Source organism: Pistacia vera, unplaced genomic scaffold (genome assembly GCF_008641045.1).
Source record: "Pistacia vera cultivar Batoury unplaced genomic scaffold, PisVer_v2 Contig135, whole genome shotgun sequence".
NCBI classification, from domain to species: Eukaryota; Viridiplantae; Streptophyta; class Magnoliopsida; order Sapindales; family Anacardiaceae; genus Pistacia; species Pistacia vera.
Window position 1 is genome coordinate 35,444 of NW_022195412.1, and position 70,090 is coordinate 105,533.

A 70,090-nucleotide genomic window follows, 5' to 3' on the forward strand; every position below is an offset into this window, starting at 1 on the left:
GCATCTTTGTGTTCACCCGTTGTTTTTATGTTTTATGGACATAGGGGAGGACATGGTCAGATGGACGTCGGCAAACGGGGAGCCTTGGTTGCACGTGTCCACTATTTTTTTTTTTTTTTTTTTTGAGAGTCTTTTTGTACAAATGATGTTGTACTATATAAAGAATGTATATTAAGTAAAAAAAATTTTTGGGCTCAACTATTTTGTAATATACTTGTCTTTTTATTGATATATTTTATAAATATAATAGTAGAAATGTTGTTACAATTTTGAACTCCCGTAAACCTACACAAGTTTACTTTTAGGCTTACGCAAACGTCAATCATCTTTACAACTGAATATTTTAGATTATAATTATACTAAATAATATGTAAATAGGGTGAATATAAAGTTCTTTCTATTGTTTTTTTTTTGGCCGAACGACTTGTGCATACCCAGATTTGCTAAACGACAAGTTGATACCCAAAAGGTTTTGAAACGACAAATAGATACCTTCCTCAATTCTGTTGTGATTTCTGTTTATTAATATTGAAAAGACTAAAATGCCCTTAAAAGTTTGAATTTTAGTTTTTTATAAATTTAAAAATTTCTAAAAAACCCTCTAGGTTAACAAATTTACAAAATACCCCAATATATAAATTTTTGTAAAATACAAAAACACCCCCGCTACCCACAGTGCCGATTCCGGCCACCACCGCCGGAATCTGGCCGAAAAGTTGCGTTACGACACAGACTCATCGATCTGTCGTAACGTGCCGATCTTGCCTTTTCCGGCAAGATCTGCCACAGATCTTGCCGGAAAAGGCCAGATCTGGCTGTCGACGACAGCCAGATCTGGCCTTTTCCGGCCAGATCCGTAGCTGATCTGGCCGGAAAAGGCCAGATCTACGGCAGAATCTAGCCTTCGATGCCGCAGATGGAGTTTTGCGGCGTCGCCGGCCAGATCTAGCCGTAGATCTGGCCTTTTCCAGCCATATCAGCCACGGATCTGGCCGGAAAAGTCAATAGGCGTTACGACACAGATCCGACGGGTCTATGTTGTAATGCAACTTTCCGGCCAGATTCCGGCGGTGGTGGCCAGAATCTGGCAGTGCGGTGCGGGGGTGTTTTTGTTATTTTATAAAAATTTTATATATTGGGTTATTTAGTTAAATTTGTAAACCTAGGGGTTTTTTAGATATTTTTAAATTTATAAAAAACTAAAATTCAAACTTTTAAGGGCATTTTAGTCTTTTCACTATTAATAAACAGAAATCATTAACAGAACATGACGGAAGGTACTTATTTATCGTTTCAAAACCTTTTAGGTACCAATTTGTCGTTATGGCAAACCTTGGGTATGTGTAAGTCATTCTCCCTTATTTTTTAGGATAAAAAAGCTATTGGTTGGTTGCACATGGTGAAAGCAAGTGTCTTATGCATCAACAAGAGGACAAATTGGTAACATCACCGTTGCCATTAATTTAGTGAAGAATATACTTAGTTAGAAAATAGAAGAGTGAAAGAAGGGGGGGTGGTGATCATGGTGGGTCATTCACATCCAAAATGCCCACACTTGTGGCCCCGAATATCAATTTGTTCAAGATTTTATGATATACAAATCTTCTCCCTAAGATCTCACACCCATCACTAGGCTTTAGCCTCTATGCATTTTAGATACGTTGATTGAAATTGATTTCATAAAACATAATTTTTAAGAAACTATTCATAGTTTGGTTATATTAAATATAGAAACATTATTTTAATAATAAAATTATTTTTTTTATTATAAAGAAAATATAAAATGAATTTGTAAATTGTATAGCGGATCATAATTCATAAACACTACACCAAAGAGATTGCATCCTAGGTCTTTTTTTTTTTTTTTTTTTAATGATCAGAAGTGTTCGGACTAACTTATACGTACTTCAACTAATCTCTTGAAACCTTAGAATTATCGGCCGGGTAAAAACTCCGATGATCGATTAGCTAAGATAAGAGTTTCATATTTTCTAATAAATAAAATGAAATTTTGATCAAATCACACATGGATTGGAATATTCTAAACTTTCTAATTTTTTTAAATTTTTTATCTAAAAAATATACGATATAACTAAGAAAAAGTTTCAAATATCACACATCGGTTAACGGTTATCAAGTATCCCATGTACCCCATTTAATATTCTCATATTCTTCATAAAATAATAATTTGTGGTTTTTTTATTATCATAAAAAATATAGTACATAAAAAAAGGATTTTTTTTTTTAAAGCACAATATAGAATATTGTTTAAAAAAAAAAAAAAAGGGTTTTATTTTTGAAAAAGCCGTTATCCATAACATTTAAAGTTGAAAAGTACACAAGAACATAGTGGATTTTGTCTAATGAGAGAGATTTTCATGCTTACTACTTTATAATTATCAAACCAATTAGAAGTTAACAAGAATTAGATGGGAATTGAATAGTGATTAATTAACTCTAAACCAATGTTAAGATTACATTAGTAAGGCCATTAATTAAGACGTCAAATCATGCTTTAGTTTATACTTTATAGCATTGAACTTAACCACCAATAAATTCACATGGGGAAAAGAAAACATTGCCCAAAGTCAATATGATAATCCCTAGATTAAAACCCTCTAAATATTGCAACTCTCTACCTTCTTTTGTCTTTTCATTCTTCGATGTTCTTTTATATTTTAATTTGCATCTCGGAATTTCAATTATGAATTTATAATTAAAAATTATATCCTTATTATTGGTAGTTCAATTTAAAAAAAAAAATAGAATTAAAAGACATTGTTTGATATAATATAATCACAAAATTCTCCAAAGTTTTTTAAATAACCAAATCACTTTTCTATTAAAAATCCATTAAAACTTATACTATTACAATTTAATTAAATATTTATCAAATTACCTTTGAACCATTTATTTTAACACCTAAATTTAATGGTAAAAGAACTTTTATTATTTAGGAAACTCCAATAGTTTTTTATATTTTTTATTATTATTAATTAAACCTCAAGAGAGTTAATGCATTAACTTAAAACAACAACAACAATAACGATAATGATAATAATAAATTAATTGTACATTTATATGAATTAAAACATACATACGGTGTCTTGTAGGGTATTTAAAACTTCATTATTAAAATTTGATTATTATTATTAATTTTTTTTTTTTTTTATGAACCCGGTAATTGTCTCCTCTATGACTTAAATCAAGACATTTAGGTATAATCAATCTCAATCTCAATAGTTAAAGAGTTTGTCATCGGATCAAGATAAAATTTGATTATTTTATGTTTTCTTTTTAAATAATCAGATATTTAGATATGTGGAGTCAAGTAAAATAACCTCATTCTAATCAAATATCTAACTTTATTGCTTTAATAGAAGATTCATGACCAGTGTTGGTAGATTAGGTATTGAAGAAGTTTTAAATGTTTTGATAAAAATTGACCGGCAATCCACTCGGATTCTACTTCTATTGCTTCTTCATTTTCTTGCAAATTTTGGTATCAAAATCATAATTATGCCACAACTGTCCCATCAAAAATAATATCCCTAGGGAAAATGTTTGCCCTAAAATGTTTTCATATTTACTTCAATGAAATTTTATGATAATGTTATTATATTAATATTACAACATGACTTTTGATTTATCTACTTAATCTTGATTCAAGTGCCTAATATTTCCGAAAAAGGTATATGAACAAAATTTCATATGAAAATTAAAATTCCCTGATCAATGTAACAAAATTGATTTCTTTTGCTTTGTAATTAATTAACGAACAAGTATAGTGACAAATCTATAAACTATTTTTTTTATGGGTTTTTATTTTTCAATTTGTATCTATTATAATTATAAAGAATCTTCTTAACAAAACTAATTAATTTATTAAGTTTGTACATAATAAAGGGTGGAATAGGATGTATGATTAAATAAAAAAACTATAACGGATTTTTTAATTTTTTTTTTTTATGGGCTTGTTGGGTTTGCCTTCTGTCAAAGTTTGAGTCCAAACTTAGCTTAGATTTTATGGGTCGGGTCAAAATTGGGTTGGACTCTTATTAAAAGAAGATTGGGCTGAACACAATATTTTTTTGGACTTGTATTTATTTTCTATTACTATCAAAAAGAATTTATAAGGTTGAAACCACGAGAAAATGATCTCAGATATTGTGATTGATAGCCAAATTCATTAATAAATCATCTAAATGAACGATAAGTTGTGTATGTTTTACTAGTATTAGGATTTTAATTTATTGTTTTAGTAGCATTAGGATAGTATGAAAATGAATATCAAATGGTCATTACAAAATTGAGTGATCAGATTTGATAACTTTACTACACTAATCAAATAGATATTAATATATTTCTTAATCATCCAAATGAACAATAAGTCGTGTATACTTTAACTGAAGAAGAAATCATTACTAGAATTAGATAAGAAGAGGAAGAAAATAATTATGAGGATGAATATAGTATGAAAGTATCAAAAGTTTCGCGCCAAGAAGCTCCAAACATGCAGTTAGAAATATTTTGGCTTTAAAAAAGTGTCCATGTTGGCGACTTATTATGTACCCGCAAGATAAAAGATATGATAACAACTCTAAAGCATAAATAATTGTCTCAAACAATTTTAACATAACATACATTTTTTTATAATATGCATATAATTATTACTACATAGAGATAAATTCTTTAAGACAGGATCTAGAAAAATTATAACTTATTATAATGTGAAATTTATTCTTATTTATAATTGGTCTAAATTAAGACCATAATTTTTTATGACTAAGATAAAAGTTATTTCTAAATGAAATATCATTACAGAGGTTCGCTACATGATTAAGAGCACTAATATTTAAAATAAAATTTCCCACACCACGGCCCATGAAACTGAGATCTAAACCTCAAGACGGCATTTTATTCTTCTTTTGTCTGTTTTCTAAACTAAGCTTAGTGACTTCCAAAGATTAGGTTAATTTCGATGCTTTATCCCTCTAATTAATCGCTCATTGTATTGGTACAATCAAAATATATTTGGTTTAAATATAAAATATTATTGCAAATAATAAATTCCCTCAAGTACATTAAAATTTTCAGAATGTTTACATTGAAAAAAAAAATATTTAGATAATGTTATTATATTATCTCTAACATTTCTATTTGCTGATGTTATTCTATGTTCTTATAAAGGGCTCTTCTCTTTGCAACTATGGCTTAACTTCTTAATTTAAATTGCAAAAATTTAGTTTACAGAGATAAATTGAGAGAGATGGAAATGGTGGAGGATGTGGTCATAGTTGGTGCAGGAATTGCAGGGTTGGCAACCGCGGTGGCCTTGAAGAGAGTAGGGGTTCGAGCCATGGTGCTCGAGAGGGCCGACGGGCTACGAGCCACGGGTTCAGCCCTAACCCTCTTTCCAAATGCATGGCTCGCTCTTGATGCCCTTGGCGTCTCTCACAAGCTCACTTCTCTTTATTCTCCTTTCAAAAAGTAATATATAAAGAGTCTAGCTAATTAAGCTTATTTGTTTTTAATTTCTCCTTACTAATATTTCACAAACTTATAATTTAATTTTCTCTTTAATTTAGGGGTCGCACGATAAATATTGATACTGGAATTGATCAGAGGTTCCCTTTGAGGGGAATAATGAATGAGTGAGTTAATTAAATTCATGAATATTTATATTCTTATGAAATTAAGCGTTACTAAATATGATAATTTTAAATAATTGAGCTCATTTTTATATGTAGTCAAGAACATGGACCGAGATCAGTCCATCGGAAAACGTTATTAAAAGCTTTGGCTGATGAATTACCAGCTGAGACGATTCGATTTTGTTCAAAGCTAGCTGCAATTCAAACAGAAGAACAAGAAGGTTCAACCATTGTCATATTGAGAATGGAAGATGGAACCATCATCAAAACAAAGGTTCAAATCGAAATCAATTTCAAAAAAACCATTTTTTATCTAAATTACTGTATTGGATTCTAAACCAAATAGTTGTTTTAGATTTTAATAGGATGTGATGGGGTGCACTCCATGGTGGCGCGGTGGCTAGGGCTTGCAGAAGCAGCCAATTCAGGGCGATCAGCAGCCCGTGGGTTAGCTGTGTTTCCTGAAGGCCATGGACTGGAACCAGAAGTGCAACAATTGAAACATATGGACAAAAGAGGTGGGATTATTCCTATCGACGATAAGGAGGTTTATTGGTATCTCACTTGTACATCTCCACCAAAAGGTGAATTCCTTACCTTTTTGTTCATATATATAGTCCGTTTTTCCTGTAAACAATTAGAAATTGTGAAAAATTATTTTTTAATGTTTAATATATATATATTGCGGATGATATAAAGAATTTTTTGAGTCCTAATGTAAAAAATTTGTGCCACTTTGAGTTTGCATCAATAGCGCTCTTTCGTTGCAGGAGCTGAAATGCCAAGAAATTCGGAACTAATCCTGAAAGAAGTATCTGAGAACTATGCCAGGAACTTCCCTCAACATTACCTAGAAATCATTCAGCATTCTGATCTTTCAACAGTGACATGGGCTCCTTTGATGTTCAGGTATCCGTGGAAAATCATCCTCGGAAACCTGAGTAAAGGAAACATAACGGTAGCTGGAGATGCCATGCACCCCATGACACCTGATTTCGGACAGGGTGGCTGCGCCGCCCTGGAAGATGCTGTCGTGTTGGGACGATTCATCGGCAACTCAATCATTGCCAATAGGAGACTTGTGCCGGAGAATCTGGCTCCAGCCTTGGGGGGATATGCCCAGGAAAGAAGATGGCGTGCGGCTTGGTTGATTACAGGATCATACACATTGTGGTGGGTGCAACAAAGTGAGTTGAAATGGTGGATGAAATTCTTCAGGACTGCAGTTTCTATTTTGATTTCGATTTTGTCTCTTCGTAATGCAAATTTTAATTGTGGGAACCTGCCTACTGGTTCTTGTGATAAATCAGGTGGTAACTCATTGAAGATACATTAATGTTAATAACGTAAGTAGAGTCAGTAGACTTTATATGTATGGGACAAAATAATGATATATTTGAAAGATATGTATTTTGAATAATACTTTGGGTACTAATGGATGAGTACTAATATGTGTACTAACTAAAGCATAGTACCCGTACTATGCGCATAGTACGGGTACTATACTTTAGTTAGTACACATATTAGTACTCATCCATTAGTACCCATAGCATCACTCATGTATTTTATATCCTGTAAAGGCTGAGTACTTTAATGCACAGAGCGAAAATTGTCAGCTAGCTATATTTTTTTTTTGGGTAATTAAGTTTTAAATAAAAAATAAAAAGGAATGTACAAAAAAGTCCATGGTCAACCTACCACTGGGTAAACTCCTGGAATATGATCAAAAACAAAAGTCTAACTAAGACAAAAGAGTTACACAAGACATTATCTCTCAATATATATCATACCAGAGAAAAACCCGGAGTTAAGACGAAAACAAAAGCTTATACAAAACCATCTTCAAAAACAAAAACTTATACAAGACCATCTTCAAAACATACGCAAGACAACCATCACCAAAGCAAATCCAATCAAACACCATTTAAAAATTCACATTAGTAACCCTCAATCCCGAGCAAGACTTCTATTACTAATGGATCTCTTTTATCTTTTTAAGATCTATAGTTCTATCCCTCACAATTAACTTAATCATAGTAATGATTGAAGTTGCATAATTGTACTCTCCACCAAACACTATTGTTTCTTTCCCTCCAAATCCAATTGTCAGCTAGTTATTGATTTAGCAAAATACAAAAATCAAAATCAATGATTGATTACTTACATTTAAATTTTACCTCATAATTTCATGACAATAAGTCAATAACACCTGAAAATTTGTAATTATATATGTAGTAATAAACCAAGAGGAAGGAAGAGCAGACTTTGTACTAAAATTTGGAAGCCAAGTTTGACATTCTTATCAAGAAGAATATTCAATATTTAAGTTCATCGTGATTTCTCCTTCATAATTTCTTGCGTCCACGTTTCATATATCTGTATGTATGTTAATTTAACGTTATTATATCATGCATCGAACAATAAAAAGACACGATTAATAATGTACCATACTGTAAATGATGTTTCATTCAATGAATGTTTTGTGGTTGACGATAAAAATAAAAAAATGGGATTTAGAAGAAGAATAAGACTTGATCCCTGCCTTTTAGTTAAGTTTTTTCATTAAGCTTACTGTTTGATCTTGGTCCAAGGGTTTGACCACGACCTTTTAAACCAATATATAATTATATTTTACTTTTGATCTTGGTCAAAGGGTTGACCATGACATTTGGAATCAATATCCAAAATTTACAAGTAATCTTAAGGTTCCCATGAATAATTTGCATTAATATTTCAATTTTCAACAAAAACTTATTGTTTCAGACAACAATCAAATATTGTTTGGTTATTGCCTGTAAAAGATATTAGCAATTAATTAAGAACTATCGAGTAAACTTCTTCTACATTAAGCATGTGAGCATGATCGTTTAGAAGAGTCAAGATTCCAAAAATAGAAAAGTCCAACATCATGTCATTGCTTACCGTATAATAATATTGAAGAAACTCTCCAACTAATAAAATCTTATTATAATTATCTATCTCTCCAACAATCGTTTTATTTTCTCGTAAAGAGCAGTACTTTTTCCTTCAAATAAATCTCCTTAGTAAGAATTAACTCTTACAAAACTAGCAAAAGTTCAAATCAAGATTTTTGATGCACTGCACTTGCCGTTGAGATAAAGAGAAAGAGAAGAAAGAAATTGATGAAAATGGTGGAGGAAGAGGTGGTGATTCACGGGCGACAGCAGCCGTGGGTTAGCTGTGTTTCCTGAAGGCCATGGACTGGAACCAGAAGTGCAACAATTGAAAACTATGGACAAAAGAGGTGGGATTATTCCTATCGACGATAAGGAGGTTTATTGGTTATCTCACTTGTACATCTCCACCAAAAGGTGAATTCTTACCTTTTTGTTATATTATAGTCCTTTTTCCTGTAACAATTAGAAATTGTGAAAAATTATTTTTATGTTTATATATATATATTGCGGCGGTATTATATTAATATTACAACATGACTTTTGATTTATCTACTTAATCTTGATTCAAGTGCCTAATATTTCCGAAAAAGGTATATGAACAAAATTTCATATGAAAATTAAAATTCCCTGATCAATGTAACAAAATTGATTTCTTTTGCTTTGTAATTAATTAACGAACAAGTATAGTGACAAATCTATAAACTATTTTTTTATGGGTTTTTATTTTTCAATTTGTATCTATTATAATTATAAAGAATCTTCTTAACAAAACTAATTAATTTATTAAGTTTGTATATAATAAAGGGTGGAATAAGATGTATGATTAAATCAAAAAACTATAACGGATTTTTTTATGGGCTTGTTGGGTTTGCCTTCTGTCAAAGTTTGAGTCCAAACTTAGCTTAGATTTTATGGGTCGGGTCAAAATTGGGTTGGACTCGGACTAAAAGAAGATTGGGCTGAACACAACATTTTTTTGGACTTCTATTTATTTTCTATTACTATCGAAACGAATTTATCGGGTTGAAACTACGAGAAAATGGTCTCACATATTGTGATTGATAGCTAAATTCATTAATAAATCATCCAAATGAACAACAAATCGTGTATATTTTAATAGTATTAAAATTTTAATTTATTATTTTAGTAGCATTAGGATAATATAAAAATGAATATCAAATAGTCATTATAAAATTGAGTGATCAGATTCGACAACTTCACAACACTAATTAAATAGATATTAATATATTTCTTAATCATCTAAATGAGCAACAAGTCGTGTATGCTTTAATTGAAGAAGAAATCATTACTAGAATTAGATAAGAAAAGGAAGGAAATAATTATGAGGATGAATATAATATGGAAGTACCAAAAGTTTCGTGCCAAGAACCTCCAAACATGCAATTAGAAATATTTTGGCTTCAAAAAAGGTGTCCATATTGGCGACTTATTATGTACTCGCAAGATAAAAGATATGATAACAACTGTAAAGCATAAATAATTATCTTAAACAATTTTAGATAAATATTTTATTTTATTTTAAATATTTGATGTAACATAACATATTTTTTTTATAATATACATATAATTATTATTATATAAAGACAAATTCCTTAAGACGGGACCTAAAAAAACTATAACTTATTACAATGTGAAATTTATTCTTATTTATAATTGACCCAAATTGGATCCATAATTTTTTATAATTACATGAAAGTTATTTTTATATGAAATATCACTATAGAGAAGTTCTACTGTATAACTAGGAGCACTAATATTTAAAATAAAATTTCCCGCACCAAGGCCCATGAAACTGAGATCTCAACCTCAAGGCGGCATTTTATTCTTCCTTTGTCTGTTTTCTAAACTAAGCTTAGTGACTTCCAAAGATTGGGTTAATTTCGATGCTTTATCCCTCTAATTAATCGCTCATTGTATTGGTACAATCAAAATATATTTGGTTTAAATATAAAATATTATTGCAAATAATAAATTCCCTCAAGTACATTAAAATTTTCAGAATGTTTACATTGAAAAAAAAAATATTTAGATAATGTTATTATATTATCTCACACATTTCTATTTGCTGATGTTATTCTATATTCTTATAAAGGGCTCTTCTCTTTGCAACTATGGCTTAACTTCTTAATTTAAATTGCAAAAATTTAGTTTACAGAGATAAATTGAGAGAGATGGAAATGGTGGAGGATGTGGTCATAGTTGGTGCAGGAATTGCAGGGTTGGCAACCGCGGTGGCCTTGAAGAGAGTAGGGGTTCGAGCCATGGTGCTCGAGAGGGCCGACGGGCTACGAGCCACGGGTTCAGCCCTAACCCTCTTTCCAAATGCATGGCTCGCTCTTGATGCCCTTGGCGTCTCTCACAAGCTCACTTCTCTTTATTCTCCTTTCAAAAAGTAATATATAAAGAGTCTAGCTAATTAAGCTTATTTGTTTTTAATTTCTCCTTACTAATATTTCACAAACTTATAATTTAATTTTCTCTTTAATTTAGGGGTCGCACGATAAATATTGATACTGGAATTGATCAGAGGTTCCCTTTGAGGGGAATAATGAATGAGTGAGTTAATTAAATTCATGAATATTTATATTCTTATGAAATTAAGCGTTACTAAATATGATAATTTTAAATAATTGAGCTCATTTTTATATGTAGTCAAGAACATGGACCGAGATCAGTCCATCGGAAAACGTTATTAAAAGCTTTGGCTGATGAATTACCAGCTGAGACGATTCGATTTTGTTCAAAGCTAGCTGCAATTCAAACAGAAGAACAAGAAGGTTCAACCATTGTCATATTGAGAATGGAAGATGGAACCATCATCAAAACAAAGGTTCAAATCGAAATCAATTTCAAAAAAACCATTTTTTATCTAAATTACTGTATTGGATTCTAAACCAAATAGTTGTTTTAGATTTTAATAGGATGTGATGGGGTGCACTCCATGGTGGCGCGGTGGCTAGGGCTTGCAGAAGCAGCCAATTCAGGGCGATCAGCAGCCCGTGGGTTAGCTGTGTTTCCTGAAGGCCATGGACTGGAACCAGAAGTGCAACAATTGAAACATATGGACAAAAGAGGTGGGATTATTCCTATCGACGATAAGGAGGTTTATTGGTATCTCACTTGTACATCTCCACCAAAAGGTGAATTCCTTACCTTTTTGTTCATATATATAGTCCGTTTTTCCTGTAAACAATTAGAAATTGTGAAAAATTATTTTTTAATGTTTAATATATATATATTGCGGATGATATAAAGAATTTTTTGAGTCCTAATGTAAAAAATTTGTGCCACTTTGAGTTTGCATCAATAGCGCTCTTTCGTTGCAGGAGCTGAAATGCCAAGAAATTCGGAACTAATCCTGAAAGAAGTATCTGAGAACTATGCCAGGAACTTCCCTCAACATTACCTAGAAATCATTCAGCATTCTGATCTTTCAACAGTGACATGGGCTCCTTTGATGTTCAGGTATCCGTGGAAAATCATCCTCGGAAACCTGAGTAAAGGAAACATAACGGTAGCTGGAGATGCCATGCACCCCATGACACCTGATTTCGGACAGGGTGGCTGCGCCGCCCTGGAAGATGCTGTCGTGTTGGGACGATTCATCGGCAACTCAATCATTGCCAATAGGAGACTTGTGCCGGAGAATCTGGCTCCAGCCTTGGGGGGATATGCCCAGGAAAGAAGATGGCGTGCGGCTTGGTTGATTACAGGATCATACACATTGTGGTGGGTGCAACAAAGTGAGTTGAAATGGTGGATGAAATTCTTCAGGACTGCAGTTTCTATTTTGATTTCGATTTTGTCTCTTCGTAATGCAAATTTTAATTGTGGGAACCTGCCTACTGGTTCTTGTGATAAATCAGGTGGTAACTCATTGAAGATACAATAATGTTAATAACGTAAGTAGAGTCAGTAGACTTCATATGTATGGGACAAAATAATGATATATTTGAAAGATATGTATTTTATATCCTGTAAGGCTGAGAACTTTAATGCACAGAGCGAAAATTGTCAGCTAGTTATATATATATTTTTTTTGGGTAATTAAGTTTTAAATAAAAAATTAAAAAGAATGTATAAAAAAGTTCATAAAGGTGGACAACCTACCACAGGGCAAACCCATAAAATATGATCAAAAATAAAAGTCTAAATAAAACAAAAGAGTTACACAAGACATTATCTTTTAATACATATCCTATAAGAAGAAAACCCTAGATTAAGACGAAAATAAAAATTTATATAAGATCATCTTCAAAACATACATAAGACAATTATCACCAAAGCAAAGCCAACCAAACACTATTTAAAAATTCACATTAGTAACCCTCAATCCCGAGCAAGACTCCTATTACTAATGGATCTCTTTATCTTTTTAAGATCTATAGTTTTATCCCTCACAATTAACTTAATCATAGTAATGATTGAAGTTGCATAATTGTACTCTCCACCAAACACTATCGTTTCTTTCCCTCTAAATCCAATTGTCAGCTAGTTATTGATTTAGCAAAATACAAAAAATCAAAATCAATGATTGACTACTTACATTTAAATTTTACCTCATAATTTCATGACAATAAGTCAATAACACCTGAAAATTTGTAATTTTATATGTAGTAATAAACCAAGAGGAAGGAAGAGCAGATTTTGTACTAAAATTTGGAAGCCAAGTTTGACATTCTTATCAAGAAGAATATTCAATATTTAAGTTCATTGTGTTTTCTCCTTCATAATTTCTTGCGTCCACGTTTCATATATATGTGTGTATGTTAATTTAACGTTATTATATCATGCATCGAACAATAAAAAGACACGATTAATAATGTACCATACTGTAAATGATGTTTCATTCAATGAATGTTTTGTGGTTGACGATAAAAATAAAAAAATGGGATTTAGAAGAAGAATAAGACTTGATCCCTGCCTTTTAGTTAAGTTTTTTCATTAAGCTTACTGTTTGATCTTGGTCCAAGGGTTTGACCAGGACCTTTTAAACCAATATATAATTATATTTTACTTTTGATCTTGGTCAAAGGGTTGACCATGACATTTGGAATCAATATCCAAAATTTACAAGTAATCTTAAGGTTCCCATGAATAATTTGCATTAATATTTCAATTTTCAACAAAAACTTATTGTTTCAGACAACAATCAAATATTATTTGGTTATTGCTTGTAAAAGATATTAGCAATTAATTAAGAACTATCGAGTAAACTTCTTCTACATTAAGCATGTGAGCATGATCGTTTAGAAGAGTCAAGATTCCAAAATAGAAAAGTCCAACATCATGTCATTGCTTACCGTATAATAATATTGAAGAAACTCTCCAACTAATAAAATCTTATTATAATTATCTATCTCTCCAACAATCGTTTTATTTTCTAGTAAAGAGCAGTAGTTTTTCCTTCAAATAAATCTCCTTAGTAAGAATTAACTCTTACAAAACTAGCAAAAGTTCAAATCAAGATTTTTGATGCACTGCACTTGCCGTTGAGACAAAGAGAAAGAGAAGAAAGAAATTGATGAAAATGGTGGAGGAAGAGGTGGTGATAGTTGGTGCAGGAATAGCAGGGATGGCCACGGGGGTGGCTCTGCAAAGACTTGGAATTCAAGCCTTGATATTAGAAAAATCTCAAGGCCTCCGAGCCACTGGTGCAGCCTTAACCCTCACCTCAAATGCATGGCTTGCTCTTGATGCTCTTGGGGTTGCTCACAAGCTCTCTTCCCTTTATGCTCCTTTAAAGATGTAACATTAACTCTTCACAACTTTGTTGGTTAATTTATTCATGTAAATAATCGAAAATTAATTAATTATACTGTAATAATATAGGGGATTTGTCACCGATGTTGGAACTGGAGCTACCCAAGCAATCTCCCATGGTGGAGCCACTGGGTAAGTTTAATTAGTTCTCGACCTTACTTTTTTGAAAATACGTGAGGATTCTAGTTAATTAAGTAATTGAGATTTCAATTAAAATCAAATTAAAAGATTTTTGATGTCGATAGCTTTAGAAACTTGCATATAGTTTTACTAGATGAATGAAACAGGATTGAAGAAGGACCAAGAACAGTTCATCGTAAAACCTTATTAGAGGCGTTGGCAGATGAATTGCCGATTGGCGCCATCCGTTTCTCTTCGCATATTGACGTCATTGAAACACAAGTACAGGACGGTTCTCCAATTCCTGTGATACATTTGAGTGATGGTACTGTAATCAAATCCAAGGTAATTAATACTACCATCTCTTTTCATTGTTAATTATGTGATTTAGTTTTAGTTCCGATCATTAATTATTGCTTTGGTAATAGATTTTGATAGGATGTGATGGGGTACACTCGATCGTGGCACGTTGGCTAGGACTTGGATCACCAGTAAATTCAGGGAGATCAGCTGTGCGTGGATTGGCTGTGTTTCCTGATGGCCATGGCTTGAAGCAGGAATCCAGACAATTTGTAGACGTAGGCCTAAGGGCTGGATTTATTCCTCTCAGTGACAAAGATGTCTATTGGGGACTCACTTGTTTATCTTCACCCAAAGGTTCGAATTTTTCCTAGTTTTATTTGTATAAAGATGTCTTATGAGGTGCAGTACAAAATCTTATTTACTGATACATGAGTGTGGCATCTAATATGGTGCTAGGATGCTTGTGTGATAACAATAATTTTGCACTGATAAAGGATTATGTCATAAAATGACACATTTGTCTTGCTTTGTTTTCAGGAGAAATCATGGCAGCAGACCCAGAAGTGATACGAAGAGAAGTCCTGGAGAACTATGTTAAAGACTTCCCTGAAATATTCAAAGATATGATCCAGCATAGCGATCTTTCAACATTGACATGGGCTCCATTGATGTATAGGTATCCATGGGACATCGTTTTTGGCAATTTAAGGAATGGAAATGTCACGTTGGCCGGTGATGCAATGCACCCCATGACACCTGACCTTGGGCAAGGTGGCTGTGCAGCTCTAGAAGATGCAGTGGTACTCGGCCGACACATTGGCAATTCATTAATAAAAAACGGAGGACTTGTTCCAGGGGCAATTGCTCAGGATTTAGATGGTTATGTTCAAGAAAGAAAGTGGCGTGTGACTTGGTTGGTCATAGGTTCATATTTTTCAGGGTGGATTCAACAAGGAGGGTCAAATCGGTGGATGAAATTCCTGAGATATGTCTTTTACAAGTACTTCTTTATGAGGATTTCTAGTGCCGTAGATTATGATTGTGGGAAATTGCCAAGTGTTCCTTTCTCTAGTGAATTGGACAACTCAAAGAAAATAGAATAAGCTTTCATATTATGTTGAAGTTTGAGAATTCTTGAAAGACATATTTATGTACCTTGTAGGAAATGGTTTTGCATCCAATAAATATTATTTATGATTGATATATAAAAGTAAGAAGAAAAATAATTGATCCTTTCCTTTCAGTTAAGTTTTTTGGGTAATATGATAGTATATTACCCTTCAATTATATGTACACCCTACAATGTGTAATTTTATTAACAAAAATAATTTGCATGAATTCCTTACAAAATATGGTTTCAGACAATGGTGGAACTAGCTGTCGACTGACTTGGGCTACAACTGGCACAATTGGTTTTTTAAATTATTAGTCATTTTTTTTTAATAATAAAAAACAAATATTAGAGTAAAGGGAAATATTATATATTAAATTGGGTTATATATAGGATTATTAGATTTCCAAGTAAGCCAATAAAGAATAGTTTAAAATCATCAATATAATAAATCTTAAAGTTTCAAGAACTCATTCATTTAGTAATAAAATTTTCATAATCACCGTATTATAAGAAAAAAATAATTTAGTTCATATTTGTATTTATCTATCATATATTTTAATACTAACCACCACTGGATGATCTGATAGTAAAAGAGTAAAGGAAGATCTAACATGATCTCCCAAGTTCGAGCCCCCTTGATGGTAAAAGGCAAGAGAAAAATGTAACATGGTTCTCGAGTTCAAATCCCCCCAACTACTAATAGGGGTGGTCACTGGAGCTCTTATTCGGTCGGTAGTTCCAGGGTCTAAAAGATTAGTTGAATTGTGCGCAAGCTGATTCGAACTGGACCTGGTTATATATATATATATATATATATATATATATATATATATATATATATATATATATATATATATATATTATATTATATAATATATTATATATATATATATATATATATTCTCCACAACTACTAATAGGGGTGACCACTAAAGCTCTTACTTGGTCGGTAGTTTTAGGGTCCCAGATGATTAGTTGAGGTGTGCGCAAGCTGGTCCGAACCTGGACCTGGTCATTATATATATATATTATTCCTTTAGTTTCTCGCCAACAAAGAAACCACAGTCCATGCATAAAAATAATAGAGCCAAGAAATCAAATGAAAAGGGGTGAAATTCAGAAAGTAATATAATTTAAAATTTTCAACAAAATGATAAATATTAAAATTTTATTTTAATATATTTTTTTTATTCAATATAATTATAATCGTTTTCGACCCATTTTTAGGTTTTGAAAATAATTATATCAATAATTGTTGATACAGAATCCTTGTCGGGATCGGAACCGATGTATGCGTGATTAGTTATAATCAACAATGAATGTTTATGAGTGCAATAAAGTAGAGACAAAAAATGAATTTTAAAGTGGTTTGGCGAGGTTAATAGCCTACGTCCACTATGTTTGTGTTTGCTGTGAGAGCTTACAATGTAGTTTCAATCAAAAATTTGTAACCCCCTTCTCATCGTTCGAGGGGGTTTATATACAAAATTTGTATAAAGGAAATAGCGAAATTAAAGGAATTACAATTGATTTGAATTGTAATTCTTATATTCTCGCGATTAAGCGCTGTGATTGCGCAATAATCACTGTTGATTTGGTTATTCCCGCAATATTTGAGATCTGAAGTAATCCGGAGATGATTGAATGATTGCTTGTATTGTTTGCGACTAGTTTATGCTGGATCGATCAATCATTGTTGTCAGACTCATTATAGGTCGAACTATATCCTACATTGGTCTGAGCTTGGTGGAAAAATCACACACAACAATAATATTAGACACATCAAATATAAGAAATTCGTTTAAAACCACTCGTGAAAAGATCCAACTAAATTGAAGAAAAATTAGGATTTCGTTCCATATTAAAACCATAACTTATAAAGTTTCACAATTTTTTTAAATGGATTGAGTTTAATTAATTTTGTATAATATGACTTTATTCATTATGATCTAGCTATTCCATTTATTTATTGGATTAGGTAATTCCTAGTTTCGCACTTTCAAAACTTTGAACTATTAAATCGAGAAGCAAATATTGTTTGGTTGCATATGGATGATATTAACTTTATAAAAGTCAAATAATCAAGGGTGCGTTTGGTGTAGTATTTTGGATAGGATTTTGAGGATAGTATTGGATTTTTGGATAGGGGAGTATTACGAGGTAAATTTGAAAAATTTATGAAAAAGCCCTTAGGTTTACTAATTTAATTAAAGACCCTATTATATAAAATGACAAAAACACCTCCACCACCTGCAGTGTCAGATTCCGGCCACCACCACCGGAATCTGGCCGGAAAAGGCCAGATCGGTGTAATTCCGGCCATTTATGGTCGGAATTTAGGCCGTTGTACAGATTCCGGCTATCACCGGCGGTGGTTGCCAGAATCTGACAAGTTGGGTTGATTGGGGGGGGGGTTTTGTTAATTTTTTTAAAAAAAAATTTTGGGGGCATTTAGTGAAATTAATAACCTTATGGGGTCTAAAAGTAATTAAAAAAATAGGGTAATATTTCTGGAATAGTGTGCCAAACATTATTTGGAGAATAGGATTGGGAATATGGATAAAAATAGGGAGCCAAACGCACCCCAAATAATCTAGAACTATCATGTCTTTTCTCTTCCAAATTAAGCATGTGATCATTTTCATTTAGAAGAATCAAAGATTCCTGCTCTTCTAAACGCTGACTCTAAGGCGGCTTTTCTTTTACCTTAATAATTTTCTACTTTCTTCTTGTTGAAAAGTCCAACATCATGTGTCATTATCTCCATCTAATAATATTCAGCTCCGGTCAAGTTCAAATCCAGATTTTAGATTTTCACCTCAGAATTATTACATAATTTTATCTATAAATAAAGTTGATGTAGCATATATATATATATATATATATATTGTCGTATGCAAAAGAGGCACTGCACTTGTTGTTAAAAGAAGAGAGAGATATTGATGAAAATGATGGAGGAAGAAGTGGTGATAGTCGGTGCTGGGATAGCAGGGTTGGCCACGGCGGTGGCTCTGCAAAGACTTGGAATTCAAGCCTTGATTTTAGAAAAATCTCCAGGCCTCCGAGCCAGTGGTTCAGCTATAACGCTCTTCCCAAACGCCTTGCTTGCTCTTGATGCTCTTGGTGTTGCTCATAAGCTCACCTCCCTTTATGCTCCTTTTAAGATGTAAATTCTAACTCTTCACAACCCTTTTAGTTAATTAATTATTCATGTAAATAAGTCGAAGACTAATTAATTACTGTATACTGTGATAATACAGGGGATTGGTCACCAATGTTGAAACTGGAGCTACTCAAGAAATCTCCTTGGCTGGAAATGGAGCCACTGGGTAAGTTTGATTGTTCTTGAGCTTTATTTTTCAGAAATATATGAGATTAAGAAAGATTATTGATGTCGAGAGTTTCAGAAAGAACAATAATTTCATTATAGCTAGATGGTCCTGAAACAGGCTTGGAGCTGGACCCCGATACGTTCATCGCAAAACTTTATTAGAGGTGTTGACAGATGAGTTACCGAGTGGCGCAATCCGTTTCTCTTCCCATATTGATGCCATTGAAACACAATCACAAGAAGGTTCTACAATTGCTGTCATGCATTTGAGCGATGGCACTATAATCAAATCTAAGGTAATTAATTATAATTATGATGTTTTCATAGTTATGGTAATGTGATTTAGTTTTAGTTCCTAATAATTATTCGTCTTCGGTTTTAGATTCTGATAGGATGTGAAGGGGTACACTCGATTGTGGCACGTTGGCTAGGACTTGGAGAACCAGTGAATTCAGGAAGATCATGTGTGCTTGGATTGTCTGTGTTTCCTGATGGCCATGGCTTGAAGCAAGAAGTCAGACAATTTGTAGATGTAGGCCTAAGGGCTGGATTTATTCCTATCAATGACAAAGAGGTGTATTGGTTCCTCAACTGTATATCTTCACCGAAAGGTTCGCTGCGTTCGCATTCTTCCCAGTTGTATTTTATATATCACTTTTTATTAGTTTAAAGATGTGAAACGAGTCAGTAATCTGACTAGTGTTGTAGCCAATATGATACTAGAGAGGTTGTGAAGATGATAAAATGATCCATTTGACATGTTTTCTTTGTTTTCAGGAGAAATTATGAGAGCAGATCCAGAAGTGATACAAAGAGAAGTACTAGAGAACTATGTTAAAGACTTCCCTGAAATATACAAAGATATGATCCAGCATTGTGATCTTTCAAAATTGATATGGGTTCCATTGATGTTTAGGTATCCGTGGGGCATCGTTTTTGGCAATTTAAGGAAAGGTAACATCACAGTCGCTGGCGATGCAATGCATCCCATGACACCTGACCTTGGGCACGGCGGCTGTGCAGCTCTAGAAGATGCAGTGGTACTCGGCCGACACATTGGCAATTCATTAATAAAAAATAGAGGACTTGTTCCGAGGGCAATTGCTCAGGATTTAGATGGTTATGTTCAGGAAAGAAAGTGGCGTGTGACTTGGTTGGCTACAGGGTCATATTTATCCGGGTGGATTCAACAAGGAGGATCAAATTGGTGGAAGAAAATCCTGAGAGATGTCTTTTACAAGTTCCTCATTCCCAAGATTCGTAGTGTTATAGATTATGATTGTGGGAAATTGCCTATTGTTCCTTCCTCTAGTCAATTGGACTCGAAGAAAATAGAATAAGTTTTATATTGTATTGAAAGTGTGATAATTCTTGAACAACAATGAAATTAAAATATATGGCCTTGCTGCACAATTAACACTTTTTTAGTGATTTCTCTCTCCTATTTTTTCCCTCAATTTATTATTTGGATTGCATTGGGAAGTGCATTCTGATTTATTTTCCTTTCTTTTATGTTTGATAAGAAAATATGAGTAATCGGCTTTTTTCCCCCCAAAATAATGGTTCAACCATACTTTTTCACTCAAAAGGTTTTAAAATATAATTTTACTATCTAGAGTGTAAATCTGTTTTCGTTGTGAAGGAGGCCAGAATGATTAAAAGTCCGTTATAAGTTAAAAAAATGGTCCATTAACATTATGCATCGAAAATAAAAAAATCGAACAGTTGGTGGGCGTCTTTCAAAGACAGGTGGATTGGCGGCCGACGGTGGGGAAATTGGTACAATCCATCCACGACAATAAAGGACTCCAAATACAATCAAAATCCTTCGAAAACAACTCCAAAAAAAAACCTCTAATCGGCTTTCAATCGTGACTGTTTTGCGCAACAACCAAAAGGGCAGTGGACGGCGTTCGGCGAACGACCAGCCGCTGGGGGTTTTGTTAAGGGGGTGATGGTGACGCATGGGGTTTTTTGGCCATCGGAATCAGCCGTGGTGGTGGTTCGCGATTTGGCTGGTTCCGTAAACTTCAAACTTCCGTCAGCAAAACCTGACCCAAACACACCACCAAAAACTTGAATTCTTTCTCAACACACAACAGTGATGAATCAATAAAAATCATATAAAAAAGCAATCAAACAATCAAGTCTTCTCTCGGTCAACTCGGCTTTGAGAGAAAAACAAAGCCACTGCCAGAGAGAGGAAAGATATCAAACCACTTTTTTATTTTTATCTTTGAGTGGTGTTATGATTACAACATTTTTTTACAATTTTTTTTTCATAATTCTCGTTTAAAATTGATCTATTATAATTTATTAATTAGGATCTATTATAAATTGAATAATTACGAACCACAGTTGGAAAAAAGTCTGTGAAAAATAATTATAAACATAGATTATTGGTTATCTTTATAGCAGCGGCCCATACTCTCGTTACTACGATGAGGTGTGTAATAGTAGGAGTAAACTTATCTTTATGGCAGAGGCCCATGCTCTCGCTTTCCCTAATGAGCTGTGTAATATTAAGAGGAGTAAACTTCAAGATTATGAGGGTAATACTTTCGGGCCTCTGCCAGCATTTAACATTTTAAATTTATTAAACGAGAAGCAAATATTGTTTGGTTGCATGTGGATGAAATTAACAATTAATATAACTTTATAAAAGTAAATCTCATACTCAAGCACTATCCTGTCTGCTTCTTCTCAAGCATGTGATCATGTTCGTTTGCTGTCAACCTTGACCGACACTATGACGGCTTTACTAAACAATTTTTGCTTCCTCCTTCCCAAAACTCCAAGAATAGAAAAGTCATTGCTCACATCAAAATATCTGAAGAAACTCTTCAACAATGGGACGAAATTTTTTTAATGCCAACAATTGCATATAATTTGTCTATAAATAAAGTTGTTGAGAAAGACAGAAGAGAGAGATATTGATGAAAATGGTGGAGGAAGATGTGGTGATAGTTGGTGCAGGGATAGCAGGATTGGCCACAGGGGTGGCTCTGCAAAGACTTGGAATTCGAGCATTAATATTAGAAAGATCTCCAGAACTCCGAGCCGCTGGTGCCGCCTTAACCCTCTTCCCAAACGCTTGGCTTGCTCTTGATGCTCTTGGTGTTGCTCATAAGCTCTCTCCCCTTTATTCTCCTTTAAAGACGTAACTTAAACTCTTCACAACATCTTTTTGTGTGTGTGTGTGTGTGTGTGTGTGTGTGTGTGTGTGTGTGTGTATGTATGTGTAAATAATCCAATACTGATTGATTACATTGTGATAAATACAGGGGAGTTGTCACCGATGTCGGAACTGGAGCTACTCAGGCAATCTCCTATGCTGGAACTACAGAGAGCGGGTGAGCTTAATTTTTTGAAAATATTTAATTAAGAAAGATTCTAGATGTCGAGAGTTTAAAAAGAAATACCAGTTTCCTTTATTCTTATAACTAGATAGCCATGAAACAGGCTTGGAGCTGGACCCAGATCAGTTCATCGGAAAACCTTATTAGAGGCCTTGGCAGAAGAGTTGCCGGTTGGTGCAATCCGTTTCTCTTCCCATATTGATGCCATTGAGACACAATCACAGGAAGATTCTTCCATTGCTGTCATACATTTGAGGGATGGTACTATAATCAAATCCAAGGTAATTAACTACCATCTTTTCGTTGTTAATTATGTGATTTAGTTTTAGTTCCTCATAATAATTGTTGCTTCGGTTTTAGATTCTGATAGGATGTGATGGTGTACATTCGATTGTGGCACGCTGGCTAGGACTTGGAACACCAGTCGATTCAGGAAGATCAGCTGTGCGTGGACTAGCTGTGTTTCCTGATGGCCACGGCTTGAAGCAAGAGGTAAAACAATTTTTAGATGTAGGCGTAAGAGCTGGATTAGTTCCTCTGAATGACAAAGAGGTCTATTGGTTCCTCACTTGTCAATTTTCACCCAAAGGTTCGCTTTCTTCCCAGCTCCATTTTATACATCATTTGCTATTAGTTTAAATGTGTAAAGTATCAAGAATCTCTGATTGCCATTAAGTGACGAAATGACCCATTTGATATGTCTATCTTTGTTTCAGAAGAAATCATGGCAGGAGATCCAGAATCAATACAAAGAGAAGTACTTGAGAGCTATGTGAAGGACTTCCCTGAAGTATACAAAGATATGGTCAGACATTGCGATCTTTCAACATTGACATGGGCTCCATTGATGTTTAGGTATCCATGGGGCATCGTTTTCGGCAAGTTAAGCAAGGGAAACATCACGGTGGCCGGCGATGCAATGCACCCCATGACACCTGACCTTGGGCAAGGTGGCTGTTCAGCTCTAGAAGATGCAGTGGTACTCGGCCGACACATTGGCAATTCATTAATAAAAAACGGAGGACTTGTTCCAGGGGAAATTGCTCAGGATTTAAATGGTTATGTTCAGGAAAGAAAGTGGCGCGTAACTTGGTTGGTCATAGGTGCATATTTTTCAGGGTGGATTCAACAAGGTGGGACAAATTGGTGGATGAAATTCTTGAGAGATGTCTTTTACAAGATACTCTTTAGCAAGATCTTTAGTGCTGTAGATCATGATTGTGGGAAATTGCCTAATGTTCCTTTCTCAAGTGAATTGGGCAACCCAAAGAAAACAGAATAAGCTTCGTTATTTTTGAAAAACTCATTTATTTACTGTATAATAAAATATAGTTTGGATCAAAAGAACAAAATAATTAAGCTGATCCTTACCTATTGTTGGAATAATATTTGAAATAAAATGGATTCTTAAATAGTAGATATTATGTTAAATTTGTTGGAAGAAAAATACCCTTGTGATAAACATGCTTGAAAATGACAATCTAATTAACCTTTATAAATACAACGATAGTTGGTTCTACATATAAATGTCATGTGCACTCCAATATACAAAATCTCTCTGCTGTTTTTATGGAACATAATTTACTAAAAATCAAAAGTTTAGAGGGAACTCAACCAAGGAATTGACACCTTCATTTATACTAAAAATTATGTTGGTTAGTCGTTATTAGATGTCATAAAGTCAATCATAAAATATTATAAATACAATAAAACTCCCAAATTATTATGTACAATAAAAAAACTTCCATTGTATTACATTTTTAGTAGAATCATCGTCATTGTATTTTGAAATAATTAATAATAATAAAAAACGCAATACCTTTCAATTAAGTTTTTACGAGTAAAGATACTCATAGTATTACATCCCACAATATATAGTTTTAATAAAAAAAATATTTGCATGAATTTCATACAATATATAATTTCAAACAATGGTGAAACTAGCTATTGATTGACCCGGCTACAAGTGACTATTTTTTTTTTTTTTTTTTTTTTTTTTTAAATTAGTCAGCCTTTTCTTAAAAATAGGGTTATACATCTTATGGATTCTTACAATTTTCAGTTTTATAAAACTTAATAGATTTCCAAATTGTAAAAGATTTATATTCCAACATTCATATAAAAGTTCATAATACAATCAATTATAAACATGTAAAATACTCATGGAATATTGCAGAAGTAATTTACAAACCTCCTACCATAGCAATTGTTGTTTTAGTCTTCTTGCTTCCGTCACTTCAGATTACAGAGTCTTCCACTGATTGCAATTTTTCAGAGTGATGGTTTTAGGGAATCAAAAGAATTAACTGCATCAAATGGGGACCTGTAAAATCTCCTTTATAAATGCAGTTGTCTTTTCATCAAAGACAACTGCCCAAAAGAAACAACTGCATGTTCTTAGCAGCTACCCATTCACTTTGTATTAAAAGTGTAGGACCAATCCAATTAAAGAATTCTAATATAATTAAAATTCTAACATTCTCTCACTTGGTCCAAACTTTTATTATATAATCCACAACATAGGAGTTGTAGATTCTGTATGTTTAATCAGAAAAAAAAAAAATTACATGAATCACAGTGGTAAGTCCCTTTTAAACAAGTATTACCTTCTATGTATTACTATGCAATTTTTCTCTTTCTAAATAAATACTTAAATGTGGAATATTACTTTATGAACAAACCTCAAATGTTTGTTCCAGGTCCTCCAGAATGTTTGTTTGTCTCCAACCAAAATGTATACAACTTAAAAGAGAAAACAAACTAAATTACAAAGTTTCAGAGAATGAAAGTATTACCTCTCATAGTGACAAAGCGGGACGTAGTCCCATTTGAACTATATGATCCCAGAACGTCTTTAGTGGCATGCCTTTTTTTTAGAGGATCAGCAATCATCTGCTCGGTATGTATGTATTCAATGAGCACTTCTTTGGCTTTAATGTGCTCCCTTATTGCTAAGTACTTAATGTCGATGTGTTTACTTCAACTTCCACTCTTATTATTCTTAGCAAAGAATACAGCAGCTGAATTGTCACAATATAACCTTATTGGCCTAGAGATAGACTCAACAACTCCAAGCCCAGAAATGAAACTTCTCAACCAAATACCCTATGTAGTGGCCTCAAAACTAGAAACAAACACAGCTTCCATGGTAGAAGTGGTAACCAAAGATTGTTTGGCACTTCTACAAGATATAGCACCTCTAACTAGCATAAAAACATATCCGGATGTTGATTTCCGAGAATCAACACTGCCAGCGAAGTCTAAGTCTGAATATCTGACGACTTCTAAAATGTTGGACCGTCTATAAGTAAGCATGAAACCTTTAGTTCCTTGAAGATACCTCATGACCTTCTTTGCAACTCTCAAATGGTCCAAACCTGGATTACTTTGATATCTTCCTAACATGTCAACTACAAAAGCAATGTCAAGTCTAGTAAAGACTTGAGCATACATTAGGCTTCCAACAGTTGAAGCATAAGGAATAGTTTTCATTTGTTCCTTTTCAATCTCAAGTGTAGGACCTTGTTTCAGATTGAACCTATCACCCTTAACAATGGGTGAAACACTGGGTGAACAATCCTTTATTCTAAATCTCTCAAGAATTTTATTAATATAGGCTTCCTGAGATAGTCCCAAAACATGTTGAGATCTATCCCTATGAATCTTAATGCCAGTAACATAAGTCGCCTCACCCATATCCTTCATACTAAAATGTTGAGAGAGAAATTGTTTCACCTCATGCAGCAAACCCGAATCATTGGTTGCAAATAGAATATCATCTACATATAAACAAAGAAAGATGATTTTACTCCCACTGACCTTATGGTATATACACTGATCCATGACATTCTCTACAAAACCAAATGAAGAGATAACAGTGTGAAATCTTAAATACCACTGTCGGGAGGCTTGTTTAAGTCCATAAATAGACTTCTTATGCTTGCAAAACAAATGCCCACCATCACTTGAATTGAACCCATCAGGTTGTTTCATATAAACCTCTTCCTCCAAATCTCCATTGAGGAAAGTTGTTTTCACATCCATTTGATGTAAATCTAAATCAAAATGGGCAACTAATGCCATTATGATGCGAAAGGAATCATTTTTAGAAACTGGAAAAACATTTCTTTATATTCTATCCCTTCCCTTTGCGTGAAACCCTTGCCAACAAGCCTAGCCTTGTATCTCTCAATGTTGCCTAATGAATCCCTTTTGCTTTTAGATACCCATTTACAACCAATATGTTTCTTTCCAGTAGGCAACTCAACAAGGTCCCAAACTTTATTATCCGCCATAGAACTCATTTCGTCAATGATGACATTATACCACAACTCAGATTTACTACTGTCCATAGCTTGTAAAAACATGCTTGGGTCATCCTCAACACTTATGTCACAGTCAGACTCTTGCATGTACACTTCATAATCAGTAGGAATTGTTGATTTCTTTGTTCTGGTAGATCTCCTTAATGTTATATCAACAATCTCTTGTTGAGACTATTGCACAATTGGTTGTTCCTTTGTAGCAGAGGTTGTTCAAAATGATCTTCTAAAACAATCTTATCATAACGTAGAATTTGATTGATTGGTTCCTCATTGTTCACTCTGTTTGGATGAACAACTAATCTTTTACTTGATGTATGAGCATTATCTGAAACATCAATTTTCTCAAGGACTAAGTCTCTGATTTGATCACTCCCACTGACCACATCATTTTCAAGAAATTTGACATTTCTTGATTCAACAATTCTACTGGAATGGTTCAGACAATAAAACTAATATCCCTTGGATGTTCCCGCATATCCAATAAAATATGCACTAATAGTCCTAGGATCTAACTTCCGTTCTTGTGGATTATAAACTTTAACTTTAACTGGGCAACCCTAGATGCGTAAATGACTTAAACTTGGTTCCAACATTTCCATAACTCGAATGGCGTTTTGGGAACTACCTTAGTTGGAACTCGGTTTAATATATACGCTGCAGTTTTGAGAGCTTCAATCCACAAAGAATGAGGAAGTTTGGAGTTACTCAGCATACTCCGTACCATATCCATTAATGTTCTATTTCTCTATTCTACTACACCATTCTGAGATGGAGTGTCAGGCAAGGCGTATTGAGCCACAATACCTTACGCTTAATGAAATTTAGCAAATGGACCAAGTGCTTGTCCTGTACCAATGTATCTACCATAATATTCACCACCTCTATCAGATCTCACGATCTTAATTTGTTTTCCACATTGTTTTTCTACTTCTGCTTTATATATTTTGAAAGCATCCAACGTTTCATCCTTGTGATAAAGCAAATAGAGATACATATATCGTGAGTGATCATCAATAAATGTGATAAAATATTTCTGACCACTAGAGCTCATGTCAGGGTAACAAATATCTGTGTGTATGATCTCTAAAATTTTAGAACTCTTCTTGGCACCCTTCTTGGATTTATTAGTCCGCTTTCCCTTAATGTAGTCTACACAAGTATCAAAGTTAGTAAAGTCAAGAGTTTCAAGAACTCCAGTATTTACCAACCTTTTAATCCTATCAATGGAGATGTGTCCTAATCTCCTATGCCACAAAAAATAAGAGTTTTCATTCATAACAGTATGTTTAATACCTGTACTAGCATGTGAAGTCATAAGACTATAAGGAACAGTATCACGTAAATGAATTTTAAATAAACCATCAACCATAGTATAATTTCCAACAATAGATGAGTTATTAATTAAATTTAAAAAAACTACCATAAAAGTTGAAAGAGTATCCACAAGGTACAAGTTTTGAAACTGAAATTAAATCCCTAGAAAAACTAGGAATATAAAAGGTTCGTTCCAAATCCAAAATATAATTAGTGCTTAAAATAAATCTAAATGTTCCAAGAGCTTCAACACGTGAAGACATCCTGTTTCTCAAATAGATGCTGCATTCACTTCCTAACGGTTTCCTTTGATCCAGAAAACCCTGTATGATATTAGAAACATGGATTGTAGAACCAAAATCAATCCACCAATCATTATGTGAAACACAAATCATATTAGATTCATAACATATAAGAGATGTGAGGTTACCTTTCTTGTCAGGCTAGACCTTTCTCTTAGGACAATCCTTCTTCATGTGTTCCTTCTTTTTACAGAAAAAACACTTGATGTTGTCCTTATTTCCTTTGCTAGTAATCTCATGAAATGAGTCAGTAATCTATGATACTAGAGAGGTTGTGAAGATGATAAAATGAACCATTTGACATGTTTTCTTTGTTTTCAGGAGAAATTATGAGAGCACATCCAGAAGTGATACAAAGAGAAGTACTAGAGAACTATGTTAAAGACTTCCCCGAAATATACAAAGATATGATCCGGCATTGTGATCTTTCAAAATTGATATGGGTTCCATTGATGTTTAGGTATCTGTGGGGCATCATTTTTGACAATTTAAGGAAAGGTAACATCACAGTCGTCGGCAATGCAATGCATCCCATGACACCTGACCTTGGGCACGACGGCTGTGCAGCTCTAGAAGATGCAGTGGTACTCGGCCGACACATTGGCAATTCATTAATAAAAAATGGAGGACTTGTTCTGATGGCAATTGCTCAGGATTTAGATGGTTATGTTCAGGAAAGAAAGTGGCGTGTGACTTGGTTGGCTATAGGGTCATATTTATCCGGGTGGATTCAGCAAGGAGGATCAAATTGGTGGAAGAAAATCCTGAGAGATGTCTTTTACAAGTTCCTCATTCCCAAGACTCGCAGTGTTACAGATTATGATTGTGGGAAATTGCCTATTTTTCCTTCCTCTAGTCAATTGGACTCAAAGAAAATAGAATAAGTTTCATATTGTATTGAAGGTGTGATAATTCTTGAAGAACAATAAAATAAAATATATGGCCTTGTTGCACAATTTATATTCACTTTTTACTGATTTCTCCTTCCTAATTTTCCCCTCAATTTATTATTTGGATTGCCATTGGGAAGTGCATTCTTATTTCTTTTCCTTTCTTTTATGTTTGATAAGAAAATATGAGTAATCGACTTTTTTGCCCCCCAAAAAATGGTTTAATCATACTTTTTCACTCAAAAGTTTTCAAAATACAATTTTATTATCTAGAGTATAAATCTGTTTTCGTTGTGAAGAAGGCCAAAATGATTAAAAGTCCGTTATAAGTAAAAAAAGACGGTCCATTAACATTATGCATCGAAAATAAAAAAAAATCAAACAGTTGGTGGGTGTCTTTCAAAGACAGGTGGATTGGTGGCCGACGGTGGAGAAATTGCCCGGGAAATTGGTACAATCCATCCACGACAATAAAGGACTCCAAATACAATCAAATCCTTTGAAAACAACTCCAAAAAAATCGGCTCTCAATCATGACTATTTTGCGCAACAACCAAAAGCGCAGTGGACGGCGTTCGGCGAGCGACCAGACGCCAGGGGTTTTGTTAAGGGGTTGATGGTGAGGCTAGGGGTGGTGACGCGTGGCCTTTTTTGGCCACCGAAATCAGTCGTGGTGGTGGTTCGCGATTTGGCTGGTTCAACAAACTTCAAACTTCTGTGAGCAAAACCTGACCCAAACACACCACCAAACTTGAATTCTTTCTCAACACAATCACCACAACACACAACGGTGATGAATCAATAAAAATCATAACAATAGTGATGAATCAATAAAAATCATATCAAAAAAAAAAATCAAACAATCGAGTCTTCTCTCGGTCAACTCGGATTTGAGAGAAAAAACAAAGGGAAGCAGCAACAGCCACTGCCAGAGAGAGGAAAGATATGAAAAGAAGAAATTGGGCCAATAAACAAGAAGTAAACTTGACAGAGAAGGAAATACTTACTGGGCATGCATTATTCTTTATATATGTACTAGCTAGGGTTGCAATATTGCCTACAAGTGGCTTCTTGTTGTTGCAACACGTGTCCCTCCCTAACGATTAGGACAAGACCACAAAATATTATCCCATAATTTTAAAGTGTCAAACCACTTTTTAATTTTTATCTTTGAGTAATGTTTAAACTCACAAATCTCCTTTTGCAACTTTTTTTTCATAATTATGATATGGTAACTTATAATTACAATTGGTCATTCACAATTTATCAAGTGAGATTTATTATAATATGAACAATTGTAAGCTATTATGTTAGATTATGAGAAAAAAGATCATAAACATTTGAGAATATACTTTTAAGTTTTTAGAATAAAATAGGATAATAATAGCGCACCAAAGACCCGTGGATTTCGTTGATTATTGTTTATCTTTATGGAGAGGCCCATGCTTTCCTTTACCACGATGAGGTGTGTAATATTAGGAGTAAACTTATCTTTATGGCAAAGGCCCATGCTCTCGCTTTCTACAATGAAGTGTGTAATATTAAAAGGAGTAAACTCCAAGATTACGAGGGTAATACAAGGAATCTATGTGGTCTTTCTCAATTGATAAAATATTTTATTACCATCAATATTTATGTTATGCCTAGGAGAACAAGGGCTGACGTGGAAAGTCACGTGAAGCAGTGTGACCTGCTCCTGTCAGAACGGTAAGTACACGTCAGGCCTGCCAAACGCGTTGGAGCTCCCACGTGTCTATTTCCCTGCAATGAATCGCGTGAAATCAGCTTGGGAAGTGGGTAATGGGACGTAAAGCCGGATTATGTCCTGACACTCATACCAACCCATGGATTTAATGATGATTACACGCCCTCATCTGGTTATAAAAGGGAGAAGACCCCTTCATTAAGGGGATTCGGCCATTTTTACACTTAAACTCTCTCTCTTGCAAACTTTGTAATTTACTTTTCCTAATCATTTGTAAGTCAGTCCGCTGTTGCGACCTGACCCACCATACTAATACAAATCAGTGGACGTAGGACTTGCTACCTTAGCATCCGAACAACTTTAAAAAGCTCCCATAGCATTTATTTCACATAATTCCTTTCCATAATCATGTGTATCTCTTGATCAATCAACATTACGCACGTGTCGATTAGTTGGTGTTAGAATCACGCATCAATAGTTTGGCGCTAGAAGGAAGGCTGATTTGGTGTTCATCCTTCATCAGGAGAATCTTCAACCTACTGGTCCTACAGCAGCAAATGGCCCGCCAATCTGAACCTGAGCAAGCTAACCAGCGCGCTGAAGGAGTCCCCTTGACCCAAGGGGATACCCCCTCCAGGGTACTTCCAGTTTCACAAAATGCTAAGGGGATATCCCGGCAACTTCGCAGCTTGACCCCGCCATTAGAAGCTACCTAGAGAGGTTCGATAATACTCTCAAGACGGTCAACCAGAGGCTGGACCGTTTGGATCAAGGAATGTCATCTACAATAGCTGGGGCGGTGCAACCGCCAAAAACACCTGTAGGCCACGCGAAAGTGCGACAAAGGGAAATAGCCCGTGCCGCGAGCACTGCAGAGCGTAGACGTAAGGGTAAGCAAGTGGCAAAAAGTAAGCCTACGGGCTCCTAAGGACCAGCAAACACAAACTGTGCCCCGAGCAGGGTGCCGGCAAAGCTGAGACTCGGCAAAAAAGTGAATCTCGAGCTGTCCCATGCCACGTCGCAGGTGAACCCAAGCAAAGGTGCCGGGCACGACGATTCCTGTCACCGCCAGCAGAACGATCCTGATCGCTATCATGCGGGTGGTCCCTACACCTCGCGGGGCGGTTCGTACCACCGTGAGGGTTGTGAAAATGCCCCACACAATCCTTCGCCTTCACACGCCTCTAGTCAGCGTGTGTCGAGTGCAGCCGAAAATGCCGGCCGAGGCGAAGAGGAGTCCGATCTTCGGACTTTCCTGAACTGTAATCGCGAAGGCCGGACTCGCATGGGTGAAAGCAATCCCCAATTGGCTCCGTTACCACAAATTGAGGAGCTACAGTGAGTTCTGGACAGGTTAAGGGAGCAGCAAAACGAACAGGCCTAGGTCGCCTCTACATCCCCTTTCTCCCCCGAAGTGCTAGCTGCTCCACTCCCATCGGGGTTCAGAATGCCTGACATGCGACCGTTTGATGGGAACCATGACCCACAGGATCATTTGTATGAGTTCAACGACCTGATGGAGCTCCACCAGGTTTCGGACCTTGCAAAATGCCGTTGTTTGGCTGTGACGCTGACTTCTCACGCCAAGCAGTGGTTAAGGTCGCTCCTAGTGGGATCTATCAGTTCGTGGCCTCAGATGAGCGCGACGTTCCTACGACATTTCCAAGCTAATCGGAAGTTTTCGATGCCTTTGAGCTACCTCAGCAACATAAGGCAAGAAAGAGACGAATCCCTGCAATCTTATATCGATCGTTTCCATAGGGAACTTAACAAGGTGGCTCATGCCCCAGAAGAATCCATCCGAACGCTTATAATAGTTGGAGTTCGCCCGTAAACCGACCTGTGGAAAGAACTGCAGGCTGAGGACGATGTTTCCCTCAGCAGATTTTACAACCTTGCAAAAAAATATCTTTGAATAGAGAATTCATTGACAGCACTCCGCCGCCGCAATCACGGCACTTCAAGCAGTATGTCTGGTCGGGGAGAAAATAGGAGAGCTGATCGCAAAGGAGACATTGATGATCAGCGAAAAGGGAAGAAACCCTACTACGAGCACAAGAAGTCTTATGCTCCTGTTCCTCGTCGTGACCGGGACAGAGCTCAATACACTCCACTGAACGTGTCCATATCTGCAATCCTTGACAAATCCGAGGAGGCCAGCCTGCTCGGTGAACCGGAACCCATGAAAACCCCTGCTACGGCTAGAAACAGCAAAAAATACTGCAGTTTCCATCGGGATAACGGGCATCACACTGATGAATGCTGAGCTCTAAAGCAGGCAATCGAGGAGCTCATCAAGAAAGGGCACTTCAAAGAGTATATTGATGACTCTCCAAAAGAGAACCAAGGGGAGCAGAAGAAAAAGCGTCGTGATCGCAGCAGATACAGTAGTGTTAACATAATCTTCGGAGGCCCGCACCTCGCGGGAAACACGCGAGGTACGCAGGAAAGGTACGCTCGCGAAGCTTATCACGACCCGATCAGGGTAATGAACACTTCGCAGCAACCGCAAAAGGCTCGAAAGGAGGAGCCGATCACCTTTTGCGAAAAGGAAGTAGCTTGCTTGCACCATCCTCATGAGGACGCTCTGGTGATCACGCCCCTGATAGGGTGCCATAATGTCTACAAAATGCTTGTGGACAACGGAAGCGCTGTGAACATCCTATTCAAGACCGCTTTCGATAGAATGAACCTAGAATAGGCCGACCTGAAGCCCGCCTCGATGCCCCTTTATGGTTTTACAGGGGATTACCTGATCCCCAAAGGAACAATCCAGCTACCAGTCACGCTTGGCGACTACGACGAGGTGACTAGGGTTACCGAATTTTTGGTTGTGGACTGCCCATCGGCCTTTAATGGAATCTTGGGGCGACCTCTATTGAGAAGCTTCAAGGCAGTCACTTCGATATATCACCTCAAGATGAAGTTCCCCACTCCAACGGGGATAGGGGAAGTGAGCGGATCGCAAAGCGCATCTCGCGAATGCTACGTAAAAGCGGTATAGATGACAGGCAAGGGAAAGGGCATTTCGCGATGTGTGCCTTGTCAAGCAATGGCGATCAGCCGGATCGAGCCACAGCCCGGTCCAGCTGAGGATAACATAGATCCGTAAATCCAGGAAATCCCTCCTAACGGCCCGGTTGAGGATCTATCCAAAATTTTGGTTGATCCAAAAGAGCCAAGCCGAGTGTTAAGGATTGGAAGCTGTCTCAACCCTCAGCTTGCTTCCGAACTGATAAGCTTCTTAAAGGAAAACATTGACGTGTTTGCCTGGTCGCATGCAGATATGGTCGGGATCAGCCCGGACATTATCTGTCACTCATTAAACGTCAGCAGTGAAGCCAAACCGGTTCGCCAGAAAAGAAGAGCGATGGATCCGGAGTGGTACGCCGCACTGAAATCAGAAGTGGAAAACCTTCTCCGAAATGGGTCTATTCGAGAAGCTCTCTACCCGACCTGGGTTGCCAACCCGGTCCTGGTAAAGAAGCCAAACGGTAAGTGACGGACCTGCGTTGACTTCAGCGACCTCAACAAAGCCTGCCCGAAAGACAGCTTCCCTCTACCGAGAATCGACTAGCTCGTTGATGCCACCTCAGGGCACGAGCTGTTAAGCTTCATGGATGCATACTCAGGATACAATCAAATCCCGATGTATGGGCCAGACGAGGAGCATACGTCCTTCATTACGGACCGAGGGCTGTACTGTTACAAAGTTATGCCTTTCGGCCTCAAGAATGCAGGCGCGACCTATCAGAGGTTGGTTAACTGAATGTTCTCTGACCAGATCGGAAGGACAATGGAGGTCTATGTGGACGACATGCTGGTCAAATCCCAGGCCGCCTCAGAACACATTGCACATCTCGCTGAGATGTTTGACATCCTCCGATTGTACAGAATGAAGCTAAACCCTCTCAAGTGTTCGTTCGGGGTATCGTTAGGAAAGTTCCTGGGGTATATGGTTAATCAGCGGGGCATAGAAATAAACCCCGAAAAGATCCAAGCTCTACTCGATATGGAGAGCCCGACCAGTAAGAAACAGTTCATGAGTCTAAATGGGCGAATAGTGGCACTTAGTCGCTTCATATCAAGGCTAACAGACCGCTGCTTGCCATTTTTCAATGTTCTGAAGGCCAATAAGAAATTCGAATGGACTCCCAAATGCGAACAGGAATTCCAGAGTATAAAAGAACACTTAGGGAATCCACCTCTCCTCTCTAAGCCTCTTCCACAGGAAATCCTGCTCATCTACCTGTCCGTCTCTTAGTTCGCGGTCAGCGCAACTCTAGTACGGGAAGAGGAAAAGGCGCAATGGTCAGTGTACTATGCAAGCAAGCACCTGTTGGATGCCAAAATGCGGTATCCGAAAATGGAGCAACTAGCCTTTGCTCTGTTGATCGCATCAAGAAAGCTGCGACCTTACTTCCACGCCCATACGATCCACGTAATGACTAATTACCCCCTAAGGCAAGTCCTCTAGAAACCAGAAGCCTCGGGTAAACTGCTCAAATGGGCCATGGAATTAAGCCAGTTCGACTTGAAGTGCAAGCCCAGGTCGACCATTAAAGGGCAGGCTGTTGCAGATTTCATCTCAGAATTTTCCTATCTCCCAAGTGAGCAACAGCCTAGCAAAGTCATGCAGGAAAGTATTCAAAACCTGTCGACCTGGAACCTCTACGTCGATGGGTCATCGAACAGGAAAAGAGCCGATGCGGGTCTTCTCCTTGTAAGCCCCGAGGGGGCTCGAATTCATGGTATTCTCTGGTTCGGGTTTAAAGCGACCAACAATGAGGCTGAGTATGAAGCCCTACTTGCCGGGTTGCGACTTGCCAAAGAAATGGGTGTAACCGCGATCAGCATTTACAGCTACTCCATGCTGGTCGTCAACCAAATTCTAGGGGAATACCAAGCCAAGGAAGAGAACATGGTCCATTACCTGAAAGATGCTAAGACCGCTCTCGGGTCGTTCAAGCACTTCAAAATCACTCAGATCCCCAGAGATAGCAATTCTATAGCAGACGTCCTAGCAAAGATAGCCTCGTCATTGGATTCAGAGGCTCCAGATAACATTCCTGTTCGTTTCGTCGATGCTCCAACTATCAGCTCAACCGAACAGGCCGTAAATGTGACTCAACCGGATTCCTAGATGACTCCCATTGTTCAATACCTCAAGGATGGGACCTTGCCAGACGACAAGGTCGAGGCAAGGGTCCTGCGAGCAAGATCTGCTCGTTACACACTTATCGGGGACCAGCTGTACAGGAGAGGATTCAGTGCCCCTCTCTTCCAATGTGTAACCAGTGAAGAAGCAGACTACGTTATAAGGGAAATTCACGAAGGGATCTGCGGAAATCACACAGTTGCTCGATCTCTTGCGAACAAGGTTGTTCGTCAGGGATATTATTGGCCCCGAATCTAAGAAGATGCGCACAATTTTGTCAAAAAATGTGGCAAGTACCAGCGGTTTGCGAACATTCCGCGAGCCACCTCGCACGAGCTGATAACGATGTCTAGCCCCTGGCCATTTTCCATGTGGGGGATCAACCTTATCGGTCCCATGCCAGTTGGAAAGGGAGGGGTCAAATATGCCATGGTCGCGGTAGATTATTTCACAAAATGGGTGGAAGCTGAACCGCTAGCCGCGATCACGACCAGAAAGCTGAAAGACTTCGTTTTCAAGAACATAGTGTGCCGCTACGGAATTCTCCACACCCTCATCTCGGATAATGGAAAGCAATTCGATAATGAGGAGTTCAAGCAATTCTGCGACGAGTTGGGCATCCATAAAAAATTCGCCTCAGTCGCTAGACCGCAAGCGAATGGCCAAGTTGAAGCTATCAACAAGACCATCAAGCACACTCTGAAGGCCAAGCTTGGGGCAGCCAAAGAAAATTGGGCTGACGATCTCCCCGAGGTCTTATGGGCGTACAGGACAACTCCAAGAACCTCCACCTCAGAAACCCCCTTTTCGCTAGCATATGGCTGCGAAGCAATGATTCCTGTAGAGGTGGGAACTGGTTCTCTTTGGAGGGACTTGTACAATAAGGTCAAAAACGAAGCACTTATGAGGGCAAGTTTGGATCTCGTTGAAGAGCACCGCAACAAGGCTTCGCTAAGGATAGCAGCCTACCAGCAGCGTGGAAAGAGGTTTTTCGATTCAAAGGTCAAGCGAAGAGACTTTCAGGTCAGAGACCTTGTGCTAAAGGAAGTTCTCCTTGGGACCAGAGAGCCAAGTGCGGGGGTACTAGGACCTAACTGGGAAGGACCGTACCGGGTTGACAAGGTGATCAGACCGGGGACTTATCATCTCAAAAGATTGAACGGTTCCACAGTACCCCAAGCTTGGAATGCCGAGCACCTCCGACCATACTATCAGTAATCCCAAACTCAGCTCTCATTATAGATCAGTTTTTTATTTTGTTAGTTCCCCCTTTGTTGTAAAGTATTATTCTGTTCGCTTAAATTGTTCGTGTTTATTCTGTTCGCTTGAGCAGTTCACATTTATTCTGTTCGCTTGTAACGATTCACATGTAATATTGCCCATGTAAAACTGAATTGTAAACTGCACTTATGTATGAAAAAGCGAACAGCAATTGAAAGCAAAATGTATTTTCATTTATTTACAACGAAAATAAAGACCCTATTTCAATGGAGTCAGACTCGTTACACTATGGCTGGTCGAGGGGATCCTTCGAAGCAGGACCAGAACCCTTTGGCTGGTCGGATCGTCGGGTGGCCGCTGCTGCTTGATCATCTTCCTCCGCCAGAACCCGCAAGGTCTCTCGCCACCCCTCTGGGAGGTCTGAAATATCCAAATCTGTGTTCTTTGGTCGCAGGGAATAAATGGACCCGATTGCCCAGTCGGCGGCCTTATCCTCGATCTCCTCTGACTGGATCCGCATTTCTTCAGTCAGTGAAGCGATTTTTTCCCGACTCTCCTGGAGTTCGGCCTCAAGAGCTTGCCTTTCCTTTTCGGAGACCTCCCTTTCTAGTTCAGCTTGCTGAGCCCACATGGAGGTCGTCTGGAGCTCCTGATCCTTTTCTCCGACCTCCTTGGAGAGCCTAGCAGTTGTCCTCTGAAGCTCCTTTACTTCCTCCACACGTCGTTCAAGCTTCGCCTTTTGGAAGTCCACTATTCCCAGAGCGGCGTCCTTTTGGTTCAGGTACCTGTTCGCCGCTTCGAATGCTTGAGTTCTTTCCGCTTCGACGGACTCCAGGTTCTGTTTGAGTTTTGCGACCTCCTCCTTTAGGTCGCTTGCCCCCTTTGCGGCCCCCAGCCGAGTCTTCTCCATAGACATCCTCATCACAAGCAAAGCCTGCGAGCAAGAAGTGAATTAGAATGAAAACAGCGGACAAACTTTAAGAGCAGTTTGTTTACCTTGCTTAGATGCTGAAACGACATGGTCATCAGGTCATCGCCTATATCGGCGAACTCATCATATGACTCCGATAGCCCACACTCGAGCAGAGAATAGACTATCGGCTGCAGGTATTCAGGCAGGCTCCCCAACGAGTCCAGCACTAGCGTGCCCTTCGCCTTGTCGGCAGCGATCATCTCGTCCACGAGTTCCTTGCCCGACCTCCTCCTTGAGTCATGTCGCGACCTCAAGGGTTCTTCCTCAGATTCGGTCTCTGACTCGTCGACCTGAATCTGCTTCCTCTTCTTCGACCTCTGGGCCGGAGCCTTCCACCTTGGGCGAGCAGGTGGCGTCTGAGTGACCTGTTTTGTCCTGGTCGCTTCTTGCACAGGACGGGGCTGGGGAGGCACAGCTGTTCGCACCGGTTGTGCTATAATGGGACGAGCTGCTTCGGTCGCTCTCTCTCTCCTCGATTGAGGGAAGACAAACGGTGCTCGGCGAGGCTGCTCGGACTCTTTCGGAGGCATAGTCGCTGCATGCAAGTACATTAGTAAACAAAAGTTATTCTACGACCAGAAGGGAATCAGTGCAACTTACCTTCTAGGGGCTCCAAAGACGCGTTGTTACTAATGAAACCATACTTCCATAAGTTCGCGGTTGTCACGAGCTTCCTCGAGTCCCGGCTTTCCTCGGGAAGGACTCCAAAAGACACAAGCCTGTCCGGGTCGTCAAGCAGGTCTTGCCTGGTCGTCTTATTAACTGCAAAAGAAGGCAGGTCATTATGATGAAGCAGGCGAACAGATAATGAACCTAGCGAAGAAGAACCTACTTGGTTTCTGAAAGCGGCAGTGACCGTCATAGCAGAAAAAGAAGAATTTTGTCTCGTAGGCCCCCGCGTTGCTGGGATAGCTATGTATCCCTTCGGCGATGGTAGGTTGCCGGGACAAGTAATAGGAATCATTGTCCTTACTTTTTTTGAGATAGTAGGCGATACCAAGCTCCACTGCCGTTGGCTCGCCCAAGCCACTCTCGCGGCACGCGATGTACATCGTGACGGCGATGACATACGCGTTTGGCGTCAACTACATCGGTGCGATCCTGAAGTGATCCAGGACCGACCTGATGAAAGGATGGAAGGGAATCATCCCTCCACCCTTGAAGATCTCTTCGGAGATCGCAGCAAGGCCATCGGAGGGATGCCGTGACGACCGGGTGTTGCCGAGGAACACCTCTACACGGACGTCGAATTGTCTTTTTATCCTATCAAACTCTTCTCGGGTGAGAACCGAGAAGACGTCAAGGGATGCGTCCGCGGGAACGTCCCGCGAGGATGAGCTGGCTCGGGTCTGGATGTTGATGGTTCCATTCCAGAGTCTGCAACACCGACAGACAGGTCATTTTAGCCATCGCATGTTGTCCCGCACGACGGCATGGGACAAATCCCTTAAACCCTAACAGTAACTCGAGCCGCCATCCACGGCTCGAATCCGACAACGGCGTCACGTCTCTGGTGAAACAGCGGGAGACCCAACACCATTGCCCACCAACCAAACACAAAAGAAAGGAAGAAGAAAAAGGACCTTACCTTCTGGGGCGCGTGACCAAGGACGAATCTTGTTTCAGATGTCTGAGAGGCACCGATCGGAAAAGAAGAACTTCCGGTTTGCAAAAACTTGTCACTCGAGGCAAAAGGGATTTTGGTGGCATCATCTGAAAAATTTGGGCTTTTATATGGACTGCGAATCGACGGTTACCACCTCTCGGAATCGAAACGACAACTCTCTCTCTCTCCGCATTAAATGCGCCCCACGTCGCATTCAATGCTATGATGAGGGTCGTCGTTTCAAATGTGTTGTGCAATTAATGCTGTCAAAACAACACCGGGTCAGCACACAACGCATTTAATGCACCTGCCAGACGTTTTAACACGTGCAGAGCACCTGACAGCGCGGAAACACGTTCATTGAATCTTCAACCCTAAGGCATGGTAAGGAACATCTGACGAATCCAGGTCGCTAGGATGATGGTTGTCAGGTCGTTTGGATGAAAAGTTGTGCGAGGTCGTGTTCGCAAAAGGCCCTGCCCCGAGCTTCTTCCATTCAGGTCAAAATTACCAGAACCTCCAATCGCGGCATGACTTAGTTTCCAAGGTTCGATCCTCAAACCTTAAAAACTAGAGGACTTCTGTTATGCCTGGGAGAATAAGGGCTGACATGGAAAGTCACGTGAAGCAGTGTGACCTGCCCCCGTCAGAACGGTAAGTACACGTCAAGCCTGCCAAATGCGTTGGAGCTCCCACGTGTCCATTTCCCTGCAATGAATCGCGTGAAATCAGCTTGGGAAGTGGGTAATGGGACGTAAAGCCGGATTATGTCCTGACACTCACACCAACTCATGGATTTAATGATGATTACACGCCCTCATCTGGTTATAAAAGGGAGAAGACCCCTTCATTAAGGGGATTCGGCCATTTTTACACTTAAATTCTCTCTCTTGCAAACTTTGTAATTTACTTTTCCTAATCATTTGTAAGTCGGTGCGCTGTTGCGACCTGACCCACCATACTAATACAAATCAGTAGACGTAAGACTTGCTACCTTAGCATCCGAACTACTTTAAAAAGCTCTCATAGCATTTATTTCACATAATTCCTTTCCATAATCATGTGTGTCTCTTGATCAATCAACGTTACGCACGTGTCGATTAGTTGGTGTTAGAATCGTGCATCAACCATTTATATAAAGAAATCATACATAAATTAGTATTGTTTCGAAGATACTTTCGGGCCTCTGCCAGCATTTAACATTTTAAATTTTATTAAACGAGAAGCAAATATTGTTTGGTTGGATGTGGATTAAATTAACAATTAATATAACTTTATAAAAGTAAATCTCATACTCAAGCGCTATCCTGGCGGCTTCTTTTCAAGCATGTGATCATGTTCGTTTGCAGTCAACCTTCACCGACACTATGACGGCTTACTAAACAATTTTTGCTTCCTCCTTCCCAGAACTCCGAGAATAGAAAAGTCATTGCTCACATCAAAATATGTGAAGAAACTCTTCAACAATGGGACGAAATTTTTTTAATGCCAACAATTGCATATAGTTTGTCTATAAATAAAGTTGTTGAGAAAGACAGAAGAAAGAGATATTGATGAAAATGGTGGAGGAAGATGTGGTGATAGTTGGTGCAGGGATAGCAGGATTGGCCACAGGGGTGGCTCTGCAAAGACTTGGAATTCGAGCCTTGATTTTAGAAAAATCTCAAGGCCTTCGAGCCACTGGTGCAGCCTTAACCCTCTCGCCAAATGCATGGTTTGCTCTTGATGCTCTTGGTGTTGCTCAGAAGCTCTCTTCTCTATATACTCCTTTAAAGACGTAACTTAAACTCTACACAACTTTGTTGGTTAATTATTTTATTTATGTATGTATATCAAACTGATTAATTATATTGTGATAATACAGGGGATTTGTCACAGATGTTGGAACTGGAGCTACTCAAGCAGTCTCCTATGCTGCAACTGGAGCCACCGGGTGAGCTTAATTAGTTTCTTAAGCTTAATTTTTTAAACATATATTTGATTTAGAAAGTTTTGTGATGTCTGAAAGTTTCAGAAAGAATAATAATTTATTGGCGTCTTATCTTATTTAAACAGGTTTCGAGCAGGACCAAGACCAGTTCATCGCAAAACCTTATTAGAGGCGTTGGCAGATGAGTTGCCGATTGGCGCAATTCGTTTCTCTTCCAATATTAACGCTATTGAAACACAATCACCGGACGGTTCTCCAATTCCTATCATACATTTGAGTGATGGTACTGTAATCAAATCCAAGGTAATTAACTACCAACTTTTCGTTGTTAATTATGTGATTTAATTTTAGTTCCTAATTAATATTTATCGCTTTGATATTAGATTCTGATAGGATGTGATGGGGTACACTCCGTCGTGGCACGTTCGCTCGGACTCGGAGCACCAGTCGATTCAGGTAGATCAGCTGTGCGTGGACTGGCTGTGTTTCCTGATGGCCATGGCTTGAAGCAAGAAGCCAGCCAATTTCTAGATGTAGGCATAAGGGCTGGATTTGTTCCTCTCAATGAAAAGGAAGCTTATTGGTTCCTCGCTTGTAAATCTTCACCCAAAGGTTCGCATTCTTCCAGTTTCATTTTGTACATCACTTGCTATGACAAAAACACCCATTTGACATGTCTTTCTTTGTTTTCAGGAGAAATGATGGAAAGAGATCCAGAATTGGTACAAACAGAAGTACTCGAGAATTATGCCAAGGATTTCCCTGAAATATACAAAGATATGGTCCGTCACTCCGATCTTTCAACATTGACATGGGCTCCATTGATGTTCAGGTATCCATGGGACATTGTGTTTGGCTATTTAAGGAAGGGAAGCATCACAGTGGCCGGCGATGCAATGCACCCCATGACACCTGACCTTGGACAAGGTGGCTGTGCAGCTTTAGAAGATGCAGTGGTACTGGGTCGACACATTGGCAATTCACTGATAAAAAATGGAGGACTTTTTCTAGGGGCAGTTGCTCAGGATTTAGATGGTTATGTTCAGGAAAGAAAATGGCGTGTGTCTTGGATAGTTGTAGGGTCATACTTTTCAGGGTGGATTCAACAAGCAGGGTCAAATTGGTGGATGAAATTCCTGAGAGCTATCTTCTACAAGTTTCTCATAACCAAGATCATTAGGATTGCAGATTATGATTGTGGGAAACTGCCTAAAGTTTCTTTCTCTAGTGAATTGGGAAATTCAAAGAAAATAGAATAAGCTTTCATATTGTAGTGAAGTGTGATGATTCTTGAAGAACAATCAAATCAAATAAGTTTCTTTAATGTTTTATAAGAAAATATTTATAGCAACAGCGAGGGGCTGGTGGCACACGTGTTAAATGGGGTTGGGCTGAGCTGAAATGAAGTGAATAAGAAATTGGGCTAATTACAAACCGAAGAGCCCAAGCCTTACACTCTTTCGTTGCTTAGGGGTGGCTAGGGGTGAAAATCGAGTCAAGTAGCTCGCGAGCTACTCGAACTCGACTTGGTATTGGCTCGAACTCGACTCGATATTAGTCGAGTCGAGTTCGAATTCAAGTAATCAATCGAGTCGAGTTCAATCATAGTAGAACTCGACTCGATATGTTCACGAGTATTTCTAAGTTCAATGGTTAAGCTAATAGTTTTTAGAGTAATAGGGGTCATAGTAATTTAAAAATTTGAAAATTTGAAAATCCACTCCTGTTAGATGAGCTCAAAATTGAGTTTGAACTCGAACTTAATTAAAACTCAACTAAAACTTGATTAAAACTCGAAAAAAACTCGATTATACGAACTTGAATTCGAACTTGATTTCCAACTTCAAGTACCGAGTTCAAATTCAAACTTGATTTGTTAGGCTCAATCAGGCTCGAATTCGGTACTGCAACAATTGAGTCGAGTTTGATTTACCAGATACTCGACTCGACTCGACTCGACTCGATTACACCCCTTTTTGTGGCTAGTGATGATTGTTTAATTTAATTTTTGTATTTTTCCGTTGAATTTTAAGAATTATTATTAAAAAGTTTACAAGTTATCTGTATAGAACAAAAATACCCTTACATCATTTAGTAGAATGTAACCGATTTTGTCTCACAAGGATTGAAGTGGCTTTTCTAATTTTACTGGACCTAATTGATTCTTGAGTAGACGACTTTTTCCCACCCAAGGTTTGCCTTAATGACCTTTTCCACCCAAATTTTGTATTTCGTTTACTACCTATAATATACTTTTTGATTCAACGGCGAACGAAGAGAAAAATTGGTCTAGGCTATTGGGGCTTTTGAAGAGGGGATGTTGTAACACCCACATTGAGGTAAGTTATTTATGCTTTTATGCCTTAAATTCCTTGAGTTTTGCTTGTTTTAAGATGGAAGATTGAAAATTTGGGAAGTGCAGACTTCGCCGCTACGAAGGATCTTTGTCGCCGCGGCAACAAACTCTCTGCCCAAACCGTGTTCTAAAATTTGCAGGCTTCACTACGGCAAAGAATAAATTTTGTTGCGGCGACATATGCTCTGGAATGCTTTGCCGAGGCAAAGAAAAAGTTTTGCCGGGGCCAAGAACCGATTGGAAATCTTGAGAAAATTTCCTTAAGGGAAAAATGACCATTCTACCCCTAATTAGTTGAAAATGTGGGGAGTGAAAAGTAAGGAAATTTCATGGAGAATGCAATGGTGATGAGGGCATTTTTGTAATTGACTAAAGGGCAAAGATGGAATCTCTAAGAAAGTGTAGGGGGAGAATGGGAAAGTATGCATATTAATATGAGATATTAAGGATTCAAGCATACAAACTCTATCACTTTTTACACCTCACACGCCACCTCCACTCTCAAATTCTCTCTATTTGCTACACCAATTTTCAAGGTATTTTAGAGGACTTTTGGTTGGATTTTTGGTAGAGATTCAATCCTAAGCATCCAAAGGATTTTAGAGAAAGAGGAAGTCTACCAAAGAGAAAGAGATTCTAGTGGAAGCACTCAAGTTCAAGGTAAGTAAATCCAACCCTAGCCCTTGAGTTAAGCAATTCTTGAGTAGAGAATTTCCCTATATGTATTTTATATACTTGAGTGTTGAGTTTTGTTGATGGAATTGATGATGAAACTGATGTTGAGTGTTGGTTTGAACTCCACCATGAGAAGTAGTGTATAGTATGAGATGAATTGGTGGAAGTTTGAAGAAATTATGAAGAAGTTGAAATAGAATTTTGAAGTGTGAATTTCTTGGCCAGGTTTGAGGTTAATTGTAGATAATTGTGCTCCAAATTTGGTAGCTAGAAAAAGAGATAGAGGAGTAGCTAATCTAGCACTTGTTTGTGCATACCACTTGCTTGATGAAATTCCAAAGTGAAGTGCATGTATAGTTATGATAGTATAATAATTTGAAATGAGTTTGTAGATGGTAGAAAAAGTAGAGAATGACATGTTTACATGCCATATTGCATGTGTGCATTTAATTAAGAATTGAGAAAGAATACTAAGAAGAATCCATCTACATGCATACAATCACACTAAAGAACAAAGAGAAAGAAAGAAAAGCACTAAAGAACAAAAAGAAAGAAAGAAAGTGCTAAAGAAAAGAAAAGAAAGGTTGTTGCGATGGGGAACCCGTGGGTAATAAGAAGAAGAATATTCCCACATGCATGCCGCCTTCAATGAATGACCTAAGAATAAGAAGAAGAATTTGTACGGCCCGTAAGAGTGCATGTGGATGAGGGTTGTACCCAGAAGAATATACCTACATACACGCCACCTTTAATGAGTGGCCTAAGAAGAAAAAGAATTCATACAATCCGTAAGAGTGCATGTAGATGAGGACTATACTCACTCACACGGCCAGGGTTCCAAATCCATGCATCAACCGAATCCGATCGGCAAAAAAAAAAAAAGAATAGAAAAGAAAAGGAAAAGAAGCAAAAAAAAAAAACAAAAAAAAAAAAAAAAAAAAAAAGAGAAGAAGAAAAGAAAGAAGAGAAGAGAAGAGAAAAGAAAAGAAAGAAAGAAAGAATAGAACAGAAAGAAGAAACATAGAAAAGAGAAAGAAAATACAATAAGAAACAAAAAAGTAGAAAGTAAATGCATCTCTATGCATTTGTGCATTTGCATCATACTTATGCATGATACCATGATTTCTATCATGAGCAGCGAGAAATTAGAACAAAGAAAGAACAGAGAGAACTAGAAAGAAAGAACAAAGAAAGTTAGAATGAAAGAACAATGAGAACTAGAAATAGTGAAAGAATAGAAAAAGAACAAAGAAAGAATCGAGAAGAAGAAAAAGAGTAATGTAAGGAAAGAAATTCGGAACCTAAACAATGGAAAGAGAGGAGTAGATTAGTGGGTTTACTTACTGAGCAACTAGTGCTCACCCCGTTGTTTCTAAATGTTTTTGCAGGAAATAGGTGAGAAGCGGTCGGATGGACGTCGAGAAGCGGAGAGAAATAGCACTACTATCCACTGTTTTTAAGTTATTGTATATAATATTTTTGTTATGTACAAAATTTAATATATAAAGTAAAAAAAAAAAAATTCAAGCGCATTATCTTTCACTTATATGCTTATGTGTTTTATTATATTATATTTCCCAAGTATACTAGCTAGAAAGAGGTACTACAGATGCTGGTGAGTCTTTTTGTGGTAGTAGGTTGGATTTTGGTGGCCAAGCTTGGTTGAAATCTGACTTGGGAGGGGCAGTTGCGTGTTCCATAAATTGCTCAATTTTCGGAGATTGACGGGGTTAACGGGAGCAAGGTTTGAGGGGTTTTGGTGAGTGATAATCAAGGAAAAGAATGGTGGTGGTGTGAGGTTGTAATGATGACAGAATCGACCGGCGATTGGTCAGAATATAAACTTTGGGTAATAAATTGGTATTTTGAAACTTTTTGGATGGAAAATTTTATTAAGGCAAACCTTGGGTAGGAAAAAGACGTCTACTCTTGATTCTTTCATCAAACCTTAGGGACCAAAATGTCATTAACTCTTAATAAACTATGCCTATTTCAAAGTAAAAAATAAGTATTTACATAAAACGAATGCATAATTTTGATACTTATTTTAAAACTATGAGGACACTTGGCCTCGAAACTCAGAAGTCTACACTTTAAAATTTATTTATCCAAGAAATGGCGGTGGAAGATGTGGTGGTGGTAGGTGCAGGGATAGCCGAGCTGGCCACATCAATGGTTTTGAAGAGAGCAGGAATTCGGGCCTTGGTTTTGGAAAAATCTAAGGAGCTTCAAGTCGCCGTTGTAGCCTTAACCCTCTAACCCAATGGTTGGCTTGCCCTTGATGCTCTTGGTGTTTTCTACAAGTTCACTTTCAGTGAATCTCCTTCTAAGAGGTGATTCATTTCTTCTAATTAATTTCTCTAATTTTCCTTTGATTTCTGATTTAATTTGTGTTTATTGAATAATATTTATTGTCTCAATGATGTAGGACTTCATATTAAAAATATTTCCATGTTAATGTTGTTCTTATTAGTAAGATTAAGTATCATAATCGGAGATGTATCGTAATATTATCTTTATTAGTAAAATTAATTGGTTTTTTTTTATAGTAATAATCTATTCTACTATAACCCAATTATTGGGATACTGTGACTTGATTTCCTAATTGTTTCCTTGCAAAATTGTATTCTCAACTATATACTTAATTCTGATAATTATTTAGGGCAATAATAACTGATCTTGGAACTGGAGCTGAGAAAGAAATCAAGTTCACTACAGCCAACAAGTAAATTTGTTTACATTAACGATCCGTTAGCTATATTTTGTTCTCTTTTTTTCACTTAATTGTTGAGACATGTAAGTTGTAACTCGAAGTGCAATGAAGATCATTGTTTTTGTTTTGTTTTAACTAATTTATCAGGATTGTAAGTGAACCTAGAACAATAAAACAGAAAACCTTGTTAGAAGAGTTGGCAGATGAACTATCCATTGAATCTATTCGCTTCTCTTCCAAGGTTGCTGCCATTGAAACACAAACACAAGAAGGTTCCTCCATTGTCATCCCTTATTTGGATGACGGTACCATTATCAAAACTAAGGTAAAATTAGTTGATTTAGCAACAAGTAGTTAGGTCCATACAATTAGCTAGAAACAAATTTCATAGCATTATATTAAATTGGCAACCTCATCATTTACACATTAGAGTCACTAGCAATACTTATGTGAGACGTCTTACCATATCACTTTACTGGTTTGATAAGATTGTATTATTAATTTATGGAGTGTTCAGGTTTTGATAGGGTGTGGTGGGGTGCATTCAATGGTGGCACAATGGTTAGGGCTTGGAGCAGCAGTAAGTGCAGGACGATCAGCAGTGAGAGATTTGAGTGTGTTCCTTGAGGGCCATGGGAGCCTCAAATTCCAGCAATATGTAGATGTGAGCATAAGGGCTGGATTTATTTCTTTCAGTGATAAAGAGGTCTATTGGTTCTTCACTTGTACTCAATCTATTTCTAAAGGTAATTGGCATTAGGTTTTCTCACCATTGATTTAATTTACTAGGAAAATCTTCATTCATTAGAAAATTTTCCATTTTCTACTGTCTATGAAGATAAACATAGTACAAGATTAGATTAGATTACAATTCTTTAAAGGTATCGGTGTCTTTTTTATAGGTCATCGTTGATGTTACAAGTTTGTCGCTAATTAATTTTCAATCAAATTTATGTTTTAGTCCAAATGTCAACAAGCATGCCAACACTATTTACTATTACAAGTCCATCTCAAAAAGTTAATATTCACACTTTTTCATTATGATTTCATCATACAATCTTGCAAAATTCTTCTTTTATTTTACGAGAAAACATGCCAGGAAATCCAAAACTAATACAAAGAGAAGTAATTGAGAAGTATGCCAAGAACTTCCCTCCATTGTACCTAGAAATCATCCGGTGAACCAATCTTTCAACATTGACATGGGCTCCATTGATGTTTAGGTACCCATGGAACATAATATTAGGGCATCTAAACAAACTAAACATAACAGTGGCAGGCAATGTCTTGCATGCCATGACACCTGAACTAGCTCAAGGTGGAGCTATAGCTCTAGAAGATATAATAGAAGCAAAAATGAGGAAGAAGAAGGAATTTGGCCGCTTATATTTTCATTCAACATCATAGGTTTATATACAAGTGTAAAAGATAAGAGATAAGAGATAAGAGATTCAAAAACCAAATACAAATTCAAAAGAAGATCAAATACAAATTTAAAACAAAGATCATTGACTACTTCTTCTGTTGACTGATTCTCTCTTGACTACGTCTTCTCTAATATGCCCCCTCAAGACGGAGCTCGACTAAAGAGGCAAATCTTGGTGCGCAGAGAAAGAAACCTAGACCTGAGGAGTGGTTTGGTAAGGGCATCTGCAAGCTGTTTTGCACTAGAAACATGAGCCACACGTAGAGAGCCATTTTGAACTTGATCACAAATAAAATGGAAATCAATAATGACATGTTTCATTCGTAAATGAAAAACTGGATTCGAGCACAGATGAGTGGTCCCAACATTATCACAATAAATCACAGGACAATGAGGAATAACAATACCAAGTTTAGTCATAAAAGAACACACCCAACTGAGCTCAACAGTCGTAGAAGCAACAACTCTATATTTAGCCTCGGTAGAGGATCTAGCAACCGTGCATTGCTTCTTTGAACTCGAAGATATTGGATTGTGATCAAGATAAACAACATAAGTGCTGGTAGAAGAAAAATCATCTTTGTTGCCAGCCTAATCAGCATCAAATAAGGCATGTACTGAAAGTGGAGAATGACGGTAAAACTAAATGTCATCATTAGAGGAACTTCAAAGATAACGCAAGAAGCATTTGACAAGAACCCAATGTTTGGCAGTTGGTCTATGCATGAATTGATAAAGTTTGTTGACAACAAAAGCTATATCTGGCCATGTGATTAGTAGATATTGTAAGCTCCTAACAATAGTTCTATATTCTGTAGGATCCGAGAGTGTGGTACCTGACTGTAGTGTAATAGGAGGACTAGTGGGAAGGGGAGTGAGTACCGGCTTAGCATCTATCATGTTTGTTCAAGCAAGAAGATCCATAATATAACATCTCTGAGAGAGCAAGATGCCACTAACATTTTGAATAACCTCTATACCAAGAAAATAAGATAGCTCTCCAAGATCCTTAAGTGAAAATTGGTGAGAAAGTAAATGCAAAAACTGTTGAACCAGATCATCATTATCACCAGTAACAATAATGTCATCAACATAAACCAAAAGATACAGAATATGACCTCTAGTTTTGAGAACAAAAAGAGAGCTGTCAACATGAGAGTTTTGAAATCCCGTAGCAATAAGAAATTTGTGAAGCTCATAGTACCATGCTCGTGGGGCTTGTTTAAGTCCATTAATAGCTTTTCGAAGCTTGCAAACATAAGTAGGATAGTCAAGATTAACAAAACTGGGAGGTTTGGAGATGTAAACATTTTCAGAGAGATGGCCTTGCAAAACGCATTGTTGACATTAAGTTGTCGTAGAGACCACCCATGGCTAACAGCATGGCTAAGAACAATACGAACTATAGTGGACTTGACCACAAGGCTAAATGTGTCATAATAGTCAGCTCCTAGACGTTGATGAAAGCCTTTTGCAACTAAGGGTGCTTTGTGCCTATCAATAGAACCACCAGAACTACGTTTAATGCGAAAAATCCACTTGCAACCAACTATATTATGACTAGAAATAGAAGGTACAAGTTCCTAAGTCTCATTTCGAACAAGAGCATCATATTTTTCAGACATGGCTTGACGCCATTTTGGATCTTTGAGTGCTTGAGTCGCGGTGGTTGGTTTAACATCACAAGCTTAGTTGAGGTGAGTGGAAAGGTTAAGTTTTTGGATTGGTTTTCGAATATTGTTTTTGGCTCTAGTAACCATAGTGTGTATGGGTGGTGGTTGTGAGGAATCGGTAAGGGCAATGTGGTTGAGGTTCGGTAGAAGGCTTAGAGGTGGTTGGCAGGGATTGAGATTCCTATAGTATTAGTGATATGGGTAGCGACAGTGAAGTGACAGTAGAGACTAATTGATCATTGCACAAAGGCCACCCTTGAGGTGGAACTGCATATAAGGTGGAGAATGGCGTTGAAGAAGCAGGACTTGTTGGAATTATTATCTTAGGAGGAATCTAAGTGGAGATAGTGTCGGGTTGTGGACAAGGAGATGGAGTGGAAAAAGTTAGAAAAGAAAAGACTGGCTCAACAAACTTGACATGGCGAGAGACAAACATTCTTGATGTAGAAGGATGATAGCCTAAATAGACACTTTGAGTGAGAGAGTACCTAAGAAAGATACAAGGTTTGGACCTAGTTTTAAGTTTGTGAGTGGAGTAAAGACGAAGCCAAGGGTAGCACAGACAACCAAAAAATGCGAAGCTTCGAGTAGTTTGGTGTAGAACCAAAAATTGTTTTATAAGGAGATGAAAAGTGTAACGTGGGAATGGGCATACGATTAATTAAGTAAACCGCAGTGGCAAAAACATGAGACCAAAAGTTTAGAGGAAGTGATGCATGGGAGAGTAGAGTGAGACTTGTTTCAACAATGTTGTCTTTTAGAATAGCCATTGTGTTCAGGTGTGTGGGGAGGAGTGGTAAGATGAGAAATGCCATGAGTTGCAAAGAAATGAGCAAGAGCCATGTATTCACCACCATTATCAGAATAAATTGTTTGAATTTCATTTTTAAAGTATTTTTCCACAATTGCTTTAAAATATAAAAATACATCTTTGACTTCAGATTTTTGCTTAAGAGGATAAAACCAGATATGTTTACTAAAGTGATCAACAAATATGAAATAATATTTAAAACCATTATGTGAAATAAAAGGTGAGGTTCATACATTGGAGAAAATAATTTCAAGGGGCTGAGAAGAAATAAGAGAGGAGGTGGAAAAAGGTAATTTATGACTTTTATTGCAGTGACAAGCATTACAAACAAAATCAGATGACAAAGAGGAAGACAAATCTAATTGATAATAAGAAACAATATGTTTAACAATGGGAATCCGGGATGACGTAATCTATGATGTCATTCAGATGAAGTAGTTTTATTACTAGAGAAAGCGAATAACGAAGAGGAGATTGGAGAGGAAGCCGACCATTCATACACACCATCCTTCATTTGCCTCTTCAAAAGGATTGCCCCTTTGTGAAGGTCCTTCACAAGAAAAGAAGAGGGTAAGAATTTCACAGAGACATTATTAGATGTGCAAAGGTTTGAAATAGATATGAGATTTTTTTTTTCATGCTAGGTACACATGGGACATTATCTAGATGAAATGTAGGAGAAGAAGTAGTAAGTGATGTAGAACCAGTGTGGGTAATAGGAAGACCCGAACCATCACCAATCATAATGTCGTCGGAACCGGTGTAGGGTGCATGAAAAGATAAATTGTTTAGATCGGCAGTGACATGATGAGAAGCCCCATTGTTAAGTAGCCACTGTGGAGTGTGAGAAGCGATGTTTGCAGTGAAGTGAGCCCGGAGCTACCATGGGGTTGGAGAGTTTGTTGGTGCATTTGGATTAGTGGAGGGCTAAATTTGTATAAGGCGAAATGAGGGACATTTCTTAGCCGTATGTCCCTGTATTCCACAAACTTGGCAATAGCCAAGATAAGGGCGTGAACGAGGTCAATCACTTCGTGAGGGGTTTGGCCCAACATAGGGAGACGCGGGGGAGCAGTTGTTGTTTGAAGCCGACACTGTTTCCAAGATTCTATGGTAGACGCCAATTGAAGTTTTTGGTGCCTGAGTTGGTTGGAGGACGCCAACCCATGTTGTTGCCACTTGCAGGATTTGTTGAGGCTGGGAAGTGCAGTGGTTCTGACTTTTTTTTCTTGCAGACACTTCAAAATTTAAGAGATTTTCATGTAGTTCATCAAAGGTGATCGACATGTCTCAAGCTTGAATAGCACGCACAAGTTCTTTGTAATCATCACCAAGGCCATCAAGGATCTTCTCTGTGAGATCATCCTCATCAAGTGATGCTCCAAGAATGGCAAGCTCATCAACCTGTGATTTCACAATTTGAAGAAAGTTAGTGATAATTTGTGAACCTTTAGAGAGTTTCTTGAGATGTCTCTTTACTTGTTTGATGCATCCTCGCGATGGTTTTGCATAGGTGTTAGCAAGGATTGTCCAAGCTTCTTTGGAGGTTTTGGCGCAAGCAATAAACGAGATAATAGTGGGAGAAAAAGATCCAACAAATGCATTGAGAATCAACTGATCTTGTCAAATCCATATTGTATGAGCTGGGTCTAGTACAGTGGTGTCATTTATAGTGATAGTAGGGGCTGGACATGGTTTCGATCCATTGATATAACCAAGGAGATCATATCCGATAAAAAGGGTGTGAAATTGGAGTGCCCACAGAATTTAGTTATTGGTGCCGGTGAGTTCGAGTGGTGCTTGGGCAGAGATATTGATGGTGATTAACATGTTGTTGGGGTCATTGGTGTTTGTGGCCATTTTGTTAATGGCTGGAGAGGTGACAGTAGCAACAACAATAATAATAATAATAATAATGAGCTTTAAAGGGTTGATAAGGCCTGCTGTTGACAATGATAGATATACAACCATGAAAGAACAAAAATAGAGATGAAGAAACAATGAAGCTAAAAAGCGAAGATCATTGAACACAGTAACGAGAACATAAAACAAACAAAGAGAAAAAAAAATATGTATATATATGAGAAAAACAAGCAGACTTTATGAGGATCAAGTAGTGAAAAATGAGATAAAAGATTATTGAGCTTTGAAGGGTTGATGAGGCTTGCTGTGGACAAGTAGGGTCGAGTTGATGTTGCTGTGGACAAGTGCTATTTTTTGCTGGTGTGTTTGCTGGTTATGACAAGCTGAAACTGGAAAATGAAAAAAAAAAAATAAATTTGGCAGAAGTGAGCAATGAGAATGAATGCTCTGATACCATATAATAGAAGCAAAAATGAGCAAGAAGAAGGAATTTAGCTGCTTGTATTTTCATTCAACATCACAGGTTTATATACAAGTGAACAATATAAGAGATCAGAGATTCAAAAACCAAATACAAATTCAAAAGAATATCAAATACAAATTTAAAACAAAGATCATTGACTACTTCTTCTCTTGACTGCATCTTCTCTAATAGAAAATGTGGTGGTACTTGGCAGACACATTGCCAATTCTTTAATAAAAAAATAATGGAAGATTTGTTACAACAAGTATAGCTGAAGCCATTGATGGATATGTTAAAGAAAGAAGGTGGCGTGTGTTTTGGCTTGTCATAGGCTCGTATTTATCAGGATGGGTGCAACAGAATGGTTCAAATTGGTGGATGAAATTGCTGAGAGATGCCACTTTCTATAGGTTCCTCTTTCCTAAGATTGTTAGTGCTATGGATTTCAATTGTGGGACAATTCCTAGTGTTTCCTTCCCTAGTGACACTATAAGAAAATAGGTTTATTGTTGTTAAAAAAGTAATACTACACATACAATATTTATCATACAACATTATGTGACAAAATATGATTGGTTGATTTTAAATTAAAATTAAATTTTCACCCAATCATTTTTTACCACATAATATTGTATGAGAAATATTGTATGTGTAGTATTATTCTTGTTAAAATAATCATTGGGTTATGATTGGATGATAAGACTTTAGTCATTTAGGTGAGTTACCCAGAGATCGAACTTTTAGGATGGTCAATGAATCTTGGAGAATAAACCCTGGTCATAAGATAAAAAAAATCTGTCGGTTGAAATCCTTTCAGAACAAGCGCCTACAAAAATAATAATTAAAAAAGGCAGATTTATGGAGAGTTTGAAGTGTTTTACACTTTTACTCCATTTCTATGTGGCAAGTGCTGAAGTACTATTTCAAATTCTCCTTCCAAATTATGCATCTTAATGAGGTATACTGAACAAATAATTAAAGATATTAACATACTATTATTTACTTTAAAATTATTAATCTTGTAATATTACAAACTAAATTTATAAAGCTAAACATTATAAATATTACATATTTCAATGTCAATTTTGCGAAGTTTCAAATTTAATTTTCCATAAATACAACATGCTATATAAAGTTTTAGCCTAGTGGGTTTTTGCCCATGACATTGGGCCATAATACCAGGCAAGAGCAACACCGTAGCTTGGGTTGGGCTTGAAAGCGGCCGTGCTAGACCCATTAATTTGGGATAAAAGTGATTAGCAAGTACTATTAAGTTATTTAAGGATGATGATCATTAGCCCATCTTGCATTTAATGAAGGATAAAATTGTCATCTTATTTTTTTTATTATTATTATCATACTTTTAAAAGAGTGATGCTATTGCCTCACACATTTTATCTTCTAAGACCCCATTTCTCAATTTATCACTCTAAAATGTTTTTGTAAAGCCCTTCTATTTATGCTTCCAATATTTTTTATGCTTTTTGTTCGGAATGTAATGTTCAGAGATAGAAAATTCATTCATATGTGTTTTACTTCAAAGATTGTAAGAATAATAATTAAAAAATTTGAGTTAATTAAACTAACTAATAAATTAGAGAAGTGTGGAAGAAAAAAAAGTAAAAGAAAATAACAAAGCAAAGAATTTAATACTGGGTATTTTTTTAAATACTAGTTTCATTTCCATCGAATCAAATATCACAAATTTTCTTAATAAGAATTTTAATACTTTGTATTTTGTCTAATGGAAACGAAACCAGATTTTTCTTCTATCAAGATGAGATTTAAAATTAATTACTTAATTATAAGAGTTTTGAGATCTAGGTATGGCAAATTTCTTCTATGAGAGTTTGTGGTATTGGGTATTTTGTTTTTAATGAAATAAAATAAGATTTCTCTTTTATCAAGATAGATTTAAAATTGATTACTTAATCGTAAGAGTTTTGAGATTGTAATTCCATAAACAAATTAATCTATAATTTTTATAATAATGATATTAATTGATTAGGTCTCATATTAATTTTAATTGATTTAAATTTACTTTTGATATCTTATAATTGTATATACAAAGCTATGAAGTAAAAATATGGAGGAAGAAGGTGAATAATTTTTTTTTATGACAATTATGTCCTCACTTAAACTTGAAGATGGGGGCTAAATAGGAAAATAGTGGGGTTTAAAATCACTTCCCTAATAATAAGGATGGGACTCTAGTTTCCAACTCAAGCTTAGGAAAATGATGGGCTGTTGGCATACACCTTCTATAATTTAAAAAAAATAAAAAATATCTTTAAATCTTATTTAATACAAAAAATGATCCTTTAAGGTTAATTAGGTTTATTTTTCCCAATTTCAAACTTAATTATATATTTTTTTGTTTTACACCATTTTTCTCAAATCAAACTTAATTAAGTTTTTTCTTTACACTTTTTTGTCCCCTAATTTCCTGATTTCAACTTATTTTCTTTTCTTCATATTCAAATTTGTCCCATTTTTTTTTTTCCATAGTTTTAGTATTATCTTTTTATCAAACAAACAAATATTTAAAATAAAACAGAAGGTTTCAACTATTATGGAAATTTAAGGTTAGGTTATGAAAATTTAGGGTTAGGGTTTATGTAAGATTAAATGTTAAATATTAAAACAAAAATATAAAATAGAGTATAAGTATGTTTAGAAATTATAAAATTATTTTTAGTAATTTAAATTAAAGTTAAATTTGTCAAACGAAAAAATAAATTTAAAAGTAAGGACTAAGGATGAATTAGGTGAGCGGCTAAAAATCACTTTCCGAAAAAGTAATGTTATATGCATTTAAAGGTGGAAAAGTAACCCGCTCGGCCCAACCCGGCCCGGCCCGCGGCGGGTTACATTCTTTGGCGGGCCGGGCCTAACCCGCCCGCCATTTTTGAGAAAATGGCTGGCCCGACCCGGCCCGCCAACCCTAACCCGCTGGGTTAGGCGCGGTACTGGCCGGTTTAGCCCGATTTTTTTTTTTTGTTTTTTAATTTAACTTTTCAAATAAATAATTATAAATATAATGTTTTAGTTAACTTTTCAAATATCAATAATTCAATTCAATCATTTTTTTTTTTTGTTAACATTTCAAATATTAATTCAATTTTAATATAATAAAATTGTAGTATAAGAAAAATTAGACTTATTCATTTATCAAAAATAAAATAAGAAATTACACAATTATTGCCTCGTTAATACCTCACCAAGAAAAACCCAATGGGAGAAAAAACTTGGTAAGAAAAAAGAGTGCAATAATTGACAATAATTAAAAATTACATTTTACAAAAATTAATTTGGGGGTGGTTCACTAGGACCTCCCTCATCTGTATCATCTATATTACAAATTGAAATGATTCTACTAAAGTATTGTCGATAAACATATTGATCTTGATGGCGCAACGTTCCCAATCTCGAAGACATGTGAGGACTTCAATCATTTTGAAGCAAGTTTAGTCTCCTTTCATTAAAATCCTTCCACTTGCACTAAATGTTTGTTTGGATGAGACGGTTGAGACCGGAAACAACGAAAACATCCAAGGCAAGTCTTGAAATAACCGAAAAAAATACATTTTCTGGCTCTCAAATACTCTAAGATATCAAAGTGACCGTTGAAAACATTTCCAGAGTTGCCAATATTGTTGAAGTTCAGTACTCTGCGACTCCATGGAGGACGTATATTAGTGTTGTTGTTGGTGGTGGTGGCTTCTGAAGAGGAGGCTTTGGCTGTGCTTCAGATTTGGGTCCTCTTCGGCTATTCAGTGCATTCAAGAGTATAAGTCTTCATTTGTGTTTCTTCTGCTACAACTTCTCTGGATATTTCGTCTCTTTGCGAATGGGGTTCTCATACCGTTTTCATATTGGAAATATACTCGAAAAGACTATTTTTTACCTCTCCTATTTGATTGACAAATGATTTGGTTTGTAAATTTTCACTTAAATTGTCAAAACCATTTTCTAAACGTGTAATTTAATTCTGGATCAAATATAGCACCTAACAATAAAAGAAAGGAATGGGTTCCACATATTTCAAAAAAAAAATTCATTGCCTTGTATTGGTGCATGTAAAATTCATTGTCTCTGTTTTTTGTAAAAAACTCGAAAGTTTTTATAATTGTACGTATTACCAATGGACTAGTAGGATAATACACACCAGAAAGTTGTAAAGTGGATTGGTAAAAACATTTGAGAAAGAAATGAAATACTTTAGCTATCTTCCAACATTTTCAACCAAATAATGAGGACCTCTATATTGCTACAAAATAACTAATTATATTAGCATAAGGTAAACATGAATCAAGCATTAAATAAGTACTATTCCATTAACAGGCATATCTAATGCAAAAGTTTAGGAGACATATGTTGATTTACAAGCTTCTTGAAATTCAGCATTTATTTATTACTACCAGTAATCCAAGCTAAAGATTCCCTAATTCTATCAATAATTTTTTTAATTGTTTCATATACTTTTCACAATTAAATAATAAACATGACATGCACCCCTTGGTGAAAAAACTTCAAATTGTATATAAAGGATAATTGTTTGAAAAATCTATAGCTTTACTATAGAACTTGCATTATCTAAAGTTAAACTTATCACTTTATCATAATATTATAATCTTCTAAAACTTCAACATTTATTATAGATTTCTAAACCACTATGATCCACAACCATTATCTAAATCTAATAAAGAATTTAATTTAAATTCATTACAAATAATGACTAGTCACACAAATATAATCTTGTTTAGCTCTACCACTCAAATATCGGCAGTTAGAGCCACACTAATATGACAAGTATGAAATTTATTTTTTAATTCTAATTCATTTTTAAACAATTTATTAAATCATTTCTAGTTGCAGTTTTAGAATAAATTTTTAAATCCTGGAAAAAATGAATTTTGAATACTTTTAAAATATTATCTTCAGCCATATTAATAGGGTTGATCAGCTGCAGCATATATAAAGCTATCTGTTCCCTATATACATCAGAATATAACGCCAAGTAGTACCCATATTAGTTATTGAGTTTGATTGCTTTCTATTTCCATGTTGATTAATATATTTATTAGCATGCTTTAAAGTACTGTATTTTACGAATCAGCTTTATAAACATTTGCACATATTTGCATCTTGCTTTCTTGACTGAATGCCATTTTCTGTCTCATAAAACTTGTCGAAATGCCCCAAACATCTGATGTGTGTTATCTTCGCTTTCGACGGCAGTGATGTCCCGCTCAGCTGAGATGAGTTGGACGAGGACGACGATTACGAGGACGACTCTAGAACCACGGGAGCTGTTGGAATTGACGGCATATTTAAGGTGTATCGGATTCGAGACTGGGATTGGGACAAGCGGGACATTTGAATCTCCTGCATTCATAGTAAAATCAGCGGGGCTAGGACTAGGATAGTAGTTTTCTCATCATTAAAATTGAGGGGAGAGAAAATAATATCCATTGTAGTTGAAAAAAAAATGATGTAGAAGAAATAAAAATTAAAGAAAGAGAATTGGAATATGGAAATTGGAATTTGGAAAATTGGACATATGAATTGAACATTGCAAAAAATAATAAAAATTAAAATAAGAGCAAATTGATAATAAAAAGATTAAGAGAATAAATGAATAATTGAGAGAATAGAGATTAGAGAATATGAGAGAATGAGAGAATTTGAGTTGTGAGAAAAATATGAGAGTTTAAGGCCAATTTATAGAAAAAAATGGGGAAAGAAAATGACGAAAAAGACCCCTCCAACGGCTATAAAACGGTTATATTTCAAGGGTAAAAGTGTAATTTAAAAAAATAAATAAATTTTACATTTTTTTTTAATTTTTTTTTGGCCAACCCGGCGGGTTGGCACACCCAACCCGCCTGCAACCTGCTGGGTTGCAGTCCTCCTGCAGAGAGGACAAAATAGCAACCCGCGGGCCGGCGGGTTGCCATTTTGCAACCCGGCCCGCCCGGGGGTTGCTGGCGGGTTGAACCCTCTTTATTACGGGCCGGGTTAGGGTTGACACGCCTAACCCGACCCATTTTTTCCACCTCTATATGCATTCCATCCATCGTCTTACTAGCCCCCACCTTTAAATATATCTAAGTTAATTCCAATATTAACCTTTTTATTTTTTATGATTTGGTGTTTCTTTATTGATTTTTTTTTTTTCAATATTCACTTTAACAAAAAAAAATTTGGCAATTTCATCAAGAGTTCCAGTCTTTTACTCTCTTTTTAAGGCTTGGAGTAATTTTCCAAAATTCTCATTTCAAATTATGTATTTTCATAAGATACTAAACCTCATTGGAGATATTATAATAATAATATTATGCAATATAAAAGTATCAGTCTTGTATTATTATAAACAAAATTTTAAAAATAAAATATTATAAACATAACAAATTTAAAGAAGCCTCACTTCTTAAAGACAACCTATTTCGAAGTTTTAAAATTAATTTTTTTTCTTATGGCATTCCATAAATTTCATAAATGTACTACATTCCACTTTTTTATATTTTAAAAGAGTTAATATTTCATTCCCCTTACTTATGCTATATACCCCTATTATCATTATTTCTAAAATAAAATTTTAGATAATTAAATTGAAAGTTCAGAAAAAATAAAGCTAAAAAAATCATTACAAATAATCTGAAGAACATAATAATAATTTTATATGTGAAGCAATAGAAGCTTACAATTTTGTATTGCTTGTAATACGATATATCCTATTACAAATCTGTTTCCTCTATTAAACTATCTTTCTATTCTAAACTGATTTAAATAGCATAAAATTTTTTTAGGTTTTATGAGATAATAGTGAGGTGTAAAAAGTATTTGTTATGAATGAGAAATTAAAGTTAATTTTAATAATTTAATATATAAATAAATTCATCATTATAAAATTTATTAAAATGTCAATTTGAAATAAATAGAACATGGGCTTAATTAGAGTGTTTTAATCTAGTATACCCAGTGGGTCTTTGCCCATAAAATTGGGCCATGCAGAGCAGACCACTGCCGACAAATCAATTATATGATTTAAAATGAAGGTACTAAATGTTGGGTGGAGAGGTGTAAATGCACTGAGACATTAAGGAGATTTTTTTGGTTTATGGTCCAAGATTGTTGGATCAATTGAATGATAAAATAGGGATATATTTGACTTTTCATAAGGTGATCTATATATAAAAAGACTTATTTATCTTTGTTGAATTAAAAAGTAAAAAAATGATTTAATAGTGAGAGAGATAATGATTTCAAATTTTATTTAATTCTCTCTCTCATCATTAAGTCTGAAAATCAAATTTCAATGATATATTTTCATAACATTGGATTTGTTATTTGATTTGTTACTAAGAACAAATCCAATATTTTAATTTAATTATATGATAAAAGTTATTATAAACTTGATTCATGTCAACAATTATAAGTTTAATTATAATCAAGGCATTTGTGATAAAAATTCAATTTCAAACAATATCTTTATTGTTGTCGAAAATTGTTTCTAATACCGTGTTTCGCTCTCCTGATTTCATAGTTTCCTTTCAAATCAAATAATGAATAATGTTTTTCTTCTAACATGAAAATTAGCACTTATTAATAAACAAAACCATACCAAACGAAACATGAACACTTGGATTACAATGGTTGGCTTAATCGAATTTTAAGTTGTCTATGCATAGATAAAAAAATCTTTTTGTACAAAATCTATGAACATTCTCTGAATAGAGATTGAAAAATATATGAACACTTAATGCAGTGGTAGAGCAACGCATAGCCCGCAGCCCACCATTCATTGCCTAGATACCCTTCGACTATCTATGCAAAATGATGCGTCGCATTCTCTGAATAGAGATCAATAAATATATCAATATTTTCGTTCATTTTTAAAATTAATACAATCTAATTTTATTAAACAAATACAGAGATAATGACTTTTATCATAATGACTTAGTATACTCATTATATATGAGATTTTATATTTGATTACCTGTATAATATATTAAAACATTCTATACGAGACTTTACACATATAATATTGTGTATAATATATATATATATATATATATAATTGTGTATAATATAATTATATATATATAATATATATATATATATACTATATATAATATATATATATATAGATATATATATATATAATATATGATATATATATATATATTATATTATATAGAGTAAAATCTCTCTAAATCATAATGGTTGAATCAACTAATTTTATTACTATGAGAGATTATAACTTAATAGAGGTATAGTTACAAAAACTATTGTTTTGATTTCTTATTTTATAAGTTAGTTTAGTAATACAGTATTAGGATTTCAATTCAACGTTTCAATTGCCTATTTTGAAATAGATAGAAGATCATATTTGGAATCAGCAAAGATAAGTGTCATCGATGGAAGAATTGCAAATTAAGACCCACGAATCGAGTGCGATGAATTGCAAGTACAAAGAAGTGAATGAGGAGAAGAAAAGAGTCATTACAGAATGAGTGATCAGATTTGACAACTTCATACACTAACGAATGGATATTAATTTCTTCCTCGATCATCCAAATGACCAATAACTCATGTATGTTTTAATTGAAGAAGAAACTATTGTTACAATAGACAAAAAGAGAAAGGAAATAATATGAGGATGATAGTATGGAAATACAAAAAGTTTCGTGTCATGAGGTTCTAAACATGCTTGAGAAGCTAAAAATACTTGACTTCAACAAGAAGATGTCCATGCTAGCAAATTATTATGTACTCAAAAGTTAAAATATGTGATAACAACTCTAAAGCATAAATCATTGTCTTAAACAAACTTTAGATAAATATTTATTCATTTTTAAACCTTTAATGTAACATAAAATATATTTTGTGTAATATATATATAATATTACTATGTAAGGCAATTTCCTTAAGACGAAAATTAGAAAAATTTATAACTTATTACAATGTAGAGTTTATGTCTATTATAACTATCCCAAATTTAGACTATAATTTTTTATGACTATACAGAGTTTATTCCTATATAGAGTATCACTATAGAGAAGTTTTACTATTATATATATATTATATGTATATATATATATAATATATATATATATATATATATAGATATATATAACCATGATTAAGGTGATTAAGAGTATTTAAGAAAAAAATATTTTGTTATCAAGATTCAGAATACATTATACATAAAACATTAATATAGGAGAAACTTTTTTTTTACAGCTCTCTCTATTTTATCCACACAACATTCAGATCAATTACAAAAAACATTTTTTTATCCATCTTTCTCCTTTTTACCACACAACATTCAAATTAATATACATAAAACATTTTTATCCACCTCTATTTATTTTATCGCACAATATTCAGATCAACTACAAAAACATTTTTATACCAACATCTATTTTATCACAATATGAACTAACATATTCATTTGTTTGCAAAAATGAGATATGAATGAAAATGTGTTGAAATCATGTATTACAAACGGTTCTTATACTTGCAATAAGAGATACACTTACAACTTGGGTGATAAAGGTCCGACACATTGGCAATCATTAATATAAAAAATGGAGGACTTGTTCCAAGGGCAATTGCTCAGGATTTAGATGGTTAGTCAGGAAAGAAAGTGGCGTGTGACTGGTTGGCTACAGGGTATATTATCGGGTGGATATCAACAAGGAGATCAAATTGGGGGAGGAAAATCCTGAGAGATGTCCTTTACAAGTTCCTCATTCCCAAGATTCGTAGTGTTATAGATTGATAGTGGGAAATTGCCTATTGTTCCTTCCTCTAGTCAATTGGACTCAAAAGAAATAGAATAAGTTTTCATATTGTATTGAAGGTGTGATAATTCTTGAAGAACAAAAAATAAAATAAATAAAAATAAAATTATGGCCTTGTTGACAATATTATTACTTTTTTACTGATTTCTCCTTCCTATTTTCCCCTCAATAATTTTTATTTGGATTGCATTGGGAAGTGCATCCTTATTTCTTTTCCTTTCTTTGATGTTTGATAAGAAAATTGAGTAATCGGCCTTTTTCCCCCCAAATAATTGTTTAACCAAACTTTTTCACTCAAAAGTTTTTTTAAATACAATTTTATATTTAGACTATACAGCTGTTTTCGTGTGTGAAGAAGGTCAGAATGTTAAAAGTCGTTATAAGTAAAAAAAAATGGTCCATTCATTACTGCATCGAATAAAAAATCAAACAGTGGGTGGGCGTATTTCAAAGACAAGTGAATTGGTGGCCGACGGGGGGAATTGGCCGGGAAAATGGTACATCCATCCACAACAATAAGGGACTCCAAATACAATCAAAATCCTTTGAAAACAACTACAAAAAAAAAAAAAAAAAAAAAAACTCTAATCGGCTCTCAATCATGACTGTTTTGGCACAACCCAAAGGGCAATGGACGACGTTTGGTGAACGACCAGACGCGGGGGTTTTGTTAAGGGGGTGATGGTGACGCATGGGGTTTTTTGGCCATGGAATCAGTCGTGGGGGTGGTTCGCGATTTGGCTGGTTCAGCAAACTCAAACTTCCGTGAGCAAAACCTGCCAAACCACACGCCAAACTTCTCTTTCAACACAATCACACAAACACCACATAGTGATGAATAAAAAAATCATGACAACAGTGAAGATCAATAAAAATCATATAAAAAAAGCAATCAAACATCGAGTCTTCCCTCGGTCAACTTTGAGAGAAAAAAATCATATATGCATTATTCCTATATATTTACTAGCTAGGGTTGCAATATACCTACAAGTGGCTTCTTGTTGTTGCAACACGTGTCCCTCCCTCTATGATTAGGACAAGACCACAAAATATTATCCCATAATTTTAAAGTGTCAAACCACTTTTTAATTTTATCTTTGAGTAATGTTTGAACTCACAATCACTTTTCATCATTGTTTCATATATCAGGCAGCTCAAAATGGTTATTCAATTATCAAGTGAGATTTATTATAATATGAATAATTAGAGTTATCACGTTAGATTGTAAGAAAAAATTCGTGAAAAAAGATCATAAACATTTGATACTCTTTAAAATAATATTAAAAAAATAAAATTGAGTTAAATTGGATTATCAAAGATAATTATTAGTATTAAGAATTGAATAAAGTAGAATTAAATTTTAAAAATATTGAAATAAATATATTAAGTTTATGAATAAATAATAGAATAGGATGATAATAATAGGGCAAACGACCGGTAGATTATTGTTATCTTTATGGCAGAGGCCATGCTCTCGTTTTAACAATGGTGTGTAATATTAAAAGGAGTAAACTTGAAGATTATGAGGGTAATACAAGGAACTTTGTGGTTTTCTCAATTGATAAATATTTATTTCCTCATAATTTATATAAAGAAATCATACATAAATTATTTCGAGATACTTTCGGCCTCGCCAGCATTAAAATTTAAAATTTATTAAACGAGAAGCAAATATTGTTTGGTTGCTGCGGATAAAATTAACAATTAAATAACAAAAAATTAACAAGTAAATCTCATACTCAAGCACCTCGTCGGCTTCTTCTCAAGCATGTGATCAGTTCGTTTACTGTCTACCTCACCGACACTGACGGCTTTACTAAACAATTTTTGCTTCTCCTTCCCCAAAACTCCAAGAATAGAAAAGTCATTGCTCACATCAAAATATGTGAAGAAACTCTTCAACAATGGGACGAAATTTTTAATGCCAACAATTGCATTAGTTTGTCTATAAATAAAGTTGTTGAGAAAGACAGAAGAGAGAGATATTGATGAAAATGGTGGAGGAAGATGTGGTGAAGTGGTGGCAGGGATAGCAGGATTGGCACAGGGGTGGCTCTGCAAAGACTTGGAATTCGAGCATTAATATTAGAAAGATCTCCAGAACTCCGAGCCGCTGGTGCTGCCTTAACCCTTTTCCCAAACGCTTGGCTTGCTCTTGATGCTCTTGGTGTTGCTCATAAGCTCTCTCCCTTTATTTTCCTTTAAAGACGTAACTTAAACTCCCCACAACCTTTTTTTTTTTTTTTTTTTTTGTGTGGTGTGTGGTGTGTGTGTAAATAATCCGATACTGAATGATTACATTGTGATAAATACAGGGAAGTTGTCACCGATGTCGGAACTGGAGCTACTCAGGCAATCTCCTATGCTGGAACTACAGAGAGCGGGTGAGCTTAATTTTTGAAAATATTTAATTAAGAAGATTCTAGATGTCGAGAGTTTAAAAAGAAATACCAGCTGTTCGTTATTCTTAAACTAGATGGCCATGAAACAGGCTTGGAGCTGAACCAGATCAGTTCATCGGAAAACCTTATAGAGCTGGCAGAAGAGTTGCCGGTTTGGTGCAATCCAATACTCTTCCCATATTGATGCTATTGAGACACAATCACAGGAAGATTCTTCCATTGCTGTCATACATTTGAGGGATGGTACTATATCAAATCCAAGGTAATTAACTACCATCTTTTCGTTGTTAATTATGTGATTAGTTTTAGGTTCCCCGTAATAATTGTTGCTTCGGTTTTAGATTCTGATAGGATGTGATGGTGTACATTCGATTGTGGCACGCTGGCTAGGACTTGGACACCAGTCGATTCAGGAAGATCCGCTGTGCGTGGACTAGCTGTGTTCCTGATGGCCACGGCTTGAAGCAAGAGGTAAAACAATTTTTAGATGTAGGCCTAAGAGCCGGATTAGTTCCTCTCAATGACAAAGAGGTCTATTGGTTCCTCACTTGTCAATTTTCCCCAAAGGTTCGCTTTCTTCCCAGCTCCATTTTATGATCATTTGCTATTAGTTTAAATGTGTAAAGTATCAAAAATCTCTGATTGCCTTAAGGGACGAAATGACCATTTGATATGTCTATCTTTGTTTCAGAAGAAATCATGGCAGGAGATCCAGATCAATACGAAGAGAGTACTTGAGAGCTATGTGAAGGACTTCCCTGAAGTATACAAAGATATGGTCGCCATTGCGATCTTTCAACATTGAATGGGCTCCTGATGGTTAGGTATCCATGGGGCATCGTTTTCGGCAAGTTAAGCAAGGGAAACACACGGTGGCCGGCGATGCAATGCACCCCATGACACCTGACCTTGGACAAGGTGGCTGGTCACATTGGCAATTCATTAATAAAAAACGGAGGACTTGTTCCAGGGGAAATTGCTCAGGATTTAAATGGTTATGTTCAGGAAAGAAAGTGGCGCGTGACTTGGTTGGTCATAGGTTCATATTTTTCAGGGTGGATTCAAATGGCTGGGACAAATTGGTGGATGAAATTCGTGAGAGATGTCTTTTACAAGTTACTCTTTAGCAAGATCTTTAGTGCTGTTAATTATGATTGTGGGAAATTGCCTAATGTTCCTTTCTCAAGTGAATTGGGCAACCCAAAGAAAACAGAATAAGCTTCGTTATTTTTGAAAAACTCATTTATTTACTGTATAATAAATATAGTTTGGATCAGAAGAACAAAATAATTAAGCTGATCCTTACCTGTTGTTGGAATAATATTTGAAATAAAATGGATTCTTAAATAGTAGATATTATAAATACAACGATAAACATGCTTATGGAACATACTTGATAAACATGCTTGAAAATGACAATCTAATTGACCTTTATAAATACAACGATAGTTGGTTCTATATATAAATGTCATGTGCACTCCAATATGCAAAATCGCTCTGCTGTTTTTATGGAACATAATTTACTAAAAATCAAAAGTTTTGAGGGATATGAGAAGTCACTCAACCAAGGAATTGATACCTTCATTTGTACTAAAAATTATGTTGGTTAGTCGTTATTAGATGTCATAAAGTCAATCATAAAACATTATAAATACAATAAAACTCCCAAATTATTATGTACAATAAAAAACCTCCATTGTATTACATTTTTAGTAGAATCATCGTAATTGTATTTTGCAATAATTAATAAAAATAAAAAAAGCAATACCTTTCAATTAATTTTTTACGAGTAAAGATACTCATAGTATTACACCCCACAATATATAATTTTAATAAAAAAAAATATTTGCATGAATTTCACACAATATATAATTTCAAACAATGGTGAAACTAGCTATTGATTGACCCGGCTACAAGTGATAATTTTTTTTAAAAGATTAGTCAACCTTTTCTTAAAAGTAGGGTTATACATCTTATGGAGTCTTACAATTTTCAGTTTTATAAACTTAATAGATTTCCAAATTGTAAAACATTTATATTCCAACATTCATATAAAAGTTCATAATATAATCAATTATAAACATGTTAAATACTCATGGAATATTGCGGAAGTAATTTACAAACCTCCAGACGTCCCGCCAAAGAAGTGCTCATTTGAACTACATGATCCTTGAACATCTTTAGTGACATGTCTTTTGTTAGAGGATCATCCTTGAACATCTTTAGTGACATGTCTTTTGTTAGAGGATCAACAATCATCTGCTCGGTATGTATGTGTTCAATGAGCACTTCTTTGGCTTTAATGTGCTCCCTTATTGCTAAGTACTTAATGTCAATGTGTTTACTTCGACTTCCACTCTTATTATTCTTAGCAAAGAATATAGCAGTTGAATTGTCACAACACAACCTTATTGGCCTAGAGATAGACTCAACAACTCTAAGCCTAGAAATGAAACTTCTCAACCAAATACCTTGTGTAGTGGCCTCAAAACTGGAAACAAACTCACGTTCCATGGTAAAAGTGGTAACCAAAGATTGTTTGGTACTTGTCCAAGATATAGCACCTCTGGCTAGCATAAAAACATATCCGGATGTTGATTTCCCAGAATCAACACAGCCAACCAAGTCTGAGTCTAAATATCTGACGACTTCTAAAATGCCGGACCGTCTATAAGTAAGCATGAAACATTTAGTTCCTTGAAGATACCTCATGACCTTTTTTGCATCTCTCCAATGATCCAAACCCGGATTACTTTGATATCTTCCTAACATGCCAACTGCAAAAGCAATGTCAGGTCTAGTACAGACTTGAGCAGACATTAGGCTTCCAACAGTTGAAGCATAAGGAATAGTTTTCATTTGTTACTTTTCAATCTCAAGTGTGGGACATTGGTTCAGATTGAACCTGTCACCTTTAACAATGGGTGCAACACTGGGTGAACAATCCTTCATCCTAAATCTCTCAAGAATTTTATTAATATAGGTTTCCTGAGATAGTCCCAAAACATGTTGAGACATATCCCTATGAATCTTAATGCCAATGACATAAGACGCCTCACCCATATCCTGCATACTAAAATGTTGAGAGAGAAATTGTTTCACCTTATGCAGCAAACCCAAATCATTGGTTGCAAGTAGAATATCATCTACATATAACACAAGAAAGATGATTTTACTCCTACTGACCTTGTGGTATATACACTGATCCATGACATTCTCTACAAAACCAAATGAAGAGATAACAGTGTGAAATCTTAAATACCATTGTCGGGAGGCTTGTTTAAGTGCATAAATGAACTTCTTAAGCTTGCAAAACAAATGCTTACCATCACTTGAATTGAACCCATCAGGTTGTTTCATATAAACCTCTTCCTCCAAATCTCCATTGACAGGTTGTTTCATATAAACCTCTTCCTCCAAATCTCCATTGAGGAAAACTGTTTTCACATCCATTTGATGTAAATCTAAATTGAAATGGGCAACTAATGCCATTATGATGCTGAAGGAATCCTTTTTAGAAACTGGAGAAAACGTTTCTTTATAATCTATCCATTCCCTTTGTGTGAATCCATTGGCAACAAGTCTAGCCTTATATCTCTTAATGTTGCCTAATGAATCCCTTTTGGTTTTAAATACCCATTTACAACCAATAGGTTTCTTTCAAGTAGGGAACTCAACAAGGTCCCAAACTTTATTATCCGCCATAGAATTCATCTCGTTAATCATGGCATTATACCACAACTCAGATTTACTAGTGTCCATAGCTTGTAAAAACTTGTCTGGGTCATCCTCAACACCTATGTTACAGTCAGACTCTTCCATATACACTTCATAATCAGTAGGAATTGTTGATTTCTTTGTTCTAGTAGATCTCCTTAATGTTGTATCA

General features: G+C 36.0%; 8 protein-coding genes and 1 long non-coding RNA gene across 11 annotated transcripts; all 9 read left to right on the forward strand.

Moving 5' to 3' along the window:
* The first annotated feature begins 5,235 nt into the window (after positions 1-5,235).
* LOC116122523 (monooxygenase 2-like) lies at positions 5,236-7,050 on the forward strand. The gene is made up of 5 exons (XM_031408366.1): positions 5,236-5,490; positions 5,589-5,654; positions 5,751-5,928; positions 6,010-6,238; positions 6,425-7,050. Exons 1-5 carry the CDS (start codon positions 5,270-5,272, stop codon positions 6,988-6,990), a joined length of 1,260 nt encoding a protein of 419 aa, XP_031264226.1. The 5' UTR covers positions 5,236-5,269; the 3' UTR covers positions 6,991-7,050.
* Positions 7,051-10,770: 3,720 nt separating this feature from the next.
* LOC116122524 (monooxygenase 2-like) lies at positions 10,771-12,485 on the forward strand. The gene is made up of 5 exons (XM_031408367.1): positions 10,771-10,985; positions 11,084-11,149; positions 11,246-11,423; positions 11,505-11,733; positions 11,920-12,485. The coding sequence occupies exons 1-5, from the start codon at positions 10,771-10,773 to the stop codon at positions 12,483-12,485; spliced, it is 1,254 nt and encodes a 417-aa protein (XP_031264227.1).
* Positions 12,486-13,995: 1,510 nt separating this feature from the next.
* Positions 13,996-16,011, forward strand: LOC116122506 (monooxygenase 2-like). Its single transcript, XM_031408349.1, has 5 exons — positions 13,996-14,341; positions 14,426-14,488; positions 14,644-14,821; positions 14,905-15,133; positions 15,317-16,011. The coding sequence occupies exons 1-5, from the start codon at positions 14,118-14,120 to the stop codon at positions 15,880-15,882; spliced, it is 1,260 nt and encodes a 419-aa protein (XP_031264209.1). The 5' UTR covers positions 13,996-14,117; the 3' UTR covers positions 15,883-16,011.
* Positions 16,012-18,768: 2,757 nt separating this feature from the next.
* On the forward strand, positions 18,769-20,652 carry LOC116122505 (monooxygenase 2-like). Of its 2 annotated transcripts, XM_031408348.1 has the most exons (6): positions 18,769-19,059; positions 19,154-19,222; positions 19,343-19,520; positions 19,607-19,835; positions 20,002-20,042; positions 20,141-20,316. In XM_031408348.1, the coding sequence occupies exons 1-6, from the start codon at positions 18,836-18,838 to the stop codon at positions 20,180-20,182; spliced, it is 783 nt and encodes a 260-aa protein (XP_031264208.1). In that variant the 5' UTR covers positions 18,769-18,835; the 3' UTR covers positions 20,183-20,316. The 2 variants fall into 2 exon arrangements, with proteins under 2 accessions (XP_031264208.1, XP_031264207.1); XM_031408347.1 differs by having other exon boundaries at positions 20,002-20,652.
* A 1,295-nt stretch (positions 20,653-21,947) lies between these two features.
* Positions 21,948-23,979, forward strand: LOC116122504 (monooxygenase 2-like). 2 transcript variants are annotated; one of them, XM_031408346.1, is made up of 5 exons: positions 21,948-22,384; positions 22,509-22,577; positions 22,687-22,864; positions 22,944-23,172; positions 23,303-23,979. In XM_031408346.1, exons 1-5 carry the CDS (start codon positions 22,161-22,163, stop codon positions 23,863-23,865), a joined length of 1,263 nt encoding a protein of 420 aa, XP_031264206.1. In that variant the 5' UTR covers positions 21,948-22,160; the 3' UTR covers positions 23,866-23,979. The 2 variants fall into 2 exon arrangements, with proteins under 2 accessions (XP_031264206.1, XP_031264205.1); XM_031408345.1 differs by having other exon boundaries at positions 21,953-22,384; positions 23,300-23,979.
* Positions 23,980-28,853: 4,874 nt separating this feature from the next.
* LOC116122525 (monooxygenase 2-like) lies at positions 28,854-29,408 on the forward strand. Its single transcript, XM_031408368.1, has one exon. The coding sequence runs from the start codon at positions 28,854-28,856 to the stop codon at positions 29,406-29,408; it is 555 nt and encodes a 184-aa protein (XP_031264228.1).
* Positions 29,409-41,470: 12,062 nt separating this feature from the next.
* On the forward strand, positions 41,471-43,266 carry LOC116122526 (monooxygenase 2-like). The gene is made up of 5 exons (XM_031408369.1): positions 41,471-41,854; positions 41,942-42,010; positions 42,133-42,310; positions 42,391-42,619; positions 42,701-43,266. Exons 1-5 carry the CDS (start codon positions 41,631-41,633, stop codon positions 43,264-43,266), a joined length of 1,266 nt encoding a protein of 421 aa, XP_031264229.1. The 5' UTR covers positions 41,471-41,630.
* Positions 43,267-47,153: 3,887 nt separating this feature from the next.
* LOC116122527 (monooxygenase 2-like) lies at positions 47,154-49,158 on the forward strand. Its single transcript, XM_031408370.1, has 6 exons — positions 47,154-47,243; positions 47,343-47,371; positions 47,701-47,763; positions 47,899-48,076; positions 48,269-48,497; positions 49,031-49,158. The coding sequence occupies exons 1-6, from the start codon at positions 47,154-47,156 to the stop codon at positions 49,156-49,158; spliced, it is 717 nt and encodes a 238-aa protein (XP_031264230.1).
* A 16,689-nt stretch (positions 49,159-65,847) lies between these two features.
* Positions 65,848-66,305, forward strand: LOC116122495. The gene is made up of 3 exons (XR_004126910.1): positions 65,848-66,008; positions 66,115-66,183; positions 66,291-66,305. It is a non-coding gene; the product is annotated as an uncharacterized LOC116122495 (long non-coding RNA).
* Positions 66,306-70,090: the final 3,785 nt, after the last annotated feature.

Excerpts from the sequence above, each read along its gene's own strand:
- LOC116122523 (XM_031408366.1), top strand. The coding sequence starts at position 5,270 with ATGGAAATGGTGGAGGATGTGGTCATAGTTGGTGCAGGAATTGCAGGG. Across the intron at positions 5,491-5,588 it reads CTTTATTCTCCTTTCAAAAA|GGGTCGCACGATAAATATTG; the intron begins GTAATATATAAA and ends TCTTTAATTTAG. Across the intron at positions 6,239-6,424 it reads TTGTACATCTCCACCAAAAG|GAGCTGAAATGCCAAGAAAT; the intron begins GTGAATTCCTTA and ends CTTTCGTTGCAG.
- LOC116122524 (XM_031408367.1), top strand. The coding sequence starts at position 10,771 with ATGGTGGAGGATGTGGTCATAGTTGGTGCAGGAATTGCAGGGTTGGCA. Across the intron at positions 10,986-11,083 it reads CTTTATTCTCCTTTCAAAAA|GGGTCGCACGATAAATATTG; the intron begins GTAATATATAAA and ends TCTTTAATTTAG. Across the intron at positions 11,150-11,245 it reads TTGAGGGGAATAATGAATGA|TCAAGAACATGGACCGAGAT; the intron begins GTGAGTTAATTA and ends TTTTATATGTAG.
- LOC116122506 (XM_031408349.1), top strand. The coding sequence starts at position 14,118 with ATGAAAATGGTGGAGGAAGAGGTGGTGATAGTTGGTGCAGGAATAGCA. Across the intron at positions 14,489-14,643 it reads TCCCATGGTGGAGCCACTGG|GATTGAAGAAGGACCAAGAA; the intron begins GTAAGTTTAATT and ends TGAATGAAACAG. Across the intron at positions 14,822-14,904 it reads GTACTGTAATCAAATCCAAG|ATTTTGATAGGATGTGATGG; the intron begins GTAATTAATACT and ends CTTTGGTAATAG.
- LOC116122505 (XM_031408347.1), top strand. The coding sequence starts at position 18,836 with ATGAAAATGATGGAGGAAGAAGTGGTGATAGTCGGTGCTGGGATAGCA. Across the intron at positions 19,060-19,153 it reads CTTTATGCTCCTTTTAAGAT|GGGATTGGTCACCAATGTTG; the intron begins GTAAATTCTAAC and ends GTGATAATACAG. Across the intron at positions 19,223-19,342 it reads GCTGGAAATGGAGCCACTGG|GCTTGGAGCTGGACCCCGAT; the intron begins GTAAGTTTGATT and ends GTCCTGAAACAG.
- LOC116122504 (XM_031408345.1), top strand. The coding sequence starts at position 22,161 with ATGAAAATGGTGGAGGAAGATGTGGTGATAGTTGGTGCAGGGATAGCA. Across the intron at positions 22,865-22,943 it reads GTACTATAATCAAATCCAAG|ATTCTGATAGGATGTGATGG; the intron begins GTAATTAACTAC and ends CTTCGGTTTTAG. Across the intron at positions 23,173-23,299 it reads TTGTCAATTTTCACCCAAAG|AAGAAATCATGGCAGGAGAT; the intron begins GTTCGCTTTCTT and ends TCTTTGTTTCAG.
- LOC116122525 (XM_031408368.1), top strand. The coding sequence starts at position 28,854 with ATGAGAGCACATCCAGAAGTGATACAAAGAGAAGTACTAGAGAACTAT.
- LOC116122526 (XM_031408369.1), top strand. The coding sequence starts at position 41,631 with ATGAAAATGGTGGAGGAAGATGTGGTGATAGTTGGTGCAGGGATAGCA. Across the intron at positions 41,855-41,941 it reads CTATATACTCCTTTAAAGAC|GGGATTTGTCACAGATGTTG; the intron begins GTAACTTAAACT and ends GTGATAATACAG. Across the intron at positions 42,011-42,132 it reads GCTGCAACTGGAGCCACCGG|GTTTCGAGCAGGACCAAGAC; the intron begins GTGAGCTTAATT and ends TTATTTAAACAG.
- LOC116122527 (XM_031408370.1), top strand. The coding sequence starts at position 47,154 with ATGGCGGTGGAAGATGTGGTGGTGGTAGGTGCAGGGATAGCCGAGCTG. Across the intron at positions 47,372-47,700 it reads AGTGAATCTCCTTCTAAGAG|GGCAATAATAACTGATCTTG; the intron begins GTGATTCATTTC and ends ATAATTATTTAG. Across the intron at positions 48,077-48,268 it reads GTACCATTATCAAAACTAAG|GTTTTGATAGGGTGTGGTGG; the intron begins GTAAAATTAGTT and ends TGGAGTGTTCAG.